Source organism: Anabrus simplex, chromosome 4 (genome assembly GCF_040414725.1).
Source record: "Anabrus simplex isolate iqAnaSimp1 chromosome 4, ASM4041472v1, whole genome shotgun sequence".
In the NCBI taxonomy this organism is placed as follows: domain Eukaryota; kingdom Metazoa; phylum Arthropoda; class Insecta; order Orthoptera; family Tettigoniidae; genus Anabrus; species Anabrus simplex.
In genome coordinates this window covers 294,119,915-294,192,003 of record NC_090268.1, presented here as the reverse complement: position 1 = coordinate 294,192,003, position 72,089 = coordinate 294,119,915, and positions in this window count along the sequence as shown.

Genomic DNA, 72,089 nt, shown 5'->3' with positions numbered 1-72,089 from the left:
AATACCTGTTATGTGATTAACATCTCCACAAAGTTTGATAAACAGCGGAATGGTGCTTCATGGTGTAACACTTTCCACTTCCACTAGGAATGTCAAAGAAGGTTTTTAAACCAAGTGTGGACGTTTCACGTTTACCTTTACCATTGATTCCCGTTGGTGTCCCAATAAAGGGATCAAAAATTGCTGATGTAAAAAGGCTGCTGGAACTTCATTTTGGTAATCGGTGGGAGGAAACCCCTGATTTGCAGTTCTACAGTGCGGTAATTAATCGAGACATAAGTGATGAAGTGTCAGAGGATGAGTTGGAGGGGGTTATGATGGAGGATGCTGATGAGTTGTAACGATTGGAAACTCGGTTTCTAAGTGTTAAACAAATATTATTTACTTTAGCCTGAACTTTATTCTGAGAGTACCACACAAATATAAATATCTGACTTGTGTATGCTTATTCATTAATAAAAGCTGTTTTCAGTACTATATCCTTCAATTTAATTTTCAACTCAATTATTACTTTTATTGCAATCATATTACTTACTAACCATGCTTAATATTGTGCAATTGCATTTCTATCCTCATTTTAGAATCAAAGAGTCTCTTGTCCAGTGTATTTGTTTTCAAATTGTCTCTTGTCCATACTTCAGTTTCAAAATGACCTTTGTCCAAATTCATTTCTCACATTATAGCAGAAATGATGAGTCTGTACAGACAATCTTGAGAAAAAATATAACTGATGATACAAAGAATATCAAGAAAGTATTTCCCAGGGGTCTGGTAGAGATTTTAAGGTCTGAAAACGTTTTTCGTCATTTACCACAAATTTAGGAAAGTGGACAAGAGTCATTTTGAAAATAAGCTACTCGTATAAAGAAAGTTATGTATATTTGTACATTTAATCCATTTAATCTGTACCACAGAATCGTGGCATTCATATAAAAAATCTCACATGCATCAGATGGGATTCGAACAGCTGCCCCCTTAGTGAGAACCCAGTGACAATGCCGCTCAGCTATCACACTTCCTTCTGACGGATCCAGTTGAATCACAGAATACATACAAACGCTGTGGTTAGCCACAACAAACATTATTTATAGTTAAAAAGTACCCGCTTTTAAAACAATACGTGGATCGTTGGAAGAGACCGCTCAGTGCCCTTGTCATGTTCTCTACTGGTAGTCAAACGGACAGCCGTATTTAGAACTCTGGCCACTTCCAAAAGGGACGGGGAGATGTGGTCCAATCAAGTGAACATAATTTGAACGCTCGCCAAAACAGCTCGTTATTTGGCTTCCAGTTGAATATCGTTAGTACTGAATCAAGATTTCGTAATGTTCACGCAGTTTTTTTTTTTACGTACCTAATCAATAGAACACAGTTCAATGACCGTCCCGCAACTTCTCTGAACGACCACTTTCTTTTCCCAACTTCGGAATTACTCGTATTGAGCCACAATTGATAAACACTAGGTACAACCATACACACTTAATGTTTTCAACTAGAGCACAGAAGTCTGTTCATTCCAATTCTGATTAATTTTAGATTCCAGAGTCTAGAGTGATGATTGGAGTCTGACAGTCTTGACTGAATGGTAAGCGCAGCGCCCGTCCGTTTACAGGATCCAGGGTTAGATTCCCGGTCGAGTCGAAGATTTTAGCCCCATTTGGTTAATACCTCAGACTCGAGGCTTGAGTGTTTGTATTTGAAATAATAAATTTTGTTACTGGCTTTACATTCCCACTAACTACGTTTACCGTTTTCGGAGACGCCGAGGTGACGGAATTTAGTCCCGCAGGTGTGCTTTTACGTACCAGTAGAAATACCAACACGGGGGTGACGTATTTGAGCACCTTCAAATACCGGACTGAGCCAGGATCGAAACTGCCAAGTTGGAGTCAGAAAGCCAGCGCCTCAACCGTCTGAGCTACTCAGCCCGGCTTTTGTGTTTGTCTTAATACACACCTATTCATTTACATGCAACACCCCACGCAATACTACCAGCCATCCCAAAACACGTAATACATTCTTGCACGCAGGGTTGGCATCAGGAAGGGCATCCAGCAGTAAAACCGGAGCACCGAGCTCGATAGCTGCAGTCGCTTAGGTGCGGCCAGTATCCAGTATTCGGGAGATAGTAAGTTCGAACCCGTTGTCGGCAGCCCTGAAAATGGTTTTCCGTGGTTTCCTATTTTCACACCAGGCAAATGCTGGGGTTGTACCTTAATTAAGGCCACGGCCGCCTCCTTCCCACTCCTAGCCTTTCCCTGTCCCATCGTCGCCATAAGACCTATCTGTGTCGGTGCGACGTAAAAAACAAAACAACGGAGCAAACCTACAAACCCACCAGGATGTGGGGAAAACTTGAGGAAGAAATATAAAGTTGCCAATAATAATAATAATAATAATAATAATAATAATAATAATAATAATAATAATAACAATAATAATAATAATAATAATAATAATAATAATAAGATAGGTCTTACGGCGACGATGGGATAGGAAAGGCCTAGGAGTTGGAAGGAAGCGGCCATGGCCTTAATTAAGGTACAGCCCCAGCATTTGCCTGGTGTGAAATAATAATAATAATAATAATAATAATAATAATAATAATAATAATAATAATAATAATAACAAATTTCGTTCGCATATTGCTAGCTTGGTGCATACTTCGACGAGGGTCGGTGTCTCCCGCCGTGTACGAGAAACTGCATTTTATTGCGGTGAAATGGAGTGTTGTAGATGACGTGCGAGTCGCAGGAACATTGGTACGACACAAGTACCCATCCCAGAGACAAAGGAAGAACTCTCGACCCCGCCGGGAATCCAACCTCTAGTTCATTCATCTGTACAGAGATTAGACCTTTTGGGTTCGTTTTAAAGCACGCCTTTTTATTTACACACAACGCACCTAAAAACCAACCAAAACGGGAGCACACAATAATGAATGCACCTCTACACATAGGATTGGCGTTAAGAAGCGCAAGAGACTAAAATTGGGCTTAATGCACATGTAATGCCGATCCCAAAGTTTTAAAAATCCTATGAAAGGAAGAAATACAAGGTTTGATAATTCATAATTACCCCACCAAGATGAGTTTGGTGATATAAGTATATGCTTTAATATTTGAATTTGTTGAATGTGGAATGTCCATCAATTCCCTTCCTGGCCATTACCTGGTGGCATTCCCTTCTCCTTCCACATGTAAGTCCTATCACCCAGATACTTAGCCTACACCTGAAGGCATATTCAACTTTCTCCTTCTTTTACCACAATCTGGAAACTTTCGCTAAAAGTGACCCTTGGGAGAGATCTTCCTTCTTGAAACGTGCTCACTCAATTAACTTTTTTGTTTAAACTCTTAAAGCACCATTAGTTAGCGCCTCTGCAACCTACAAGAGTCTACAAAATGTGCTTGGTCTTGTGAGTGAGAACATGACCACTCCCATCAGACATGGTAGAACACGCAGTCTTTCGCTTTAACGCATTGACATGCTCAACTGAATGGGTCTATTTCATAAACTTTTGCCCTCAGATACTGTTGTGGGGTCTCTTTCGACAACAGTGAAACAACTCCATTTGTCATTATACTGCCAGCCGTTCTTTGTGCCTTTCTGCCAGTCCAAAGCCAACACGTATGTCAAGTAGAAACACTGTAGTGTCGTCCACTGGCTCTGTGCAGAGCCGCAAATTTCGGGCTGTGGCGTAAGTGATTCCACAAATCCGTGAGTGTTTTTATTTTGGTTTAGGGATTGGACATTCATGAAATCGACCTGCATGTTATCCAAAGGAAAAGTAGTACATTTTCATACTAATACATTTGTCGTGTACCGACCTCCCACGAACTCGAACCGGCGGACTGCCAGGTGGAAGGCAGCCGGAGTTCGCAGCCGAGTCTTGAGCTCAAGGTGTCAGAGGAGATTAATTAGTGTTAGAATGATAATCAAAGACAGGAGACATCTTGTAGCATTAATGTAATTGAATAATAATTATAGGCAGATTTAGTTACTGTAAGAAAAGGGAAACATTTCAAGAAGTTGCATGTAGTGGAGAGAGCTTGCGAAGTGCGCTTACACAAGAGTTGACTAAGAGCGGAAACTTGTTGATCACAACAAGTTATTTACTGTGTATCGACAAACAGAGCTAGTATGCCGGCGAGCCAGGCGGCCCGCTGGATAACCGACAAAGGAACAAAGCCGAATGCAAGGCCAATCAGGGTCAGTACAGATGCACTTAGGAAACAAGGAAAGATGAGGACAAAGTAAGACAGAAGACAGTAGTGCCTAGGTAGCAGCACTTACTGTGACAACCATTGAGAATAGCCACTTGATGGCGCTAGTGACAAGGTGATCGGTTTGGTAATGCCCGTAAGACCCAACCCCTTGGTAGGAGGTAGGGATAGAACTTTGAGTTCAGGAGCGGAGATATAACCCCTGGCCAAGATGGCGCGGGGCCTTCTTCCAGCTAGTAGTTCGTACTTGTCAGAACGAGATTCTGTTCGGGCATAGCCCAAGTGCCGTAGGGCAAGATTCAGATAGACGCGTAGTAGAACAGTAGGCGCGTGGAACAAGCTCGCTCTCTCTACAGATCATTACATTCAGACTTGTAAATATACTGTACATAGTAGTTGTAGTTGTCCTCAGTAATAAAGAACAGGCAAATAATTTCATCTTTTATTTCGGGAGTTGCGGGACGAGTCATACCTACAATTTACCTCCCTACATTCCGCTCGGCAGGTCAGGTAATACTTCAACATCCAAGTGCCTGGGGACCAACCTACGAGAACGTCTCTCAGGACAGGTAGGTCACGACACATTAGATTGCATGTTTGTGGGATGTACAATACTTTTATAGTATCGGAACCATGCTTGGGCAGGTGAAAATTGTAAAAGATTATTTTTTTAAAAATCGAAATAATTTCTAAATAACACATCCGTTCAATATCTCATTGTAAAGAGGAAGGACCAATAGAAAAACAGTCTAATCTCGTTATGACGCAAAATCCGTCATCTGAAATCACTGAAATCACCCTATAGTGCGGTTAACAATTAGTTTCGTAGTGGACTCGGGGGTTGCAGCACTCCGTATGAGGTGGTGTTTCATTCATCTCAGTGAATTCTGCAGGTAAACGTGGAAACAAATCCAGAACATTTGAGAAAACTGTGGTGGAGTAAAACGTGCTAAAAATGTCGTTATTTTGCGAAATGTCGGGATATATGGACAATAAATGGCTTCAAATTTATTGTTGAAAACTCATTCAAAGGGATAAAGTAACGTCCGAATTCCAAAAAGTCTGAAATCACCAATTCCTAGCGTCAAAAGGTTTATCGGAGTTTTTTGAAAGTGTAAGCGACCAAGCGTCGTGAGGCAATTCCGCGTTACTGGTGCCCCAGCTGAGCGTATCTTGCATCGGTAGTGTAAAATGATTTGAAACTCATTGATCTGGATACTCGAGGTCCACTCAGCCTACGTGATTACAATTGAGGAGCTACCGTATCTGACGTTGATATGGCGGCCCCAGTCTAGAAAGCCAAGAATAACGGCCGAGAAGATCCGTCGTGTTGACCACAAGATACTTCGTAATTTGCTGGCCTTCGGGATGAGCAGCGGTCGCTTGGTAAGCCATGGCCCTTCGGGGTTATTGCACCATGCGAGGGTGGGAGGTTGGATTTAGATACCGATCCTCTTGGTGATGAAGATGCGCTGGTGTGCCCATCAACTCTGTGAGGGTACATGTAGATTTACAGACGTGGACTTGGTCTTCCAGGTGTGAAAATGTATTTAAGAATTAAGAAACACAATTCCAATAAGAAAATGCCAAACCCATACCGACTAGATATTTTATTTCGACATTACCCATCATGCGGTACGTAACCTACGTCACAACTTGCAACTGTGACACATAGTCCCGTTTTCTATACAATAGTAATTTTTCAGACTCAGTTCGTGTTTTTGTAGCGCTGTTTTAAATTATAATTATCTTCGAAACTCTTTCACATGTCCTGGGAGCCTGTCTACATGGTGATTTACTACCCACCTCACGCCATAATGTAGCCAGATCGATGATAGCTAACGCTTTGAGAGGACAAGGTTATAATGCCTATGAAGTAGTACACGGTGTCTCCAACAGAGGAAGCAACCGACGCACTGACATTTTTGCTTTTTTTTTTTTGCTTTACGTCGCACCGACACAGATATTCTTACGGCGACGATGGGATAGGAAAGGCCTAGGAAATGGAAGGAAGCGGCAGTGGCCTTAATTAAGTTACAGCCCCGGCATTTTCCTGGTGTGAAAATGGGAAACCACGGAAAACCATCTTCATGGCTGCCGACAGTGGGACTCGAACCCACTATCTCCCGATTACTGGATACTCATTTTTGCTTTAAAGCGATCCTGTTCTGAAGGTTTCATCATCATTGATCTAACAATTAGATTTGAGACCAAAGAAAACCAGCGAGAAGAACTCAATGCGGAAAAAGAAGAATTTATAAAGAAACGGTCGACTTCTATAAGCAAGCGTACAAGTTCTCATCTTTGTAATCGGCTTGATGTTACGTGCTCGAGGAACCATACCTAAATAGTTTGTCAACTTCTGCAATACCTTTGGGCTGAGTAGAGATTTCATCTCTAACATCTATATTACTACTCTCAAAAAGTCCACCATGATCTTCAAGAACCATGTTTGACGTGCCTCACTCTTTTGCCTACTCTTAACTTCATAATATCTCTTGTATCTATCTGTACTACTGTTGTTAAGGTACCTACTCTTTGTCCTTGGACAACCTGCAGCTGTTGCAGGAAAATTGTATAGTAACAAATAAATCCCTGTTCTATTATTGTAACTCAGTCTGTCGAAAATTAAGTCGATACGGGAAAATATGGCTTCCTTCTTAACAAACAGCAACGTAAAGCAAAGTCATCTCCGTATAGGCCATGGAGGTCTTTCGAGTGGGGGAAGGAAAAGTCTTCCACTATCCTTAACCTCGGTACTTGATGGGGTGCAGTGGTTAGCTCTAAGCCCGGCCGCCTTTGTCCCCAGGAATTAACCTGGTACTCATTTCTGGTGTAGGCTGAGTGCGCAAGTGGAAATCTCGTTTCTTAAATTTTTCGACTTCCTGACGTGAAATCTTAAATTATTAAAGTTGAAAAAATATACAGATTAAAAGATAATTGGTGAACACTTATGATAATAACGTAAAAAAGTATTCTTCGTGGCCATTTCAGAATAGTGTTATTTTCGAACCACGACATCATTTATAATACAAAAGCGCCACCTCATCATCTGAAGGTTGGCCTAAGTCATGAAAATCCTACCTTAAACTGGCGTCTTAGTGCGAGTATTTGTTATAGGCTATTTCAGGTTATGAATGTTGCAATCAACAAGGTGGAATTTACATTTTTGATCTCTGCTTTAAACTGAAATCTTAGTTCCAGCGATGTGCGTTGGTGAGGCTAAGGCACGGGTGTCAAACACTACCCGCCGTAAGCGCAGTGGCCCTGCTAGAAATAGCTGTGCTTGCGAGCGCAAGTATCTTCCCCTTGGTCGCCTTGTACTTCCCCACGTTGGTGACTGTAGGCTGTACACGCCTACCAATGACAGGCTCCAGTTACATGTTTTGGTCTACAAGTAATGGTTGGAACATTCAGCTGCATAGGCTGTGGCGTTAGTACTGACACAGTAATTTGTTAGTAAATGTTTGTACACTGACTGACAGAGCAAATGCAACACCAAGGAGTGGTCAGAACATTATGCCAATTGTAGGGTAGACTGACGTCACTGAGGTATGCTCATGATGTGAAATGCGCCGCTGTGCTGCGCACGTAGCGAACGATAAATGGGACACGGCGTTGGCGAATGGCCCACTTCGTACCGTGATTTCTCAGCCGACAGTCATTGTAGAACGTGTTGTCGTGTGCCACAGGACACGTGTATAGCTAAGAATGCCAGGCCGCCGTCAACGGAGGCATTTCCAGCAGACAGACGACTTTACGAGGGGTATGGTGATCGGGCTGAGAAGGGCAGGTTGGTCGCTTCGTCAAATCGCAGCCGATACCCATAGGGAAGTGTCCACGGTGCTGCGCCTGTGGCGAAGATGGTTGGCGCAGGGACATGTGGCACGTGCGAGGGGTCCAGGCGCAGCCCGAGTGACGTCAGCACGCGAGGATCGGCGCATCCGCCGCCAAGCGGTGGCAGCCCCGCACGCCACGTCAACCGCCATTCTTCAGCATGTGCAAGACACCCTGGCTGTTCCAATATCGACCAGAACAATTTCCCGTTGATTGGTTGAAGGAGGCCTGCACTCCCGGCGCCCGCTCAGAAGACTACCATTGACTCCACAGCATAGACGTGCACGCCTGGCATGGTGCCGGGCTAGAGCGACTTGGATGAGGGAATGGCGAAACGTCGTGTTCTCCGATGAGTCACGCTTCTGTTCTGTCAGTGATAGTCACCGCAGACGAGTGTGGCGTCGGCGTGGAGAAAGGTCAAATCCGGCAGTAACTGTGGAGCGCCCTACCGCTAGACAACGCGGCATCATGGTTTGGGGCGCTATTGCGTATGATTCCACGTCACCTCTAGTGCGTATTCAAGGCACGTTAAATGCCCACCGCTACGTGCAGCATGTGCTGCGGCCGGTGGCACTCCCGTACCTTCAGGGGCTGCCCAATGCTCTGTTTCAGCAGGATAATGCCCGCCCACACACTGCTCGCATCTCCCAACAGGCTCTACGAGGTGTACAGATGCTTCCGTGGCCAGCGTACTCTCCGGATCTCTCACCAATCGAACACGTGTGGGATCTCATTGGACGCCGTTTGCAAACTCTGCCCCAGCCTCGTACGGACGACCAACTGTGGCAAATGGTTGACAGAGAATGGAGAACCATCCCTCAGGACACCATCCGCACTCTTATTGACTCTGTACCTCGACGTGTTTCTGCGTGCATCGCCGCTCGCGGTGGTCCTACATCCTACTGAGTCGATGCCGTGCGCATTGTGTAACCTGCATATCGGTTTGAAATAAACATCAATTATTCCTCCGTGCCGTCTCTGTTTCTTCCCCAACTTTCATCCCTTTCGAACCACTCCTCCTTGGTGTTGCATTGTCACTGTCAGTCAGTGTATTTCGGTACTTTTGTATCAATACGGTTACTTTGGGAGATGCTACTTTTATCGAAGCCTATTTTCCTTTAAGTTTATAGAAATCATTACGATATAGAAGCGGCATTGTATTCCGAAAATACAGTAGGGGTGATTGTGAACGTAATATTAATCGGGAAAATCATAATCGAAAGAAATCAACAGTCACAATACTGCATTACCGATTTAAGTATCCGTCAGGTTAATTAAAATACAGGGGATGTTACATAAGGAAGTTTGAAAGAGGAAATAAGTTGTCGTTCCATAGGCCTACTTTGCAGTGAAATATCTAGTCTGATAGTATATTCACTGTGCACGAAGATCATGATGTACCACATTCCTGACAAAAACGATTGTCGATCAATTTCATGCAATTCAGCAGAAGTACAGCATACCGTTCATAAGTTCTCCATGCTGCAGAGATGTCGGCAATTTTCTTCCAAATCATAACCCGACTTAATACAAACACACATTTACCAGCAGATTTATAACACATTTAGAACATGAAACTCTGGATCCAAGTTGTAAATGTCGTGGTAGGGTTTTAAACATCAAGAAGCATCAGCTGTTTCGTAAGGACAGTCAACTTTCAGACAAGAATTGATCGGCTGAAAATATATCTATCACCGTGTACAAGATGATCAACTGGAAGGAGCACATTATCTGACAAACTTCTTAGCTGGTTAATATATGAAGATTAATCTAAATATTGCCAATAAAAGTGTACAATTTTTTTGTTTCTAGAACGAATTAAATTAGAATTATCAATACACATGTTCATGAACCATGCTTGCCACTTTCCTGATATAACAGAACTACGTACTCTACTTTCATTGTACTTACATTGAAGAGTAAATTTGTATTTTAGAAACCACAGTATGGAATGAAGTAGGTCTAGATAAGGTCTGTCACCGATACAGCAATCAACTGGATTTCTTGAAGAATTTCGCAGCTTTTACTGGAGATGTGTTTACGCACCGCTCGTAAATAAGCGTGCATCACTGACAGCAGTAACTAAACCAATGTGCTTTGTATTTACTTTTAACGTATTCTATGTATGAATGAAAACAGATAGGAATTCAGTAACAGTTGTGTGAGACATGCAAGTGAAATTTTGGAACACGATGGCGAATAGCCTGATGTTGGCAAAATTGATTTAATGTTATTCTAGAGTAATTATTAAGACTTCCGATGTTTGTGATGTTGAAATTCATAGCAAATTTTATGTTTCATAAACATTTAAAATAAAGTCACCGTGATTGAGAGGTAAACGAGATGTACGAAGTACTGTCACCTTTCAAGTGGTTACGAAGTTTTCAAAAACGCTATGACGGCGCACTCAGATATACGGTACTCTCAAACTCGTAACAACCAACATATATAAGTTAACCTCTTGTGTTTCATACAGAACAGAACGAGGTTTAGTACGTTATATCTGTAATCTGCACTGGAGTACAGTGTAAAGGTCGTGACCGCAGGAAACACTGATCTCCATTTGACTTCGCAGCATCATACGAACCGCAAATTAGCTTGAGGTTCAGATTACAATTACAGAGGTGGTTCCATTAGTCGTTACAGGCATTTGGACTGTAGCGAGGCCGCCTGCAACCTCACCGCATCCTGATAAATGTTGAGAACATGACAGAAAAAAGAGCAAGATTTTTCTTTCCACAGAGTTGTTGTTGTATTGCGGAAATGACCGTTGCATTTCTGTCCAAGATACATTATTTCTCTCGCTGTGATAGTTGATTAATTTAAGAAACTGACGATACATGGACTGTTCAAACCCTGTGCACTTGGTACGCGAGGAATCTGTGCTTTATGGTGTATGTAGTACTGTAACTTTCAGCAGGGCTGCGATTGAGAAGAAGAACAAAGAGAAAAAAATCATGGCACGACTCCAATACTTACCAAGAACGGAAATAGGAAGTTGTCGGTTCGTCTATAAATTAATTAATGGTTCATTAATTTATTAATTACCGGGCGAGTTGGCCGTGCGCGTAGAGGCGCGCGGCTGTGAGCTTGCATCCGGGAGATAGTAGGTTCGAATCCCACTATCGGCAGCCCTGAAAATGGTTTTCCGTGATTTCCCATTTTCACATCAGGCAAATGCTGGGGCTGTACCTTAATTAAGGCCACGGCCGCTTTCTTCCAACTCCTAGGCCTTTCCCATCCCATTGTCGCCATAAGACCTATCTGTGTCAGTGCGACGTAAAGCCCCTAACAAAAAAAAAATTAATTACTCCTTGTCACTCTTCATTTTGAAAGCAGACCCTCTGTGAACGGACAAGACAGTATGAAACAGAATGGTAAAAAAACCTTCTAAAAGAGAAAATGAACACGAAAACTGATTCATATCTTTGAATCATTTGCAGCAAACCGAAGTTATCCCAAAATCAGAACAGAGATCCTGGGAGGAGTATGAGTTATAGGTTCCCACTCACCATAACCTCGGCACTGCCAAGTGGGATAACATCATGTCCAGCAGCCTACGACCGGGGTATTAAACTGGTACTTATTTCTGTCGTGGGCTGAATGAATCCCAAGGCAATATACTGTGTAGCTCTTCAGAAGAAATTTCGATCGAACATCCTTTCGGATGACCTGAGCATGTATCAATTATGTACATCCTTATAACATGCGTTTAAAAACTTTATTCTCTTACAAAATTATACTAACGTAAATAAATGGTAAATTCTATCTCTTTAGAAAAGTTAAGCAATCTTTCAGTTTTAGGTGACCGTTGACATCGTGATGACAGCCAAAAAACCTCCAATTTTACGTGGAACTCATGACTACAGGATCGTGATTCATCATTTCAAAAATCACACATTCACAAATCAAGCACTGACGAGGAAACAAACCATGGTCACCGCGGTGAGAGGGCAGTTGCTATATTACTCTGATATTACGTCCCCTACGCAATGAAAAGAATGAATACACGGAGATACTGAAAAACACAAGGGAAACCTATATTAAATTAATGGAAGCAGCTAAATGAGACCTGTTTAAATCCTTAAAACCGAGGCAGCCAATATACCCAAGACAAATACCGATGAGAACCTTGAAGAACCACTTCCAGAATATATTGAATTGAATTGAATTGAATTTATTGATCATGATTTACATGCCACTGAGGCTGAAAAGCCCCTTTATGTAGAGTCTTCTTATAATACAATACAGATTTATGATCACAGTAACTAGATTTTTATAATATTAAAGTATTAAACTAAACATGAAACATAAAAAATGAAAAAAAAAGATACCAAATCCAGTAAGGTTAAGACATACAATATATGATAAGTAAGAAATTAAGTCATTAAGTCCTTCTGTTATTTTGGACTACATGGATTTAAAGAATATAAAGCTAAGGCAGAGAAACAATTTTCTTCGAAATATACATATTTCTGATTGTTCGACACAAGAATGCCTGATCTCAGCCTCTTGCGTACTCCTCCAGAAAGATAGATGTTAAGAACTGCTTTAGTTGTGTACAGTTAGCGTTATTTGCGAAACGGTGAAGATTAAAGACGTTAAAGATACGTGATGCAGTGCAAACAAAGGATTTGTTAAATCTAGTGGTACGATGACGGGGAATTTGAAGGGTGGTTTTTGTAAACCTATTATCTCTGTTATGTACCGACACCATAGGTTTAAATGCATTATAAAGGTGGGATGGTGTCTTCAGTTTGAGAATTTTCTGCGTGGCAACAGCTACTGAGATTTCTCGACGTTCATGGAATTTCAACCATTGTAGCTGTATGTAATAGGGTGTTATGTGTTCATCACGCCTGGCATTTGTAACGTAACGAACACATGCGTTTTATACCCTCTGTAGTTTTATGTTCAAAGTTTCAGATAAGTCGTTGTATACGACTGAACCATAGTCAATTATTGGAAATATAAGACTTTGAACAAGTAGTTTTCGCATGAAAGGTGGTGTACATGACACGTTACGTTTCAAAATATGCATGGATGACACAACTTTTCGGATTACATTTGACGTATGATCAGACCAGGATAAGGTTCTGTCGAAAATTAGACCTAGATTGTTAACGGTGTCACTATAATGAATATCTGTCTCTAGAATTTTTATTGCTGGGAGGGATTTGAGGTCAACAGTTTTCAGGAGTCTTAGCCACATTTAATTGGAGGTTATGATTTGCACTCCATTCAATCAACCGAGAGATGTCATGGTTAAAATGCGTTATACAAGAAGATGCGTTAGTGGGACAAAAGTGGAAGTAAGCTTGTAAGTCATCCACATACATGTGAAAGGTACTGCTTTTAAAGACTTCAGATATGTCATTAATATAAATAGAAAAACATAAAGGACCGAGGACTGATCCTTGTGGTATGCCACAGTTTACTGATTTCCAGCTAGAGAATCGACCGTCAGCGAACGTGACTCTTTGTGATCTATTTGATAGATATGATTCAAACCACGACAGAGCACTCTCGGAGAAGCCAATTGACTTCAGCTTAGCAAGAAACAACTCATGATTAACAGAGTCAAATGCCTTAGAGAAGTCAAAGAGACATAAGATAGTAAGCTGCCTCTTACCGGTGGCCGCACGAATATCATCTGTAACCTTCAGAAGAGCAGTAGTAGTACTATGGCCCTTCTTGAAGCCAGATTGGTAGGGATTTAGAATGTTGTATTTAGACAAATATTCACATATCTGCTCATGAACATTTTTTTCTAGTGCCTTACTAAGTGCACAGAGGATGTTGATAGGCCTAAAATCACTACAGACTGTTGGTGTTTTCTTTTTGGGCACAGGACGTACATTGGCACGCTTCCACTCTGAGGGATAAACTCCATTCTGTAGAGAGAAGTTAAATAAGTGCACAAGGGCAGGAAGAAATATGTCCATGCAGGTAGAAATCATGGATACTGGAATATTATCTGGACCTTTAGCTTTAGTTCGTATTGATCTGACTGCTTTTTCTACCTGTGAAGGGTGTACGTACATGAAATAGAATTTATCTCTGTTACTTGGAGTGAGATGTCTATAATGTTTGGCAGTCTCTAATACTTTCGGAGAGTTGGAGTTAGAGACTGATGTCATGTAATATTCACTTAATTCAGATGGAGTAACAGGCATCTGGCTATCTAGAGAGTGACTGACTCCAATACCAAGAGATTTTGCAGCACGCCAAGAAGCTGAGGTGCTCTTACAATTACGGAAGATGTTGTACGTATACTTCACTTTGGTGTTCCTAATTACTTGTTTTGTCTCGTTACGTAAGATCCTGAATTGCTCGTAATCATCTGGAAGTTTAGTTTTAATAAATTTCTTCCTAGCTCTGTCCCGTTTACTTATCAATTCCTTAATACGCTTATTGAACCATGGTGATGAACGGTGTTTTACGAGAATTCTTTTTTGGGGCGCATGCTTGTCATAGAGTGAAAGTACAAAGCTGTTGAAGAGAGATACTTTTTGATCTACGTCATTAGACTGAAAAAACATATTCCAGGGTAGTAATTCAGCGTCAGCACGAAAATTGTTCACGTCAAACTTACTAAAGTCTCGAACGAGAATATTTTTAGGAATTTGTTTTGGCGTGGATAAAGTGAATACAGCATACAGCAAGTCATGACCAGAAAAACCGGCAGCTGGTTCCTGTCCGTATTCCACTACCAACTCATTGCAGTTCGACGAGATTATGTCGAGAGTGCTATCGGAAGTGGCAGTATGAAAGGTTGGATTGAATGGAAGGCAGTCAAGGTTACAAGCGTTGAGCACATTACGTATATTTTCGCTTTCAAATGTCCCAGTTCCGAACCGAGCATTAACATCGCCCACAACGAATATATATTTATAATTCATAACATGAGAATACATATCATTCAGGAATGTATCCATGAACCCTACTTTTGGTGGACGATATATGCAAGCGAAAAGAATTTTAGTATCTGAAAGGGCTCTATCAAGGATTATGTACTCAGGTTTCTTACTGTACTCTCCAGGAGATTTACTAAGTACACTACATTTTATGCTATTCTTCAAATAAACTGCAACACCACCAGCGGCTCTGTTTAATCTGTCGTTACGGAAAATATTATACCCATCGAGACAGATGGCAGAATCTGGTACTGAAGGTTTAAGAAATGTTCCACTGACTGCGATAATATCGAACGAACTATTGCCGAAAATGTGCCAGAACTCAGATATATGGGAGGAGTCGACAAGAGACTGAGAATTGATATGAATGACTTTAAGATTTCTTGTGTTTCTCACACTAACATCGTATAGTAAATCAGATAAGACACACTCATTACTTGTCATGAGTACAATATGGTACAAAGGGTTCAATAGTTCAATAGCAGATCGTTCAAAGAAGTACGATGATTTTAGTAGCCTATACAAATATAAAATAATTTAAGGATTTAGAAATTATGTGATGAAGTGAGAACAATAAATGAGTAGAAAATTGGTATAAAATGAATCGCGTTAGCAGATATTTCTAAGTATTGAAAAAATTATAACTATTATACTACGCTAAATAGAATGGTTGCGAAAGAGAGACTTTTGTATTGTTAGCCTCGCCAGAATTATCTCTACTTCTCGTCCTAAGTATTTCCAGTAATAGGGTGATACACAGGAATACAAAGTATCTCACCGCATCTTTTCAGTGGAGCTGGGTAGCGTTTCTTCAATTCCTCAAGGTCACGTTCAGTCTTCACTCGATGTTTCACATCACCAGCGCGCACCATTATAACACCATCCATAGTCCACACTGAATTTAGTCCGAAATGGCTCACAGCACGTTTGAGAATATCAGTACGGGTCTTAGTTAGGTCCTCCCGTATAGTTATACCGCTGTTCTTTAACAGCCTCTTTGATTTGAAGACTGCATTTCAGTAGGCGTATGAAACAAATTTCACAATGATGGGCCTGGTTTTGTTGTGACTTCTGGTACCAACTCTGTGTGAACGGTCGATCATCGCTGGATCAAGTGGAACATTGATCCGAGTGGCAATCTCCTGAATGCGCTTGTCCGTGTCTTCCCCTGCAGTTTCAGGTACTCCAAATATACGTAAACTGTTCCGACGTTGATAACTTTCCAACTCATCTGTCCTATCGTCTAACTGCCGTTGAAGTTCAGTTATTGCTTCGTCTCGTCTGCTGAGTTCACATTTTAATTCTCTTATTACATCGGTATTAAAATCAATACTTTCCTTAAGTTTTTGTATGACCTTATCGGCTACTCTGTCTACAAGTTCGTCGAGGAGTGAACTGTTCTTAATGAGGTTATCCAACGTTAGCGACACCGTAGTATCTATAACCTCCTTGCTTACACTGGTTCGCAAAGTATCCGATGGAGTGCACTGATCATCACAGGCCAAGATGTTGGCAGCGCTGTTCTGTGAATTTACAGAACGGTTGGTGTTCTTCACTTGTTCCCGCGTAGTTTCAGCAGTTGCCACATGAGAGCGTGGGCGGTCACTGTTTATTTCCTTGCCGTTAGAAAGTGGGGTGGCACTCCTGCTCGCGGGCTGAGCGATGCGGGCTTTAGCCTTCACTTGTTTACGTGAGTTACCCATTGTAATTCGATAAACTTTTACTTACGAATCACGATACCTTCTTCCAATTAAAGTACTACTGCACATGCACAGGTTAAAACACCACTGAATGCACACTTGAAATACACTTAACACCGTCTTATGACACCTTCGCAATGATAAATACTGGAGAGGCTCTCACTCGCGTCTATACCACCATGTGCTTGGATCCCATAACGGAAACGAGCGGCGACATCACAGATATCATTCCCTTCACTACAAGCGAAAGCAAAGCAACACTCAAACAATCCAAGAAAGGCAAAGGCTCTGGACAATATCTTATTCTCAACGAACACAGAACAGAGCCCTGCTATTAGGGGAAGCATGAACCAATGTCTTGTACATTCAACTATCTCCGAAGGACGCAGGGATTCAACAGTCGGAAGCCCTATACAAGAAGGGGGGGGGGGGGGTAGGGCACCCGAATAAATTCAGGGCATAGCACTGGAATGCACACCTTTTAAGATATTTACAAAAGTCATCATCACCAACAGGTTAACAGAGATACTGTACGAAAAAAAATACCTGAATTCGGGTTTCACAAAGGTCGATCGACTACACACAGAGTGACATGTATCGAGAACGAGATACAGGAAACATTCCGATATGAGCAAGGAAAGCTCATAGGTTTATAGACTGTAGTAAAGCATTCGACCTCGTATATAAACAGAAAGTGATTAGAAAATAACACTTCTGCAGACCATAAAACACAATCATTGTGACTACTACTTCCTTCTGTGAATCAGCTGTAGTGTGGCGGCCTCCGGATCAGATCAATGGCAGAGCAGCAAATTTCTCAAGGAAATAAGTCCATTCGCTACTCCACGTCGTATGATATCGGCATGCAAGATACCTCTGAAATTATTTTTAAAAACCATGGCGCTAGACCGCTAACGAGCATTGATCTGCCAAGCGGCCGCTGTTCAGTCCAAAGGCCTGCAGATTCTTAAGTGACACATGGTCAGCACGACGAATCGTCTCAGTCATTATTCTTGACTTCCCATACGAGCCACTAACCAACCCTCAGATAAGTCCTAAATTGTTCTCACGTACGCTGAGTTGACCTCGAATCAGTACTGAAATCTAGATAAAACCCTGACCTGGCCAGGTATCGAATTCGGGGTCTTAGGATAAGAGGCAAGTTCGCAACCTGTAAACTGCGGGGCCTGCCATTTGGTAGTTACCCCAAAGCCAAACTCAGCCGCAAATAGCCAACATTTCTGCCATCTGATGCATTAAAACTGTACCGGTACGTCAAAAGTGAGATACAGACAGCCTAGATGACGATGATAACGATGATGATGATGATTATGATTGTGATTATACTCTTATTATTTATATTCTCCCCTTTTCAAGTCATATTTTTGGAGATTTCCTTCCCCATGACTCTGAGAAGAAGCGATCAGGAGAGAGAGAGAGAGAGAGAGAGAGAGAGAGAGAAAGAGAGAGCGTAATGTATTACTGATGGGAAAGTCAGTGATGAGAACCGACCAGCTCGTACACCCAAATGTGTGGACTTTCAAACCCCCTGGAAAGAGCTACGGGATCATTATTCTGTAGGAAATTCTTAAAAGAGTATAGTATTTCCATTTTTGTGTTAATCAATTCGCGTGACTGCAGCTCTTGTAGGACAGACCCTCCGACGATGGTGAGTGGTATCTGCTGTGAACAGGAAACTGCGTGGTCCTGTAATGGAGTATAGTAGTGTATGATAGTATATGAGTTACAGTGATGTTCTATGGACATCATGATCATCGTCGTCGTTTGGGCGTTCTGTAGACTCCTGTGCCTGTTCTTCTATAGGTGTCCCTGTCCTTCATGTGTTCTATGTTTAGGACTACTTCGTCTTGGTATTCTATTACTTCCTTCATCGAGGACGTGGTGTTCTTTCATTTCTTAGTATGATCCCAGATCCTCATGATCGGTATGTTGTCGCTCATCTTATGGACATACGGGCAAACTTCACGTACCTTCTTCTCATTTCGTCTTCTCATTTCCTCTTCCACTTCCAGACGTCGCCTGTTTCTCTTGGTCCTAATATTTTTTTCACAATTTTCCTCTATATTTCTCACCTCCCCTACTTTAATATTGCAAGGGAGTCGTATAATGCTTTGGGCTTCATCACGATATTACAGTGTATAGTATATAGATAATAATAATAATCGTATGGCCTCAGCTACCGTGTGCAGACATTTCAATTTGACGCCATCTGGCTGTCTGCTCGTCAATTTCGACGTTCCGTTTTACTCTAGGCCCCCACTAGATGGCAGATCGAGTAAACCGAAACTCTCTTGGGCGTCTATGGCTGAGATTTAATGAATTTTGTCGGGTAAACACCAAATGTGTCACCAGAGATCTTTTACATGCCGACATCGCACGACATGGAGTGTCGAATGGACTTTTTTCCGCCCTTCAAAAATCCGACTACCTCTGCCGGGTTTGAACCCGCTATCTTGTGATCCGGAGGCCGACACTCTACCGCTGATCCACAGAGGCAGCTAGTATATAGATTATTATTATTATTATTATTATTATTATTATTATTATTATTATTATTATTATTATTGGCCTTACGTACCCCCTTCAAATACCACGTGAGGCGAGATCCATCACCGAACCCACCAACATGGGATTCAGAAATCGAGTACTCGAATGTCTTACCCACTCAGTGCGACTCAAATCTGTTGCAATACGGGCTGCAGTTACAATCATACCTAGTCAAGTGTTTATAGGTAATTAACTAATTAACTAATTAATAAGAGTAAAGTACGAGTTGAATAAAGCTGTGAGCTGTAGTGATTTCTTCACTAAATCCCATACAACATTTTTAACATGGTGTCATGATGGTAGACATAAAACACTTACGTTGGAAAAATAAATTATGCTGAAGAGCATATAAAACCAAACGAGCTGCTAAAGAAAAAATGTGCAACGTACTATGAAGAAGACTTCAATATACGAGAAAATGAACAATCTGGAGTTGGAGTGGTGTTTATTTTGAGTATTTAGCGATTAACTACAAAATGAAATAACTAATAAAAGTGAATAAATATAAAGTAAATGAAATACATAGGTATTTGATTTGGTTTCAAACAAATAAAGTACATTAATATTTGCTGAGTATGCTTGCCCAATATACCACAAATCTCCCTTCATAAAAGAATATTTGCTCCAGTATGTCCTCCTGTGATCCTACTTTTCCTTATTACTTATTTCCCTACTTTTAAAACCTTCACACAAGTTTATTCGTCTACTAATGTAATTTCACGCCATCTCTATCCACTGAAAGCTCAGAACATACCACTTAGTCAAGCTGTTTGTCTCCTTACCCCCAAGTCTTCCCAGCCAAAATTTTTACAGTTTCGTAACACTGCTCGTTTGTCGGAAATCACTCAGAACAAATTGTGCTGCTTTCCTTTTGATCTCTTCGAGTTCTCGAATGAAGTAATCCTGATGAGGGTCACACACACTGGAACAACGCCCTGATTGGGGTCTTACCAGTGACTTATACGCCCTCTCCTTTACAGAGTTACAACCCCTAAATACCCGTATAACCATATGAAGAGATGTATAACGTTTGTCTACAATCCCGTATAAGTGGTTGTCCTAATGAAGATCTTTATCACCTAGGTGTTCACAGTGATCCCCATGAGGTACTTCCACCCCATCAACACAGTAATTAAAACTGAGAACACTTTCGCTCTTGGTTAAACTTTCTGCTGTACAATTTAACTCTGCCGAGGTAATTTTACAATCGCTCGTAATCCTGTAACTTATTTACAACTCTATAATATAACTTCACCCACAAAACGCCTGATGTGTGATTTCAGTTCTTTAACATAATGTATATGTAAAGAAACAAAGGTCCAATACCACTCCCTTGCGGAAACCCCGTCTTAGTCATTACTGGGAAAGGTAATAATTCACCTAAACTAATTCTCCGAGTTCTATATTCTAGGCCGGGATGAGTGGCTTAGACTTTTAAGGCGCTGAAACTTGGCAGGTTCGATCGTGGCTCAGTCCGGTGGTATTTGAAGATACGTCAGCCACGTGTCAGTAGATTACAGGCACGTAAAATAAATCCTGCGTGACAAAATGCCGGCAGCTCGCGTCTCCGAAAACGCAAAGGTAAAATCGATAACATTATGAATCTATTTTCCAGAAATTCAGCCACCCATTCAGTCACACTTTTGTCTAGTTCAATAGTCCTCATTTTCATCAGTAGTATCCTATGCTATCAAAATCCTTGAAAAATCAATAGCGATACAGTCCATTTGACCCCACTGAATCTAAAATATCTCCTATATTTTGCTGGAATATTACAAGTTGATCCTCACTAGAATAACCTTTTGTAAACTTTGAACTGCCTTCTATCACAGCAGTTAGTAACTTCACTAATGTGTCTAATATAATTAGAAAGAATGCTTTCGAAGATGTGTCACAGGTATCAAGTTGACTGACCTCTAATTATCCACCCTATTCCTTTGTTCGCTGCGGCTATTATATCATCTCTCCATTCCTTTGATATAGCCCCTTCACGCAAGCAGTAGTCAAATCTTAAAACCATACAGTCCATAAAAGCAAAATCCAGTCTAGTATAACATCAAGATCAACTGTTCGGTGGCCGGTATAAACAGAAGTACCATACAGAGCTACTATCTACTTCACGAACATCGAGCTATAGCTCAAAGCTGGTTTTTAGTCTAATCATTCGAGGAAGTATAAACCTTCCAATTCTTGGGTGAGGTGGATATTTTCTTTTTCTGCTTGTTTAGCGTGGCACTAGCACATCGAAGGCTTACGACAACGGAAGGATGGGAAAGGGCTAGAATTGGGAAGTAACGACCGTCGTCTTAATTAAGGTACAACCTCAGTATTTGCATGGTGTGAAAATGGGAAACCACGGAAAACCATCTTCAGGGCTGCCGGCAGTAGGATTCGAACACACCATCTCCCAAATGCAAGCTCACAGTTACGCGCCCCTAACCACATGACCAATTCGCTCGGAATAATAATAATAATAATAATAATAATAATAATAATAATAATAATAATAATAATAATACTTTCCAACAACTCCATGTTTACTGAAGGTAATGAGGGGTCAGTCTTGTCATTTCCTGTACTGTTTACTTAATTTAAAATAATGTAAGTAATAGGAATATTAAGCCTAAAATTTGCTGTTGTATTCAGTACATGTTGATGCTAAATTAGTGTTAGTTTCAGCACACTTACGTGTCTAAATATAATTATTCGTCTTGTCCTGTCCTTCAATGTAATGTAGAACAGCTTTGAGACTCGCTGTGCAGTCATGAAATGCGGTTATAAATGTAGGTACACACCCTTTAGTTAACTAACATACTCATTAAAGGCACTTTAAGATGAATATAATATATGAGTAACTTACAGACCGCATTCAATCGCCCTTAACTCCGGTCAAGAAGAACCAATACTCACCTAGAAAAAGAAATAACACATGTTAGTGGATCTGTATAATATACATTACACACACACATATATATTTTACGTCAAGTCTGACAAAAACTAGCAAAAATGGACGTAGAAATGCTTCCAAATCAGGATTATGTAAATAATGTTTTCGTAATTGTAATAGCGCTCACGGAAGTCGTCATATTTATCGTATAATAATATCTTTCGTGATTTCCGAGGTCCATATTTCAGCCATCCTTATAGATTGAAAATGATATGAAGGTTTATTTTCATACATATAACACGCGCATTTTAATTATATGTAAATCATGTGGGTTGTTCATGATATTGAGATAATCATTAAAATATTTTATTTGACAATGGAAAACATTTGAATACGTCAATGCTTTTTCATTTTGGCAGCTGAATAAATCTGTGTTGTCAAATTTATAGGTCTGTGAATGATATCTTTTAAAAAAATTACAACTGGCTTATGGCGACAATGGGCTAGGATTGGGAAGGAATCGGCCGTGGCTTTAATTACGGTACAGCCCCTGCATCTGCCTGCTGTGGAAATGAGAAACCACGGCAAACCAACTTCAGGGCTGTCCACAGTGGGGTTCGAACCCACTACCTCCCGAATGCAAGCTCACAGCTGCGGGTCTCTAACCGCACGGCCAACTTGCTCGGTGCTGTGAATGATATGCGAATACTTAAGTAAATAATGAATCATTATGGTGAAGTTGAAATTCCGCAAGGAGAACGAAGTTATTGAAAAAGAGGTCAACAAGACAGCGCGGGTTGAACTGAAGTGCGCAGATTGCGTAGTTCTGGGAAGTTAATGAATAACTTCACTTCCATATAATTAGAAGAAGACTGCCGAAGTTTTGTGAACACAGTCCGTCTCTTGATTTGAAGCGGAAACGGTAGTGACGTATGCTTTTTTTTAAATGTGGGTAAATCTATCAAGTTTAAACAAAATATTTTCAGAAAATATTAATAAATAACGGACTTCCTAGGACAGCTATTACTGCACTGCATTTAATATTGTCTTTATAACTGCAAAGAAATTAAGGTCGCACCTGTCATAGTTCGCTCATAATACACTCATGTTCATAAAAACCAGAACACCTTGAAAGACTAGGGATGGGAAGTTCATATTCACAGGACAAGTGCAATAGTATGTTATGAAGAAATGATTAGCATTTGAACTACGTCGGCCCTCAGGTTCAAGGTCCACATCGATATCCCGGCGCACCACCACCGACTGGTAAAATGTGCCCGTGGCTCTCGTTGTCGCTATAAATCGAAGGTAATGGATCAGGGTGACTTGAGCAGACGTGTAGGATGCCTCGCAGACGTATGCGAGAACCGTACCGTCAAATTAGTGAGTTTGAAAGAGGGCGCATTATTGGCATGAGAATGTGTTGCATCCATCTGGGAAACTGCTGCTCGTGTCGGCAGTGCAACGGGTGTGTACAAGAACGGTTCACAGAGGGCCGTAGAACACGGCGAGATGGGTCTGGTCGCACCACCCAGACCAGCCCCTGAGAAGATCGACACATCATCCGAATGGCATTGCAGGACACATCTGCGTCCTCCTCGGCTCTGGCGCAACAGTGGAACAGTATAACACATCGTACACCATCAGGAGTGACAGTCCGTCGCCGTTTATTACGGTCTGGGTTACCGGTGCGTCGTCCATTTCTCCGCCTAACTTTGACTAATGTGCATAAACATGCTAGACTGCAATGGTGTGTGGAATGACGTCTCTGGGGACAGGAATGGCAGCAGATCTTGTTTTCGGACGAATCCAGGTTGTGAGTCTGAAAACTCCGGTGTCTCGCTATCTCCAGAAACTGCAAAGGAATTTTTTCGTGACCACAGGCAATTAGATATACGTAAGTAAACCTGTAAAACAGCACGCTCCTACTATCTTCTCCTCTTATATTGCTTGACACATCAAATAGCTATTTTTCACATTCTGAAATGGGGTCTGTTCTATTCTCCAGTAAGACATTAAACCGTTATCATTGTGAGCGAGATCAATTCTATTATCCGAATGTCAGCGCGAACGACTTGTCAAGCATGTGCAGAACTCAATTATATGTAATGTTGTAGGTTCTGATGGATCTCCGTATCACGTATTACCGGGGATGTATTGTCATTACTCACCAATATTTTCAATCACTGTTTGACAAATGGGGTATTTCGTGAAATTTGTACAGATACATTGGTAAGACCTCTAAAGAAAATCTATCAACAAGTATACATTTTTCCATCCATTTTAATAATGTTATTGGTATTACGTCCCACTAACTACTTTGCTGTTTCTGGAGACGCCGAAGTGCCGGTATCTTGTCCCAAAGGAGTTATTTTATGTGTCAGTAAATCTACCGGCACGAGGCTGACGTATATGAGCACCCTCAAATGCCACCGGACTGAGTCAGGTTCTAACCTACCAACTTAAGAGAGTCAGAAAGCCAGCCTACTCAACTCGGCATCCATTCCTGTTGAACGCAGACCTACTTGAATATCTGGTTCAAGTTCTGACCAAGAACTCTTCCCACCCTCCCATCCCCAATTGCCTTCTTCCAGCTCGTCTGACTCCATGGTTAAATGGTTAGTGTGCTGGCCTTTGGTCACAGGGGTCCCGGGTTCGATTCCCGGCAGTGTTGGGAATTTTAAACATAATATGTTAATTCCGCTGACATTGGGGCTGGGTGTATGTGACGTCTTCATCATCATTTCATCCTCATCACGACGCGCAGGTCTCCTATGGGAGTCAAATCAAAAGACTGCACCTGGCGAGCCGAACTTGTCCTCGGACACTCCCGGCACTAAAAGCCATGCGCCATTTCATTTTTGTTCTTCCAGTTCGACTTTCGAAGAGGACTCAAAATTGCAACAACCTTAGTACGAGTAACAGATGGTATTAGACAAGCAATAGATGAGGAAAACGTGACTCTAATAGACTTCAGAAGTGCGCTTGACACAGTCAACCACAACTACCCCCTCCCCACCCAGATATTACAGTACAAGCTTCAAAATTTAAATGTAATCCTACATTACTACAGCTTTTCATCTATGTGATTGGCCGCCGTCAACGAGAGACAGTGTTGAAGATACGAGCTCCGAATTGGGTAATAAGTTGTGTGGTGCCCCGTAGGGTTAGGTTTTAGGTCAACTACCATTTTATTCAGTATCTATTGCAGACGAAACATAAGAATAGTAAGTACCTCCTCAATAAAGATAACAGATATATCACCATCCGTGTATATCTATACATATAAAATAAGAGTTTTGTCTGTACATTGCTCAGAATTTGAAAAGAATCGTATTTCTGTATCGGTCATGTCCATAGCAACAAGGAAATGCACTTTTTACTTGTCTGTCTGTCTGTCTGTCTGTCTGTCTGTCTGTACACGCATCACAAGAAAACGGCTGAAGAGAATTTAATGAAAATCGGTACGTGAAGTCGGGGGATGAGCCCCTTTTATCTAGGCTATGAATCATTATACTCACGCTGAGTGAAATGGTAGTTTAGGGGAAGGCCTAAAATTTAATCATCAAATATTTATATTATTAGTGGTCCTATCGATAAATACTACATATCTAATCTAAAGTTATATAGAATTAAATTTCCGATTAATTATGTCATACTTTGTTGCCTTACCGGCTTTGATAACACAGATATTCATGAATTTGTATTTTTGTTGCCAAGTCCATATGAACGCCGAGCCACGAGAAAATGGGTTAACAGAATTTAATGAAAATCGGTGTATAGAGTCGGGGAATAAGAAACTACAGTCTAAGTTATAAACAGTTTTATGCGCCCTGTATGAAATTGTAGTTTAGGGGAAGACGCCTAAAATTTAATTTTTAAATACCTATGTTATTGGTCTTATCGAAAAGTACTACATAACAAAAGTTATAGAGAATACAATTTCCGACAATTTATGTTTTATTCAATTTTATCGTACCGACTATGATAAGAGTGGTATTTCAGAGTCGGAAGAAAGCTAAATGTGAAGGCCTACAATATTGAAAGCGCGTAACATTGATCAACAATAACATTACATTGAGCATTTTTTGTTGTAGTGGGCTTTGTGTCTTCTGTTGCCACACATCTACAATAGTTAGGATGAAAACTGCCTTACGTCGCACCGACACAGATAGGTCTTATGGCGACGATGGGATAGGAAAGGGCTAGGAGTGTGAAGGAAGCGGCCTTAATTAAGATACAGCCCCAGCATTTTCCTGGTGTGAAAATGGGAAGCCACGGAATACCTTCTTCAGGGTTGCCGACAGTGGGGTTCGAATCCACCGGATGCAAGCTCACAGCTGCGCGCCCCTAACCACACGGCCAACTCGCCCGGTCGTACCGAGTGTAACAGTCTGCCTGAATATTAGCGGGAAGTAGCTGGGGAGTTGGATAACTTTCTTCTTTAGCATGCTATTCCTCTGGTTCATAAATTTTCTGATACTACTGGTACATAACACACTGGTTCATCATAGCATTCGAGCTGTTCAATCTGTACTCTGAGGCACTGACTGGAATGAGCAGTTTGCATATTTAGGAGAATTATGGCAGAGGAGTGATGACGGATGTCTGTGGCCTGGTCATTCCAGCTCTGGAACTTTGGACTGTTAGATCGGCACCGTAGTACTGTTCGTTAAAAGTGAGAAAACGTGCGGTTTTTCATTTGGTCGAGTATTTTATACGATAACATTGTCCGCCTCCATGGCTAAATGGATAGCGTGCTGGTCTTTGGTCCAGAGGTCCCGGGTTCGATTCCCGGCAGGGTCGGAGATTTTAACCTTAAATGGTTAATTGCCTTGGCTCGGGGATTGGATGTTCGTGCTGTCCCCAACATCCCTGCAACTCACACACCACACATAACACTATCCTCCACCACAATAATACTCAGTTACCTACACATGGCAGATGCCGCCCACCCTCTTCGGAGGGTCTGCCTTACCCGAAATAATAATAATAATAATAATATATTATTATTATTATTATTATTATTATTATTATTATTATTATTATTATTATTATTATTATTATTATAACATCGTTCCTACTGGCGTTTTTGTAATGGCCTTTGTTTACTTCAGTTAGGAAAACCACAAGGTCAGTCTTTCTGAGAATCCCGTAGCGAAGCGCGGGTACATCAGCTAGTGTGACATATACAAAACCACTGGCCAAATTAACTTCGACCTTCAAGAATTCAGTGATTTTAATTTGAAACTTATAAATCTAATATAAATATGTATTATCGGCAACTATAAGTGTTACAGTGGTTCAGCGTGGTCCGCAGAGGTAAGGAAGCACGTGGGGTGAATGGTTGGACAGGGGACCACTTACAGAGTACAATTTACTTCAACAATAATTGGAAATTTTATTTCCTCTCTTAAAATCGCAATAGAGTAGTTGAATGATTTAATAAGAACCAGAAAATACATAGGAGTTTAAATATTACTGGACAATAGTAACAGAGAGCTCATCAGCTCCAACAATACAGCGGACTTAGAAGTCCTTAATCAGGTGCAAGTTTAATGGGAAGAATCTCCCAGTTATTAACACTTTCAGCCCCAGAGGTATGGAAGGCACATTTCCTCCCAGCCCACGATGTTTTAATTAAGACGTGCTCAGCCCCGTGTGAATCATTCTGATACACACCAAGTTAGGCGCTCAGCCCCATGTGCATCATATTGACACACATGACAGGGCCTTGTTCTTCAAAGTGTGAGGCTTTCAGAATCACACGTACATTGAAATAGCATAGTGTCTTCTTCTCCCTGGGGCTGTGGGACCACAGGACAGTGCTGGGTCGTATATTGGTCAAGGGTTGGCAGCATTGCATAGCCTTTCCTTGTCTGCCAGTCTTGCCTCCAAATAATATTGTTTACATCCCGTGCTGGTGTGTTATTGCAAGAATATGGATTCTGATGAGATAAGAGACGAAATAGAAATGTATTCAGACAGTAGTGGTAGTGAACTTAGTATTTTTAGAAATATGAGTGACCCAGAAGATCCGACAGTGCACTTGTCAGACCTTGATTTCGACAGTAGTGATAGTGATAATATTGTGATGGACGAGCCTAACCTCAACGACGTGGAAGTATTAAAAGAGGAGGAACAGAATCAGACTTGCGTTTTGAAAAGTGTTGATGACGAAATATTGATAACAAAAGAAGGTGAAGTCGTAATTTGGCAGAACGTTGAAGGTAACTTGAATACCTTCGATTTCACTCCTAGAGAGCCACCAGGTGTATCCGAGAGAGCTAATAATAAACTGTCCACAAATTCGCCTTTTGAATTTCATTCTCTGTTTTTTGATAATGACATTTTAGATCTGTTGGTCAATGAAACTAATAGGTATGCTGAGCAAAGTATTGTTGATGCCATATTGAAGGGAAAATAAAGTTCTGTTTTAGAAAAATGGTATGATGTTACAAGGGATGACATGCTAACATTGTAAGGTTTAGTGTTATGGATGGGTCTAGATAAAAAACCTAAACTAAGGAACTATTGATCCAAACATGCAATTTACAACAGTAAATTATCCAAAGCTATGAGTCGTAATAGATTTGAAATGATTCTTAGTTACTTACACATTTCCAACAACGAGATTGCCCAACCAAATGACCGATTGGCAAAAATAAGACCACTGGTCAGTGCAGTAAATGTTAAATTTCAAAATGCAATGAACCCACAGGAGGAGTTATGTATTGATGAGTCAATGATTCCGTTTCGTGGTAGGGTCAAATTTCGCCAATACATCCCAAACAAAAGGCATAGGTATGGGATGAAGTTATACAAGTTATGTCTGAAAGGTGGGTACACATGGCACTTGAAAGTATATGCTGGAAAAGAAAACATCCCACGCGGTCAGTTAGCTTCCGCTAATACAGTTATGGAATTAGTGCATCAACTGTTAGGAGAAGGACGTACTTTATACACTGACAATTTTTATACGAGTGTCCCACTGGCCCACCAGCTAAATGAAAAACAGACACATCTAGTTGGAACACTTCGTAAAAAAAAGAAAAATGAACTCTAAAACAGTCCAGAAAAGTACACTCCACAGAGGACAGATGATTGTCAGGGAAAGCAACACAGGAGTAATAATGGGAAAATGGAAAGACAAAAGGGACGTGATGTTCTTAACAACGAAACGTGTTCCTGAACTGGCTGAAACTACTACCAAACAAGGCGTTACAACGAAACCAACCACAGTGTTGCAATACAATGGAGGAAAGTCATTCATTGATGTTTCAGATCAACTAGCATCTTATGGTACATCTGTACGTCGAGGTGTAAAATGGTACAGAAAAATTATGTTTGAACTCTTGACTAATACAGCTGTTGTTAATGCACACACACTTTACAAGTCTACTGTTTTTGCACCAAAAGACATTGTATCATTCCGAGAAGAACTTGTAACTTACCTGCTTTTGGAACGTCTTCACAACAATGACAAAGACGACCTACCGAAGAACCACAAACTCAAAACCATTGAAGATAGGCCCAGAGGTAGATGCACTTCTTGCTACCAACTTTTATCAGCACGTGAGGGGTGGAAAATAGCTACTAAGAGATGCTGTCAAGTAAGAACAATGTGCTTTGGTTGCCCAGAATTCAAGTACATGTGTATGGACTGTTTTTTCAAGAAACATAGATATGTAGCGAAGTAACAGAAAGTAAAATGTTGCTCTTAGTAAAATGTAAAAGAAATCAATTGAAGGAATCTACTGAGTTTTGTATGTATTTACGCCTAATGCTGATTCCTGTGTCCATTTTTTAAATTTCAAATTTTTGTCACCTAATCTAACCTCGTCTATTCTAACGTAACTTAACCTAACCCTGGTAACATAAAACAATATCCAAATCTGTATGGAAGTGTTTGAAATAAAAATAAATTAATAAATAATATTTTAAAACTATTTTTGTGCGTGTATTAAAATGACGCACACGAAAAGTGCATACATAACTTACTCAGAGCCCATGTGCATCTTATTGACGCACACCTTATTTAGGAGAGTTCAAGATGAGAAAATGTTTTTATTTGTTTTAAAACACCTGTAGGCCACCAGAATAACGAGTTCATGCAATAGTAAGCCTTGGGCTGTGGGTGAATTTATCAACTTTCTGGCTGGGTTTAACGGTGTATCAATTTGATACACATGGGGCTGAGCTCCTAACTTACCATGTATCAAATTGATACACATGGGGCTGAAAGTGTTAACCTACATACTGTAGAACATAATTGCACCTAACAGGGACGACATTATAGAGTATGAGCCTCTATTACGCAGAGGCTAGCCTAAATAAAGCGATATGTCGCTTATTACCTTTCTAATTACACCGGTAACCAATTTGGTGACACGATTCCATAGTGTTCATGAACATTTTCCGCATGCTGAACAATGATTATGAACTGGCAATCAGTGGATCCGACCTGCAATGCCCCACCTTCCCAGAATCTATCTTAAGACAATAGTATAACTGAGCAAGGGACTGCATTCAAAGCACAATCCTAAATCGATTATGCTTGTTGTCTAATGCGGTCCAACATCCAGGTCATCGGCCTCTCATAATGGTACTTATCGCTAGTAAAGTAGAACCATGGTATATCTCCTATTGCGGTTCTAATCAAAAGTAGCGTAGACTCACGGTGTTCCACACATTATGGCTCACAAGTATTCTACATCGCACGGGTGACGCAGACCTATGGTGGTTCTAACACAATGGCGCCAGTTATAGGTAACGGAACCTCATGGTGTTCCTCACATAGGTGTATTAATCAAGGGCGCCGGTATTCCCGTGGTGTTCCTCACATAGTGGGTACTAATCAGTAATCACAGGCAACGCAGACCGACGGTGTCGCTCATATAGTGCAACTAAATACTGACAACACCCAAACCCGTGGAGTTTCTCACAGAATGATACTAATCACAGGCAAAGTAAGCCCGCTGTGTTTCGCATATAGTGGTACTGTATACTGGTACTGTAAACCCACAGTGAACCACTGTCTGCTTGCTACTCAGCACATACCTACTGTGTACCTAACATACTGGTAATACTCGCAAGTAAAGGCGACCCATGGTGTCCCCAGCGTGATCGTACTAAACACAAGTAGTTTCATGGTTCTAATTCAATCATCCCTTGGTCGCTCCTTTTAGTCAGTTCTTACGTCAGGCAGGGGATACCGTGGGTGTATTCTTCGTTTGCGTCTTCCGCCCACAGGGGGGTATCACCGGAGCAAATCAGACAAGACGGTCCTAATGCGCTCGCCTTAAAGGGGAAAGTTCTAGACTATGTTACAATCCAGAGCACTGACAGGCTAAATTTCCATTCACTAACCTGAGTTCTGATTGGTTAGAAATCTTCATTGCCGGTATGTAATAAGCAGGTTACTTTAGAGGAGGAATCAAGCGTAGAGTTGCCAACTTCAGCACATAAAAACAATACTAAGAAAAAAGGATGACCAACTATAACAAATTAAATTTCTCAGTAGATTAAATTAGGTTTAGCCCACCAGAGATCGCTAGAAAATAGATGCCAGAGCCATCTAACCATCGGAGAAACTAGTTTTACAAAGTCCTGCGAGTTCTTAATCATTGTCAGAGATGGCCATAGTAAAGAAGGCCACAGTTTAAAGAGCCGAGGAGGTGTAACCTGGTACAGTAAGTATTAAAATAAACTTGATAGGCCTAAATGTAGCTTTATGACTTCAATTACGCTACACTGTTCTCACACCCTACCTCACGTTACTAAGGTGGTGTAATGAACGAGACGTTGAACTGACTTCTATACGTCAGAAGTACTGCAATTAAAATTCACAAATCCATCTATCCATTCAAACGCTACAGAAATATTGAACGCTTCCTTACTTTACCTATCCTTGAACGCTGTGATACTCTATCAATGGCTATAACTCAATAAAATCATAAAGCCGTACGGTTAGGTCGCGCGGCTGTGAGCTTGCATCCGGGAGATAGTAGGTTCGAACCCCACTGTCGGCAGCCCTGAAGGTGGTTTTCCGTGGTTTCCCATTTTCACACCAGACAAATGCTGGACCTTAAGGCCTCGGCAACTACCTTCCCACTCCTAGGCTTTTCCTGTCCCATCGTCACCGGAAGACCTATCTGTGGCAGTGCGACGAAAAGCAAATAGCAAAATTCATAATACTAACTAGATCTGACTTCGAATAGCTGCATTACATGACAGTCACTTCCTTTCCACTCCTAGCATTTTCCAATCCCATCGTCATCGTAAGACCTGTCTGTGTCGGTGCGACGTAAATAAATAAATAAATAAATAAATAAATAAATAAATAAATAAATAAATAAATAAATAAATAATGTAATAATTAATTTAAATAAATAATGTAATAATTAAATAAATAAATAAAAGTGGGGGTCGCGGATTCAATTTAACGACTAAAATGGAAGCCGTCATGACGGTACCAATCGTTTACCTGGCGTCAAAATAAATGTTGAAAATGGTAACATCCGATCAGTCTTTATGAACGTTGTCCTCGGGAAAATGAACCAATTAACCCTTCAATTTATTACGAGTTTTCATATCTTAGCAACAAGGCGATATATCAAACCATTTTCAAGCAGGCGTCTGAGGACAATTCTAAGACTGCTTAAAAAAAATCAGGTAACCCGCTTTAGTTGCACGGCATTCTGAACAGGTGACTACCGGTCTCGGTGACCACATATTCGTCTTCATCCTGGGATAACTCCCTCTACGAATGTGAGCCGCGATGAGTGAAGTGCCCAATTTTTTGGGATTGTTGTTTTAACCGGAAATTCGAACGGCACTACTGGCACTCATGGTAAGAAAACAGGAAGCCGTTCGATCAGTCAAAGGAGAGGCAAGAAAGCAATGTCATCTCCGAAAACATCAAGAAGTTCCTGGAAGGGGTGAAGGGTAAAGGCGTCCACTATCCGTAATCTCGGCACTTGGTGGCGTAGAGTGATTTACCTCTACGCCCCCAGGAATTAACCTAGTACTTATTTTGCTGTCGGACGAATGAACCTCAGACCATATTCACCACCTCCTGAAGAGGGAATCTCTTCACTAACATTTTTCAAATTTCCTGCCGGGTGAACCGAGCACGTCATTACCACCTCGGTGAGGCAGCCCCTCTTCAAGGGATAGGAATATCTGCTGAAGAAGTGGAAAGGACTTGCAAGGCATGAAAATGGAAGACTTGTTAGCCTTCGCAAGACTAATGCCATCAAGGAACGAAGATATTGCCATCAAAGAACGAAGAGAATAAGAGATGGGGTGTCTCATAGGAAGTGGGAGGCAGAAGAGTCTCTCAAAAGTGGAAAGAACGTCACATTCACTTGAAGTCTCGTGGAGATCTGGGCTTTCTTTCGATACATGATCGGTATGCATGCTCACTTCCAGACCAAAGAGTGGAATCTAGTACGGAAGAATTAGTTCAAATGTATATACCTCTTGCCATGTTATATAGTCTTTAGTAACATTATGTTCCTTCTGTTCTTCTACAATTGTTACAAATACGCTTTACAAATAAACGAACGTAGTTCTATTTTGCAAGCAAAGTAGCAAGCAGCGTTTAGGGCGATTTCTACTTAATACACTGAAACGTATTTAAAAAACACAGAAGTGCACCCTCCTATTGGTAAAGTGCAAAAAGAACTCCTTGAACATTTCCGGTCTATCACTGTTATATATTACAATTTTTAGCTGTTAATATTGTACTCCTAGGAATACATATATATTTCGCTTTGCTATTGGCTTTAACTTCGTAGCGACCCTATCAGATCTTCTGGAGAAGATCCGGTAGGATAGCGCTAGGACTGTAAACGAAGTGACCGTGGCCTTAATTAAGGTACAGTCCCAGCCTGCAGTGAAAATGTGAATCCACGCAAAACCATCATTAGAGCATCGAAGAGCGAAAGTGGGGTTCGAACTCACCATCTCACGAAGGAAAGCTCATAACTCTCTCAGTAATACATAAATCCATCCAGGATTCAACCCTTATTGTTTCTTGTGCTCGTGCAGTACGGTAGCACAGGGATGAATGGGAATCCCTGTATTTTCCAGTAAGCGTAACACACGAAATCCTCTGAAGGCCCTTCCCCAAACTGAACGGAATTCTAACACTTGTACTTCCATTTTGTGCTCCCTGTAGAATCAGACATGCTCCATACCCTCTTCTGACTTCCTGATACGAGGGTAATCCCTGCATCTTATCCATTAGCTCTGTCCTGTGATATTACGTCCGGCAGCCTTCATCCACAATGCAAATCCTCGACTCTTGTTTCCGCAGGAAATGAAACAGTTCCCACCCCCTCTCATTCCCTCCTCCCTCCTGAGCCTATTGATGTATCTTAACTTCGTGCAGCAGTGAAGAGTAGTGCAAACAGGACAACTTTCCCCATTTCACACATTGCGCTCATCGCTGTGGCGGACGGTATTAACATTCTCATTAGAAATCTGGACCTTTGAACTGGCCACAATTTCAACAGCCACACCCCAGTCAAAGGGACACTTGTCCCATTGAGATCTCGACGAAAGCAGTATAGTTTACCCATTAGCATACTTTGTGCTATACATACACAGCAAGGCCAGTCCACAAAACGTTTCTAAAAAGATAACTAACTTATGACGAGAGACAATGACTCTTGATATCTTGAAATTAAAAGATGTACAATTTTCATATTATTATTTAACATCTGCAAATTAGTCATTTGGAATTTAGCAGTGTTTTAAAGCAAAGACGTAATTAATTTTGACGGGAAGATGGACGAATTTTCTTCGTAAACATATAACTGAGAGATATATATTTACGAGAGATAACGAAAATTGAACAGAGCACAACAAATTAAAAATGTTTCAAACAGATTTTTCCTAGTAGTTTATTAATAATAAAATTATTGGTTTTACGCCCAAGAAACTACTTTTACGTCTTTTGAAGACGCTGAAGTGCCGTGAAGACCTTAAAACACCACTGGACTGAGGCGAAGATCGAATCCACCAACCTGGGCTCCGAACGTCAGGGCCTACCATCGGAGTCACTCAGCCCGGTGCTGGTAGTTTAAGTTTTACACTAACACACTTAGGTTTTAACCCACACTGGGTTGTCAAAAGGCTAAGTTCGGTATGGGAGCACCTGTAGTCCTGGTGTAGAAATAGACAACCATGAAAAATATATTCAGAGCCGCCTATCATAGGGCTCGAACCCACAACCACTAGAATATATTTTTTTGCTAGTTGCTTTACGTCGCACCGACACAGATAGGTCTTGTGTCGACGATGGGATAGGAAAGGCTGGGAGTGAGAAGGAAGCGGTCGTGGCATTAATTAAGGTACAGCCCCAGCATTTGCGTGGTGTGAAAATGGGAATCCACGGAAAACCATCTTCAGGGCTGCCGACAGTGCGATTCGAACCTACTATCTCCCGGATGCAAAGGATAGGGTTTTGGAGCATGTATAGCACATAATTGAATCATATGTATCTACGGGCTTATACTGAATACATTATTTTTAACAGTATTTAAAAATATACAAATTCCATTTTACGGCGTCACTTTAATCATAACCTTTATTACAGTAAATTTTTAGAAGACAGGATACAGTACATACAGTAGTGAAACGAGACACATACCTCGGTTAAAATCTTTGAATAAACCCGTTAGTCTCTTCTGCTTGTTACTGTTAACCTTTCCCCCCCCCCCCTTCACGTTGAAACTTCTCGTCAATACCACGCAGCCGGGATTCGTAAATGGAGCTTGTCATCCGTGACTTCGGGGGTTGCTTTGGTACGTGACCGCTAATTAATTCACACCCGAGAAACAGCGAGGCTTCGTCGATTTTCCAATCATTAGAAGATTTAGTTTTTCGATTCCCGTCATATTAGCTCCCAGCATCACTGTAAACCTTTCTTTACTTGTTCCTCACAAACCACAAATGCCGTATTGCACAGTTAATGCTGAACAAATTTCGAGTTAGAGTAAATGTTTGCTTCGAGAAATCGAGAAATTCGTGTAACCAAATTTCTAGTAATAGAGAAGTAAATAGAGCCTCCGTGGCTCAGACGACAGCGCGTCGGCCTCTCACCGCTGGATACCGTGGTTCAAATCCCGGTCACTCCATGTGAGATTTGTGCTGGACAAAGAGGAGGCGGGACAGGTTTTTCTCCGGGTACTCCGGTTTTCCCTGTCATCTTTCATTCCAGCAACACTCTCCATTCTCATTTCATAGCATCTATCAGTCATTAATAAATCACTTTGGGAGTGGCGACCCCATCGTACTAATAGCCTATATCTGCTTCATTCATTCCATCCCTGACCCGGTCAATGACTGGAAAACAGGTTGTACGTTTTCATTTTCAGAGAAATAAATACACGCAAGGAATACGACAAACGGCCGGGAAATTTAAGTTTCTTCGAGATACTGAAAATCGAGTACTGGAGGTTCGAGATATCGAGCTTCAACTGTAATAATAATAATAATAATAATAATAATAATAATAATAATAATAATAATAATAATAATAATAATAATAATAATTTGATTTATCGTCCCAATAACTGATTTTGCTCTTTTCAGAGACACCAAATGTTGGAATTTTGTCCCACAGGAGTTCTTTTACGGGCCACTAAATCTACCGAAACGAGCCTGACATATTTGAGCACTTCCAAATACCGCAAGACTGAGCTATATCGAACCCACTAACTTGAGATACTCAGACTGGCTAAAATGAAATTGTTGGTTTCATTTAATACCGACTTTTGGTCAAGTCGATATGGTACCCTCGTCTCTACTTGGTGCCAGCTTGTCTAACCACAGTGAGAACTATTCAGATCCCCACTACCTAGCTCCACTGAAAGTGTATGTTCGCACACCGTCGACACACCATCTAACGATGTCAACGCCTAAGCGTAAAAGGAATAGCTCATTTGATGTCGTAAGTTTTAATCATTTAGTATAAAAGGAATTCGTCATATTATGTCTTACGTTTTAATTATTTAGCGTAAGACAATATAGCTTTTCTATCTTACGTTTTATCGTGTAAAAGAAATACCTTATCTCATGAGGGACGAAACTCGAGCACCTCGGCGTCTCCGAAAACCATAAACTTCCTGGGACATACCGCCAATAACATCAACAGCATCTGACAAACTCAGGGTCATGTGCTTCTCTAGAAGTGGAAATCTATTTTCATTATTTTAGATTTCCTAACGGGGATTCAAATTCATATCCTTCCAGTTGAATTAAGCTCGCTTTTTCCCCACGTAGTCTAGACAGTCTATGTATATAATCAAGAACACTACATTTATCAGGAATTCCTTCAGATCTCTCAAAAACACTCGTCATGGCAAGCCGTTCGAAGTCAGGCATGATTCCTGCCATTGCTATAATGCGGAAATCTCACACGACACTGTGTTCGACAGGTAGCCTATACTGCTCCTGGTCGACGCTGTAAAGTGCAGTGAATATTAAAATTGCGAAAAAGACTGATAAGGCTGTACAGTAGATGGAAGTGAGAAAAGAGCACGTAACATTGCTAGTTAGTGTGAGAAAGCAGACTGGGTCAAATCCTAACTCAGGTAAACGTTGACTACGTCCACTTTCGTGGACAGTTAAGAAGTACGGGAAGTTATTCCTACTGGCGCCGTGATGCATTAATAAATATCCTAGTCAAGAAATATATGTGCCAATGCGTCCTTCATTTCGGTCATACTTGTACTCTGGGATCTAGCCATTTTCCGCCAATCATTTCTTGTGTCAAAATGTGAACAGTCTTGCCATTGTTTCTATATTTGTGTTGGCTAACAGTCTGTTAACTGACGCTGTAACATCACATATCGCGAATCCACGTAGCTTTCATTTCGGCTCACTAACTTCGGCCTTATAACAAAACGATGCAATGATAATTTTATCTGTGCACTTGATTCCTTCTTGAAAAATACAGTCATTGGAAACAGCGAGCTGCGCGGAAATTGATCTATATTACTCTGAAGAAGGTAAGAAATTGTCTACTTGCTCCGATTTCGTGAAATATATCGTCGTTGCGCCTCGAAATACCGTTGTGTGACAACGTTCAGGGGAGAAATACTGATCCGCAGCACATATGTCATTTACAAGGTAACCCAACTGGAAGTCTCCGATCTGATTAAGATTTGGTACAACGACTTCATTAGGAATGTTTCATTCAGCCATATCAAAATTAGATTTCGAGTTAAATGTTTAACACCTGTTTTGGGGTGTCAAAGTTTGCTCATTTAAGCACCGCGTAGACAGGAGTTATCGGCGGAAGCTGGTTGAGTAGGGGGAATAATGTGTGTGCGAGAGGGAAAGAATGAGAGCATGACACATGAAATGGTCGGCCGCCCCGCCTCTACCTGCTTCCCGCCGCTCACTCGCGACTACGCGGTGCTTAATTGAGCAAACATTGACATCCTAAAACAGGTGCTAAATGTACGACTGGACGTCTAATGTTGATTGGGATTAATAAAGCATTCCTAATGAAGTGGTCGTACCAAGTTTCAATCAGATCGGAGACTTGCTGATGGAAGGGTTTCCTTGTCAGGACGAAAATTCGTTGATGTACAGGGTGAAGCGAAATTCGCGCACTCGGGCGTCGCAGCGCGAATCCTCACATGCCAGCAATAAAAAAAATGGCTCTCACAAAATTTCGTCCTGCGAGTATATCCGGCAGAAAATATATGTTGAGGAGTGGCAATCTGGCAACACTGTAACCACATGTAGTGTAACTATCTCTGTCAGCACAGTGGATAGAGTTTTGGGTTAGCATGCAGGAGGTCGAGGGGTCGATCCTGGGTTGAGGCGCATGTTTTTTATTTCGTAAATATAGTCCAGGTGGTATGGTATCTGTCATCTTAATCGTCAACAGCGATTGCAGCGCGTCTTCTAGAACCGATTTGAACTTACATGCTACGATCCTAGAAATGGACGAACAATCGTTTTCATTGGTCAGCTTTGAAAGACGCCCTGTCCACGTCGTGGGCGTGAATCTATTCGCTATTGACGATTAAGATGCCAGATACCATACCACCTGGACTACATTTACGGAATAAAAAACATACGCCTCAATCCAGGATCGACCCCTCGACCTCCTGCATGCTAACCCAAAACTCTATCCACTGCACCACCAGTACCGCAAGACTAATATGTGCTGACAGAAGTAGTTACTCTACATGTGGTTACAGTGTTGCCAGATTGCCACACTTCAACGTCCTTTTTCTGCCGGATATACTCGCAGGACGAACTTTTGTGAGACACATTTTTTATTGCTGGCATGTGAGGAGTCTCGCTGCGACGCCCGAGTGCTCGAATTTCGCTTCACCCTGTATATTATTTAGTTGTTCTTCCGGGTTGATCCGTGTTGTTTTCTGTACATTCCGTACAGTTTGCCGACATTTCGAATACATTGCAGTATTCTTTGTCAAGGCGAATGAAATACTCCTACTCGATCCGGGGTAACGCTCTCCCAGGCAGCTAATCAAAACTGATTACGGAAATGGATCAGGGAGATCAACCTCAAAGTTGATGGTTCTACTGAGTAAGATCTTCAACTTTATATTGTCGTTGCTGGTAGAAAAACCGAAACAGATTTATGGATCATCCCCAAAATTTGTAATTCCCTTACACCCTGAAAGTGACGAGAAATCGCATTATTATAATGGCAAAGACAGTAGAGCGCCGGCCTTCTGAGCTCAAGTTGGGGGGTTGGATCCCGGATCACTTGCGGGGTATTTGAAAGTAGTATACTCGAACATGCCAACCTCGTGTCAGTAGATATACAGGCATGTAAAATAACTCGTGCATGACAACATTGGGCTTTCTGAGTTTTCTCTATGCACCCGAAGAAACACGAATGACTAGAAAAGAACTACAGTGCATGCCATTCCGAAAAGAAAATTCCGCAAAGAAGGAAATGGAGCGATCGTGACTACAGTCTAATGCAGGGCCTCTCAGGGTGCATGCACCTGGTGCATGCACTGTGCACGGTGCAAAAGACGACTTGGCTGGGTTGCCCAGAGTGCAGACCCCCACTCCTCGATTTGGAGCAATAGCGCTGTCTCTCTCTTTCCCCACGCCTGTCTCGCTCGCTCCACCTGTGTCCCTCTTCCTCACTTGCTCCGTAGCGCTCCAAATCCGAGCCGAGTTGAGCCGAGCTTAGACGAGTAGCCCAGAGACGAAGCGTTAGTCCGAGCCTAGCCGAGTGGAACCGATGCACTGTGCACAGGAACTCTGCGCCGTTGTTTGCACGCGTGAGATTTTGGGCGTTTGAGAGGCCCTGGTCTAATGAATTACCAATTTGTTGAGTCGTGAGTACACAGCATTTAGCCAATTTATTCCTCCATTTCACTTCACTAACCCGACAGATTTGAAAACGAACTGATTTCAGATCGTGCACAACATATCTTGTAAACATACCCTAACAAACACGATCTTGTAAATGGAGTGCGGTAGCCTTATTTAGACCACGTTTCATATATGCCATGTTTCCACCTGGCACTATAACGTAATCATGTCATGTGCTGCCTCTAGACAGCCCCACTATGCTTTTGTGGTTTACTCCATGGCAGTGAACATATGGAATGCAAAATAACACACGGGTTTGAATTATTCATGTGTTATATTACCAAGTAATTAGATGGTGCATTTCCTAGTTATCAGGCATACAAGCTTCGAATACACGGTACTTTCCAAAGAACTGACTTCACTGGCACCAAACACATAAACAGTGAATTCCATGTTACAAAGCCTAATCCTCTAGATCCCAGCCAGTACAAATTCTGGACGTTAATAAGGAATTCCTCTAGTATTCCAGGAACAGAGGCCTGCGATTTTTATTTTTAATGTAAGCTCTCCTTTTTGTATTTTTGGACGCCATAAATGACATTTAAATTAATGACATCACATAGAACTATTTCACCGAATTATAATTTACTACCCGTAGCATTAATATATGCCGGGCCCGTGGTGTAGGGGTAGCTTGCCTGCCTCTCGTCCGGAGGCCCCGGGTTCGATTCCCGGCCACGTCAGGGAATTTTCTCTCTACCTGAGGGCTGGTTCGAGGTCCACTCAGCCTACGTGATTAGAATTGAGGAGCTATCTGACGGTGAGATGCGCCGTGCTGACCCGAAGACCCCTCGTAATCTGCAGGTCTTCGGGCTGAACAGCGGTCGCTGGGCAGGCCAAGGCTCTTTCGAGGGCGTTAAGTGCCTAAGGGTTTGGTTTTGTTTTTAGCATTAATATATTGGTAATTTTACAACATCTATAACCAGGTGTTCTGATTAAACATTTTGTACTAACCTGTTAGTGAGCATCGGAAATATAATCCAGGAGGCAGTGACTATGAACATAATGGTATACAGTAGGCTTCACCGACAAGCGAAAAAGACAGTACACAGCATATGACTAAATGCGAGCTGTATTTTTTATTGTTTAGCGAGTTTACCGTCGCACTAACACATCAAAGGTTTCTGGCGACGGAATGATGGGAAAGGGCTAGGATTCGGAAGGTAACGACCATGGCGTTATTTGAAGTACAGCCCCAGCATTTGCCTGGTGTGAAAATTGTAAACCAAGCAAAAACATCTTCAATGCTGTCGGCGGTAGGAATCGAACTCTTATCTCCCGAATGCAAGCTCACAGCTGCGCGACCCTAACCGAACATTCAACTAGCTCGGTGAAGTCCAAATAATGAAAATATAGCACAGAACATCTTTCATTTTATCACCATCCCATATTACATTCAACAGTATATTTACATTGCTGAAAGTATCAACGCATCTTACGGAGATATTACTGTGTGTGCGAAGGAGAAAATCTGAGCCTAATTTTGGATTCAGAAGTCCAAGAACTGAATGTTTACCACGAACGATTTTATGGCCCTTCACTTTGCAGGCATGTGGATATTGCCAAGTCTCAAGTCTCTACAAGAAGAGGAATTGCTTAGATTCCGGATATAACTTGTTACCGGTACTGATCTCCTGATATATGCATCTTTTGTATATTTGCCCATTTACACAGCTTAGAGCAAAATGTGTTTTTCCAACAATATGTGAAGTATTCATGACTGTGTTCATATGGGAATTGCTGGGATAATAATAATAATAATAATAATAATAATAATAATAATAATAAGAAGAAGAAGAAGAAGAAGAATATTAAACTGTCTGTGCCGGTGCGACGTAAAGCCAATAGCAAAAAAAAAATACTAATAATAATAACAACAGTAAGAATAATAAAGAATATTCAGAGCCTATTTCCAGTTTCAACCAGGTCAGGAATGGAATGAATGAAGCCTCCATCTAACGGCGAGGATAGGAACTGTGCCCTCGGGCAAAGCATATCGCACATCTCTGGGGTAATTATTAATGACTGGTAGATGAAATGAAATGATATTGGAAAGTGTTGCTGGAGTGAAAGATGGCGGGAAAGCCGGAGAAAAACCCGTCCCGATTCCGCTTTGTTTAGCACAAATCTCAGGGTGACCGGGATTTGAATCACGGAACCCAGCGATGAGAAGTCGGCACGCTGCCGCCTGAGCCACAAAGGCTATACGATGATAATAATAATAATAATAATTAATAAGTAAACTTGTGTTAACGCTACTCGTACAGACGTTGACAGGTCACGAATTTCAAGCTAATTCGAATTACTTGCGCCTCACCGTGCAGGGCACAGCGTTGCGCCAACTTGAAGAAAAAATTAGTTCCTACTTTAAATTGGAAGTCCGTCTGAAGGAAAGGAACGAAGGAAGGTAATCCAATGTAGGGTGTGAGAGCGAGTGGTGAATTAGATTCTTGAGCAGGGAGCGACTGTTTGGTATGCATGCGCCACAGATGTCCCCTCTCCTTGTGCATTATGCATACACTCTCCCCCAGCTTGTAGCTACACCGACATCTCTCTATATGTATTTACACACACACCTACTGCACTGTTGTAAATATTGCATACGTAACAAGGACGTTCAGCTGAGAACTTTTCTCAAAAAGTTGCAATATCCAAAGTGTATTGCATGCATTTTGATAGCAATACCGTCTCGTATTTCGTGCCACTGATTCCACACAACGTCGTGTGTGCGGGGCTGGTCAACCTCTGCCTAGGGGCCCATTATATAAGCAAACCCATGTAAACACATTTAGTCAATATAACTTCTTTAATTAGTTATTTTCACAAGTAAACATCAATAGTTTCTTCGCCCATCATTTCTTCCTGGACAGCTCGGAATAATAATAATAATAATAATAATAATAATAATAATAATAATAATAATATATAGTCATATTATTATTATTATTATTATTATTATTATTATTATTATTATTATTATTATGTTATTGGCTTTATGTCCCACTAACTATTTTTACTGTTTTCGGAGACGCCAAGGTACCGGAATTTTGTCCCGCAGGAGTTCTTTCACATGCCAGTAAATGCACCGATACGAGGCTGACGTATTTGAGCACCTTCAAATACCACCAGACTGAGCCAGGATCGAACCTACCACTCAGCCCGGCTCACAACACGGAATGTTTTAGCACAGGAGCGAAAGAGTGTAACAAAAAGATTTATATCCCATTCCATGTCTTTTGAAACTGTTGTGTGCGCTATTAGTGTTTCTCGAAAATACCTAGGATTTCCTCCTTCCCAGTCCCTAGTGCGACTTTCAAGTGTGGCCCTCAAAATTCTCTGAATGAATCTGGTGATGCATAATTACGTGTACACGAAAAAACGATATTTTTCGCGCATGACCTCTTGTGTTGCGCTTGCCTTATAGCATGATGCTTTATCGTACAAGAAAGAACTCCTGAAGTCAGAGGCTATTACAAGGATCTCTTGAAATCAGAAACACTTCGTTTATTAAAATATTCACCATTCCGAGATTAAACTTCATCTTTAATAATGTACAAACAAAACCCTCTTCGCTGTGAAGCAAATAAGAACGCCGATACGAAAAGGTTGATAAAGTTTCCCGTCTTGGAATACATCTTCAGGAGAGTGGCCAAATTTCATTATTATGATCATTTGATACGCGAAAGCAGAACTAGTCTCTTGGTGCAAGATACTAAAGGTCAGTTTTTCGTGCCATTCAAGTCAACACTACTGTATATGGAGGGATGTATTGACAAGAGGAAAAGGAACTAGTGATTGAAATAATTTGTCAAGGGAAATGTTCGATAAGTTTCCAAAATCTTTGAAAACATTGAAGAAAAAGCAAGGTAGACAATTAATAGAGAATCTGCCACCTGGATGACAGCCCTAAATTCAGATCAATAGCGATTGATAAAAAGTCATATGCTCTAAGTAAGATGTGAAGAAACACGTCTATATGGTTGCAATTTCTTTTTTACTTGGTTTACATCGCTCTGACACAGGTATGTCTCACGGTGACGATGGGACAGGAAAGGGCTAGGAGCGGGAAAGAAGCGGCCGTGGCTTTAATTAAGGTACAGCATCTGCCTGGTGTGAAAATGGGAAACCACGGAAAACCATCTTCGGAGCTGCTGACAGTGGGGTTCGAACCTACTATCTGCCGAATACTGGACACTAGTCGCACTTAAGCGACTGCAGCTTTCGAGCTCGGTTCTATATGGTTGTGCAATAATAACTTCATTGGCTTTAAGTCCCACTAATTAACAATTTTCGAAGATGCCGAGGTGCTAGAATTTTGCTCCACAGGAGTTATTTTATGGAAACTGACCTCCATATAGCGCAGCTTCCTTGCTATATCGTGGACAGTGAAACTTCTTAGGATGGAGTACCGGTATAACATTCCAGCGTGTCTTTTATAAAAACGATTTTCTTTTTTTAAACTTTCAATATATTTTTCTGCGAAGATAGTGCCTAACACGTCTAACTTGCCAACATCAGCGCAACTGTAATAACCTCAATTTTCATAATAGCCTCTGCAAAGCGTATAAATTAATGACGAAAGTAGTAATATATTTGGTTAATGAGCCATTTCCAGCGCAAGAGCATTAAAGAATAGATTTAAATATAGTGAAAACTGGAGGTTTTTTATGGTTCGTAGGATAACAAAGGAAAATTTACCATAACAGGCTAGTTAATACCCATATATCGCAGTTATGTCTCCATAACCTAAATTTGCACTTTGAGCTTTGTCGTCCAACTGTATGCCGCAGCAAAATCTGGTAGCATAACCTGATCACCGTAGATTGTACAAATACTGCTATAAATATAATGAACGCATAAATGTTTATTAGTTGTGCTGTGCTCTATGAACCGAGTTAGAATACGCAATGAAAAATTTAGTAAACAATATTAGGTTTTTTCAAAGTTTTTAAAGTTTAAATCTTGACGTTGTGAAGATATATTTGACAATACGAGGTTTCTTAGCGAATACGATATTAGCTTCTGATCTGAAAGAACAAAATTTCAATATCCTTTGAAGGATAGATTTAAGAATTATACACCCGCTGAATGGTGTGGACGGAGCTCTGGGTAATAAGGAGTACAAGATGATAATAAATAAGTCCAAAACAAAAGTAATGGAGTGCAGGTGAACGAAGTCATGTGATGCAATAATATTCGATTAGGAAATGAAGTCTTAAAGGAAGTAGATGAATATGGTTACTTGGGTAGGAAAGTAACTAACGATTACAGAAGCAAGGAGGACATACATTGCAGATTAGAACAAGCAGGAAGGTCTTTCTTAAGAAAATAAATTTGTTCCCTTCCAACATTGACATGAGATTAGATGTTTTTGAAGACCTTCGTCTGGAGCGTGAAATTGTATGGAAGTGAAACATGGACGATAACTAGTTCAGAAGAAAAGAGAATAGAAGCTTTTGAAATGTGGTGTTACAGAAGAATGCTGAAGGTGAGATGGATAGATCGATTTGGCTAAATTTGACGAGAAGAAGAGATAGAATGATAGGGCACATCCTAAGGCACCCAGGACTTGTTCAGTTAGTTTTTGAACGAAGGTGTAGGGGGTAAGAACGGTAGGGCTAGATCAAGGTATGAATATGACAAGCAGATTAGAGCAGATCTTGGATGAAAAGGTTAGGTCAAGGTAGGGTGGCATGGAGTTCTGCATCAAAACAATCTATGGACTGATGACTCAAACAACAACAACAACAATGTCCAATAAACGCTAGGGCAGATAACTGCGTTTTCTGCACCTTTAAACTAATCACCACTATCACCAATATATTCTACTGCAGTACAGGTCGTGAAGCGGTTAAGTTACATTTGACAGATCGAGAAATCGAATCCCACCGTTTCCAACTCTGAAGGAGACTTTCTGCGGATTTTCGTCTTCACGTGAGGCAAACGCTGGGGCTGTACCTCAACAAAATAAAAAAATAAATAAAAAAACAAGGTCGGTACTTCCCAATCCTAGCGTTTCCAAATCCATCGTCTATGAAAACATGTATGGGTTAGTGCGACATTAAACAAATAGCAGATAAACTACATACACATGCATACATACATACATTATCATTATAGACTGTTACGCCTTTCAGCGTTCAGTCTGCAAACCTCTGTGAATTTACTAAACGTCGCCACAATCCTCGATTTGCAGCTAGTGCTGTGGCCTCATTTAGTTCACAACAGATAAAATACTACTCGAAGAATTTGGTTCGCCAGTGAAGTTTATACCATGTTTTCCTTGCCAACATATTTTTCTTGTTACCATGTTTTCTCTTTGCTTGTGGTTTAACGTCGCACCACATCAGATTGATTTTTGGTGACGAAAGGGAAGGAAGCAACCATGGCCTTAATTAAGGCACGATCCCAGTATACACACGGTGTGAAAACGGATATCACGGAAAATAATCTTCAGATCTGTCAATGGTGGGGTTTAAACAGGGGTCGTGGTTAGATCAGTGACTTAGCTGCTGGCTTCCTACCCAGACGGCTGAACTATTATTATTTTTATTATTATATGAATCCATACACAGGGATGACCAGAATTTAAGTGAAACTATGTTATGCAGACGAGCGAATATGCCAAAATTATTATGCCTTTTGTCCCGCTTGAATAACACTTCCTAGTAACGAGTTTGGGGAGGGCTAGATTGGTTTTAGAGATGGAAGTTCTCCATTAAAATTCCTGTTACCGGTGCCACTTTTGATCTAACCGTCAAGGAGGTATGGGGTGGATTGAGTGGCTCAGCTGATGCAGTGTTGGCAAGTTGGCGGGTTCGAATCTGGCTCAGTCCGGTGGTATAAGGTGCTCAAATATGCCATCCTCACGTCGGTAGATTTACTGGCATGTAAAAGAACACTCGCGGGACAGAATTCCAGCTCCTACGCGTCTCCGAAAATCGTAATATTAGTCACTGCAACGAAAATCTAAGCGTCGGTGTGCGGGGGTATTAGTGTAAGTCCCCACCGTTTCTTAATAACGACAGTGTCTCTAAACATTGCTTTAATGTCTTTAACTCTTGGCAGAAGCCCAGCAAATTAACAGCGTGGTATGGGCCGTGTAGCTTTAAGCTTACACTCGGGACTTGGCGGGTTTAACTAAGGTACAGCATTTTCACTGGTGTACAAATGGGAAACCACGGTAAACCATCTTCAGGGCTGCCGACAGTGGGGTTCGAACTCAGTAACTCCCGAATGCAAGCTGATACATCGTTGTTAAGAAGGAATATTATAGTACGTTTTGAGAAACAACCAACATGGTAACGTCGCTGCGTGCACTGTTTTCCCTCGCCTTGCTTTCGGTTTTGGTTCATTCTGTCATAAGCGAGAGTTGGAGTCTGTTATTAGTGGTAGAAGATTCGAGATGCCGAAAAGCTAGTGTGTGCTTAGTGAGCGTTACAAGAATGGTAAGCGTATTAGTATTTTGAATGTACAGTGAACTTAAAAAAAAAAAACTTAGATAATGTATATCGTGGGTACACGTTCACAAACAAAACACGGAACGATTTTGAAGATCGCTGCACCATATTTTTGTAACACAGAATTTTGTGAATAACATTGAGGTTAGTGGGACGGTGAACAGAACCTGAAATCAACCAAACATAAGAACGCGCCGACACAAAATACAAGTTCACGACTTTCTTCCAAATGACTGAATTGAAAGTAGTAAGCAACTCCTATGAACAGAAGTTTTCATGAGGATGCACGAAGTGTGAATTCATCCAATAATTTGAATACTATCAGAATATACTATTCCTCCCCTCTTTGTGAAAAATGATTCTTCAGTAAGATCAACATAAAACATCGATGTTGTTGTTGGAGTCATCAGTCCATAGACTGGTTTGATGCAGCTCTCCATGCCACCCTATCCTGTGCTAACCTTTTCATTTCTACGTAACTATTGCATCCTACATCTGCTCTAATCTGTTTGTCATATTCATACCTTGGTCTACCCCTACCGTTCTTGCCACCTACACTTCCTTCAAAAACCAACTGAACAAGTCCTCGGTGTCTTAAGATGTGTCCTATCATTCTATCTCTTCATCTCGTCAAATTTAGCCAAATCGATCTCCTCTCACCAATTCGATTCAGTATCTCTTCATTCGTGATTCGATCTATCCATCTCACCTTCAGCATTCTTCTGTAACACCACATTTCAAAAGCTTCTATTCTCTTTCTTTCTGAGCTAATTATTGTCCATGTTTCACTTCCATACAATGCCACGCTCCACACAAAAGTCTTCAAAAACATCTTTCTAATTCCGATATCAATGTTTGAAGTGAGCAAATTTCTTTTCTTAAGAAAGCTCTTCCTTGCTTGTGCTAGTCTGCATTTTATGCCCTCCTTACTTCTGCCATCGTTGGTTATTTTACTACCCAAGTAACAATATTCATCTACTTCCTTTAAGACTTCGTTTCCTAATCTAATATTTCCTACATCACCTGCCTTCGTTCGACTGCACTCCATTACTTTTGTTTTGGACTTATTTATTTTCATCTTGTACTCCTTACCTAAGACTTCATCCATACCATTCAGCAACTTCTCGAGATCTTCTGCAGTCTCAGATAAAATAACAATATCATCCGCAAATCTCAAGGTTTTGATTTCCTCTCCTTGGACTGTGATTCCATTTCCAAATTTCTCTTTGATTTTCTTTACTGCCTGTTCTATGTAAACATTGAAAAGGAGAGGGGACAAACTGCAGCCTTGCCTCACTCCTTTCTGGATTGCTGCTTCTTTTTCAAAGCCCTCGATTCTTATCACTGCAGACTGATCGATAGGACACAAGAAATAAATAAGAAATAAATGTTTCTTTGATGATTAAAACGGAAATGTTATTTTCTTCTTTTATTATGTAGCATTTACAGTAACGATACGAGCAGTATTCATGGAGATATTTGAGAAAATGTTTAGAACTTCCTCTAAATTACTGTCTTACATCGCGTGAATAAAATTATTTACAGCTTGAACTGAAGATCTCCTCGAAATAAGGAAGTAATCAACAAAACAAAAACAAATTTTTCAGAAGAGCGGAAAATTATTTTTCATACGAAAGTAGCAAAAACGACTTCTTGTAGAAACAGGTGGGAGCAATGAGAGAAGAAAAGTCGCAGTGAGGAGACAAGAGCTGGGTGAGAAATGAACTCAATGGATGAAGCTGTTACGTACAAACCGACTTCGGTGGTGGGGTTAAGTGAAGCGAATGGAGGAGGGAATGTTATGTAGGAGAATAACGAACTCTGTAAGAGAAGCAGGCGATAATGGGTAGTAAGCTCCGAATTATTTAGAGATAAGAGATGTGGTAATACACGAGGCCGAGTGTTAGTTCCAAGTAGAGGTTTGTGGAGGGGTTTAGTTGTTTCACGCAGACTTGCACATTGAACACTGAAAGGTTTTCTTTTTTTACAAGTTACTTTACGTCCCACCGACACAGATAGGTATCACGTCGACGCTGAGATAGTAAAGGACTAGTAGCGGGAAGAAAGCGGCCGTGGCCTCAATTAAGCTACAGACTGGTGTGAAAACGTGAAAGCACGGAAAACCATCTTCAGGGCTGCTGACAGTAGGGTTCGATCCCACTTTCTCTCGAATGCAAGCTCAGAGCTACGCGACCCTAAACGGTCGACCAACTCACTCAGTAATAATTAAGATTTGTAAAAATTTTATCACCATCATCATCATCATTCTCTGAAGGAAAAAACTGGAGTGTAAATCAAAGGTAAAAGGGAAACTCAGAATTAATGGAACGCTGTTGTAATACGTGTACCACTAAGTTTTACAGGTTTTAAAATTAAATGTTAGCAATAATGCACATTCGTAAAGAACAAGCAATATATTGAAGTTGCTCTGAAATAAGACAAGCACGAAATAAATTTAAGATCGACGGACATCAAAACCAGTGAAATGGGTCTGCAGGTGGTAAGGCAGTGACAGAAAAAAAAATGTTTCACCTCTATTTTCCAATTCACTCAAGTGTAAGTCTATGCGACTTGAAGAGCCCAAAATGAATTTCGAACAATCGCGTCCTGATTGGCAGCTTGAGTTCGTCATGCGAAAATGATTCTTTAAGGGTACAGCGACAATGCTGCATTCCTGCTACAGAGTTACATTAGGTAGACGTTTCTGACAACTTAAACCTTTCTTGACGTTGACAGCTAGAGGGTTTAGGACGACCCACGGGCCGAAACAGCCAAAAAAATCAACCCTACCTGCAATGACGAACTTGGCGGAAAGAATTCTGTTCTCTGCTTTGTACAACATGTCAACATCTATACTGGTCATTAATATTAAAACATTGTGAAAGATAAGGCCAATGAATCCGTATTTATTTTATCGAGACTTTATCTAAAAGGGTGAAACTATTAGACATATCGAATTGCTCGAAATGATTACCATACAAAGTTTCGTATTTGATTGGGCCTCAATAGCTGGCAGTATCTACCAACAGACGGAGTGAGGAACAGACGTAGATGTGTGCTAAGGTATATCAGCCCATACGGTTTCGTTTACTGTAGCTGAGGGTAGTCTGTGGTGCCAGTCATTGTGCTGAAAAGTTCAATGGCTGGCATATTCGAGGAGTCCGCGATACAAGACTGCACATTCACTTTAAGATTTTGCGTAACACATACCATCGAATATACAGTATACACTAAAGTTAAGTAGAGCCGGGGAGATTTCGAAGATAAGGGACAGCCGCTTCCAACACCTTAATGATGACACAGTGGCTAGGCAACATACCAGTCAAGCCTGCGTTGCATGAACGGGACTATAGTACAAGGTCATCCACTTATCTGATTACCGGATGGCCACGGAAACTGCGTCGACCGATGAGCGTTCGCTCTCGGCCATTCGCGCAACTCAATAATGCGCTTGAAGTTACGCACACACTCATATCACATAGAAATATACTGGAACTGTTTGTCTACATTTCCTGAACATTTCTGATATCTGCTAATGAAATGATCCACTAAATTTTCCTTGAGATCCCTCAGTTTGCAATCCGTATAAACATAATCGTAAATGAACCCTCATGGTCGAATCAGGCTTAGTATTTGCAATGGTATATTGTTACAAGAAAACTACTAGAGTTCGAGGTCGTAAGAGCAATGCCTAGTTAGGACTATTCGAAAGCGTCAGTACTTAACAATAGTGTCAGCAACATACTACCTCCAAATGATCACCATGTGCAAAGGAGAACGACTGTAAATGAGAATATACGGGAAGAGTAGAGATATACATTATATGGAATGTAGTTTTTATAATTCAGAAAATGGACACCATAGGCATTCACCGAATTCAGCTAGGTATCCACGCTTACAGAATGCACAGATCTTTGTATTGGTATAACGTGGTGACGAGAACTGCTGGAAAATGATGGCATGCATTCCAATGCGAATCAGTCGCTCCTGCTGTTTATTGTGAATGACTATACTTTATGACACAGTAACAGATAGTGCGATATAATGTTTTGTAGGCATGCACAAAAAATGTACCGAGGCTGAATTTGTCTGAGAGAGTGATTTCCTAGCTGATCGTCCTGAACGCTTCAAAAATGCTAAATAATTTGCCTTGACCTTGCTAGCGCGAACTTCCAGAATCATTGCGGCGCGTCCTTTTTAATCCACTGCTTCTGGTGTAAGTTTATCAAAATTCAGTAGGCCTACTCAAACTTCTATGGATAATAGAAGAGAGAAAGGGATACCTTTTATTAAATTACGATAGGTCGCAGATCGATAGTTGAAGTACATTTTAAGGTGGTTGGAAATATAACTATTACATAATTTAATCGTATTTTTTATTTAAAAACTGTTCAAATGCACGTCCTCCTGCTTATAATCACGCTGTGCAATGCCTTGCCATTGTCTGTCGTACACGTTCAAAGACCCCAGGCATGTGCGGTAGTGCAGGGGTCTCCAATTATTTTTCCGAGGGTCCGTGTATTGCAATGAAGTGGGCCCTAGTGTCCAAAATTTTTGGTTGAGTAAGACATGTCTGGTCTTGTTTACGGTGATTGGTTATTCCATATGATAATTACAGAAAAAAGTAAATACGGTATGTATTAGTATAAGTGATTTTTTTAAATTTCAACCCTTGGAATGTTTACATACAGAGTGTTATGGGTATACGTGCAGATATTAAGCTAGTCGGCAAAGGAAAATACATCTCACAATATATGCTATGTACTTTTTACCTTGTCCTATTACTTTGCCCATAACTGAGCCAAATATTTCAGGACCTAATGTGTTTTGAACGGCCGTAGCAGGATATGCCGGTTACGTCATTGTGTCCACGCGTAGTGGAAGTACAGTATCAGAGTATAGGGCTTGTTGAACCTGTTTCTTATCGCAGGCCAACACATGTTGTTGTACACTTCCCCTAAAGGGTTGGCAAGTAGGAGAGGACGACTCACGTGCCAGGCCAGTTGCTGTACTCGAAAACCGGTCTAGGGTACTCTGTGAAATGTACACAGAATACTTACAGTGACCTCGAAGATACGTACCAGCACATACGTGCGAATCAAGTATTGTGTAGTTGTGTGTGATTTATAAGACGTCAACGGCATTACTCAGTGATCCAAGCTGACAAAATGAAAGGAAATAGTTAATAAGTAAATGAAAAATTAGCGCAACATTTCTGTGCTGTTATTGCGACAGTCTACGATGCATTTCTGACAATAGACAATAGACAGATTTCAAAAACCGTAGTTGCAACCATGCGTGAACATTGCTCAAAGGAAAAATAGCTACTGTGGATTTTTTTCCTAGTTGCTTTACGTCGCACCGACACAGACAGGTCTTATGGCGACGATGGGACAGGAAATGTCTAGGAGTGGGAAGGAAGCGGCCGTGGCCTTAATTAAGGTACAGCCCCAGCATTTGCCTGGTGTGAAAATGAGAAACCACGGAAAACCGTCTTCAGGGCCGCCGACAGTGGGGTTCGAACCTGCTATCACCCGAATACTGGATACTGGCCGCAGTTAAGCGACTGCAGCTATCGAGCTCGGTCTACTGTGAAATTGCCGCCGGGCATTTCTAATACAAGGCTTATTCTTCTTTTTCCTAATCTGTTTACCCTCCAGGGTTGGTTTTCCCTCGGACTCAGCGAGGGATCCCAACTCTACCGCCTCAAGGGCAGTGTCCTGGAGCGTGAGACATTGGGTCGGTGGATACAACTGGGGAGAATGACCAGTACCTCGCCCAGGCGGCCTCACCTATGCTGAACTGGGGCCTTGCGGGGAATTGGGAGATTGGAAGGGATAGACAAGGAAGTGGGAAGGAAACGGCCGTGGCCTTAAGTTAGGTACCATCCCGGCATTTGCCTGGAGAAGTGGGAAACTACGGGAAACCACTTTCAGGGTGGCTTAGGTGGGAATAGAACCACCTCTACTCATTTGACCTCCCGAGGTTTAGTGGATCCCGTTCCAGCCCTCGTACCACTTTTCAAATTTCGTGGCGGAGCTGAGAAAGGGGGGAGTCAGCTAATCACACTAACCACTATACCATAGAGGTGGACAGAAGGCTAATTACTGGACAGTAAGTGCCGATAGGTAATGTAACGGACCCGTTTAATTAAAACTTCCGTAATAATAATGTTACTACTACTACTATCTTACGTTCCACTAACACATTTTCACGGTTTTCGGAGAGGCTGAAGTGCCAGAATTTTGTACCGCAGTACTTTTTTAAATGCAAGTAAATGTACAGACACGAGACTGGCGTATTTCAGCACCTTCAAATACCACCGAACTGAGCCGCCATCGAACCTGCCAAGGTGGGATCAGAAGACCAGCGCTCTATCGTCCGAGCTACTAAGACCGGCATTGGAGCTTAGAGTAAGTTGATCGTGCGGTTTGGGGCGCGCAGCTGTGGGCTTGTATTCTGGTGACAGTGGGTTCGAACCCCACCGTCGGCAGCCGGGAAGATGGTTTTCCGTAGTTTACCATTTTCACATCAGGGAAATGCTGGGACTGTACCTTTATTAGACTTCGAACGCTTCCTTCCCACTTGTATCCCTTTTCTCTACCATCGTCGCCGTAAGACCGAATTGTGTCGGTGCGACGAAAAACAATTTGTAAGTACATGTTTCGGTAATTTCGGAGACATGTCTGCAATTATAATAATAATAATTCGGACCTGTTAAAAGTTCACTATTTTCTTTAGTGTTTTCTGACAGATTACGAGCTACGAAGTTTGAGTGGGGCGATTAACTTTTATTTTCATAATAGTAAGTAATAATAGACGAACACAGTTTTTATAATAATATTGTTAGTGGCTTTTCGACGGATGGAAGCTGACAGCTGCGCGCTCCTAATCGTACGGCCAACTCGCCCAGTAATAATAATAGACTAATAATAATAATAATAGTAATAATAATAATAATAAATCTTTACGTGCCAATGGAGACGCGCTGTGTCGGAATTTTGCCCACAGGTATTCTTTAAAGTGCCTGTAAATTATCGATCAGAAACGGTCGTATTTGAGCACCTTCAAATACCAGCGGACTGAGCCAGGATCGAGCCTGCTAAGTTCATGAAACCAGTGCATGAACCATCTGAGCCACTCAGCCTGGCAACGTTTATTTTGATACGTTTAATAGGCACTGCAAAATCAGCAGTAAGCTAGAAGGCTTTCATTTACATTTAAACATGTTCTCTTCGGTTGGAAGCACGAAAGGAAGGTACGTTTAATTAATTTATTTTCATAACATGTCCCTTACTGGTGTGAAGTAAAACGTTCGATGTGTTTTGACATTTCAATTCCCATACTACTCACTTGGAAATCCTATCCCATGCATTCTTTCGTTGACGTAATAAACTTTATTTACGTACACGTCAACACGGGATGTTTCTGCATACGGCGAGTTGGACTCCCAAAAGACCATGATATTGAAATCGCAATGTGGGAGAATATTCCACGTAAGCAGTTCGACAAAAACACTAGACCTATCACGTGCCGGTTCGGTTGTCTGCTGTTCCTAGCGACGGGGATGTGGCTGGACGGATTCCCCGCCCCTACATGAAACCGGTCTGTCTGACCTTGACCTGAATAAGAGCTGTCAGAGATGCGAATTATCGTCCGTACTAGTACGCGAGTTACTTCGTAGTAGTAGTAGCATCAGTAGTAATACTGGATACTAGCCGCACGTAAGCGACTGCAGTATCCATTATTCGGGAGATAGTGGGTTTGAACCACTCTCTCGGCAGCCCAGAAGATGGTTTTCCGTGGTTTCCCATTTTCACACCAGGCAAATGCTGGGGCTGTACCTTAATTAAGGCCACGGCAGCTTCCTTCCCTGTCCTAGCCCTTTCCAGTCCCATCGTCGCCATAAGGCCTATCTGTGTAGGTGCGACGTAAAGCCAATAGCTGCTGCGATTTGTTATTAGCACTATCATAGTAAAATGTACACTGACTGACAGTGACAATGCAACACCAAGGAGGAGTGGTTCGAAAGGGATGAAAGTTGGGGAAAAACAGAGACGGCACGGATGAATAATTGATGTTTATTTCAAACCGATATGCAGGTTACACAATGCGCACGGCATCGACTCAGTAGGATGTAGGACCACCGCAAGCGGCGATGCACGCAGAAACACGTCGAGGTACAGAGTCAATAAGAGTGCGGATGGTGTCCTGAGGGATGGTTATCCATTCTCTGTCAACCACTTGCCACAGTTGGTCGTCCGTACGAGGCTGGGGCAGAGTTTGCAAACGGCGTCCAATGAGATCCCACACGTGTTCGATTGGTGAGAGATCCAGAGAGTACGCTGGCATCTGTACACCTCGTAGAGCCTGTTGGGAGATGCGAGCAGTGTGTGGGCGGGCATTATTCTGCTGAAACAGAGCACTGGGCAGCCCCTGAAGGTACGGCAGTGCCACCGGCCGCAGCACATGCTGCACGTAGCGGTGGGCATTTAACGTGCCTTGAATACCCACTAGAGGTGACGTGGAATCATACGCAATAGCGCCCCAAACCATGATGCCGCGTTGTCTAGCGGTAGGGCGCTCCACAGTTACTGCCGGATTTGACCTTTTTCCACGCCGACGCCACACTCGTCTGCGGTGACTATCACTGACAGAACAGAAGCGTGACTCATCGGAGAACACGACGTTCCGCCATTCCCTCATCCAAGTCGCTCTAGCCCGGCACCATGCCAGGCGTGCACGTCTATGCTGTGGAGTCAATGGTAGTCTTCTGAGCGGGCGCCGGGAGTGCAGGCCTCCTTCAACCAATCGACGGGAAATTGTTCTGGTCGATATTGGAACAGCCAGGGTGTCTTGCACATGCTGAAGAATGGCGGTTGACGTGGCGTGCGGCGTGCGGGGCTGCCACCGCTTGGCGGCGGATGCGCTGATCCTCGCGTGCTGACGTCACTCGGGCTGCGCCTGGACCCCTCGCACGTGCCACATGTCCCTGCGCCAACCATCTTCGCCACAGGCGCTGCACCGTGGACACATCCCTATGGGTATCGGCTGCGATTTGACGAAGCGACCAACCTGCCCTTCTCAGCCCGATCACCATACCCCTCGTAAAGTCGTCTGTCTGCTGGAAATGCCTCCGTTGACGGCGGCCTGGCATTCTTAGCTATACACGTGTCCTGTGGCACACGACAACACGTTCTACAATGACTGTCGGTTGAGAAATCACGGTACGAAGTGGGCCATTCGCCAACGCCGTGTCCCATTTATCGTTCGCTACGTACGCAGCACAGCGGCGCATTTCACATCATGAGCATACCTCAGTGACGTCAGTCTACCCTGCAATTGGCATAAATTTCTGACCACTCCTTCTTGGTGTTGCATTTGCTCTGTCAGTCAGTGTAATATAGTTGTGGCTGAATCTTCTTAGATACGTTCGACATCTGTGGATTGTGTATAATTTGATAACTGATCTGTATTCATGAAAGCGACTATCGGCCTGGCGTTCAGGTTAATAGCTACATGTCTCTAACGTGTAACCTTGTTTATGTTTCTTAGATTAGTTGATGTGTATGTTTGATGTTTATACACAATACGAGATTACAGCTGACTCATCCCCACGAGCTTGACCTGGTTCTCGTCTTACGCATAGTAATCTGTAGTTAACTACTGCGACCGATGCTAACTCACGTGACATACATTTCATCTTTTTTCCTCTTAAACCACGCATATTTTACTATTTTCTTCCACGTATTTCAGCTTTTAATGACCTGATAATAATAATAATAATAATAATAATAATAATAATAACGTTAAGTGCTCTACGTCCCACTAACTACTTCTACGGTTTTCTGTGACGCTGAGGTGCCCGAATTTAGTCCCGCACGAGTTCTTTTTATGTACCAGCAAATCTGCCGACACGAGGCTGACGTACAGTATTTGAGCACCTTGAAATACCACCGGACTGGGCCAAGTTCGAACCTGTGAAGTTGGAGTCAAAAGTGCTGCGCCTCAACCGTCTGAGCCACTCAGCCCGGAAGGAGGCACGAAATGTAGGTACGTTTAATTTATTTAATTGTATAGCATGTCCATTATTCCTTTGATACTAAACGTTCGATGTGTTTCGATAATTCAATTCCGATGCTACTCATTTGGGCATCCCATGACTGCTTTCGTTGGCGTAAGGAACTGCCATCTTTCTTCTACCTTTACGCAATGCACAACGGGGATCGTACCGTATTTCACGTCCCGGCGCGCCTCTCCCAACCAATAATTATATCACACGCTCGTACATTTCCCGCACCGATACAGGTTTTCAGGTCATTTCCATACTCAGTAGACCACGGGGCTGATAACCACAGATATCCCAATCCCCTAAAGGACATAACAGCAAATGAACCAGTATTAACACTGAGAGTTCGGTACATCTCCAGGGTCCGAAACCGATGACCAGGGTTGTCTGAAGCCCCTAAGACGGAAACTAAATACTGACAACAACAAAACCAGTCTGGCGAGAATGTAACGTAACATGGCATACACTACTGTAGTAGCCACCTTCAACTGTTATCGTAGCTCAGTTGCTCTTAAACATAAAACCAGTTTGACAAGTATGTTACGTAACATCTCGTGCATTGTATAGATAGCGTTCAGCTGTTACAGTAGTACATTTGCACGTAAACATAAACAGAAACCAGTTTGGCACGCATGGCGCGTGACTCGCCTGTTCTCAAAGGGAAGTTATTCATTCACATGAACAAGGCATACTACCTATTCTAAAAACATCGTGTCTCTTTGCTCTCAAAAATAACTTCCGAGGATTACTAAAAATTTAATATTTAGTGGTTCGTCACATCGTTCTCTATTGCTAGAAGAAATATCTGCAGGTATACACCTAACACCCTGCATAATACATTAACATACAAACACAATTTTAGATCAGTTGGGTTTTAAATTCATTGAACATACGCACGTTTGAAATCCATAATTCACCCACCTAACCTCATTAGTCAGAAGTGGCATTTCATGACATTTCTTCAAATTTTGGAATGCGCAAAGTTCTAGCAATGGTCAGGCAATCCCTCGAGTGTCCATTAGTAATTCTGGATCTGAAATTATTTTTCACAAAATTCATATTGGTAAACATACTTCCAATCACTTAATGTTGACCCAAACATTGTCAGCATTACGAAAACTTGCGCAAGTTAGGGTTAGGGTATGAATCCCTATGAAGATAAAGCCAAAACGACACATCAGTTTTCTCTACCCTTTCTTATGTCATCTGCAGTTAAAGCATTTCGATTCATGGACTAATTCTGTTTTGGTACATCATTCTTCTCAAGAATCGCTGGAAAGTATTTTTTCACAGCCTGAAAAATGTCTTTCAATTTGTTTAACCGCATTATTCACCAAACCACACTGTGCAGTAAGTTGTTTCATGAGTTGTATGATGTTAAGAGTACGGTCACTCATACATTTTTTCCGCGAGAAATCATAGACACACAAACTTTTCAGGGCCTACCTTGAGGAACAATTGAGCGCAGTCAGTTCTATCTGAAGATTCGTCCAGAAGCAGAGTGTACATAGAAACACCACTTATTTCCTGCTTGAGTTTAGTAGGAACATCCACTGGTACGAATTTCTACCCTACACACATTTGTAGCAGCAGGCAGGGGTATACTTTTCACGGCTTGATTCACTTTTGCATCACTTGGAAATAACATGCTGACTGTTTCAACAAGACACTGCTTAACAGTTTTAGAGGTGACAAAAGATTATTTTTTTCTACCTGAAATCCAGGATACTTTTAAAGACGCCTGTGTTGCCTTCTCTTATTTTGTGGTAACTCATCTCATATATTGTCGACCAGCCAGCGATGTTCAATTGTTTAACCTTCCGGTGTCTTGCATCCCTCCCAAGTGGAAATTATTGGTCGTAACTGGAATGTTTACTGTTGAAATGCCACTTTAAATTCCCACTCTTAATCAAAGCAAGGTTAGACAGCATTTTAAACATGTCCGTTTTTCTTCTTAACGTCCACGCAAAACTAAGAAGAACTGTGACTCGCATACAGGTTTGAAGGTACGATTTTCAGATCCACTTTACGTCTCTTGTAGACTGTTGGCTACTCATGACGAAACATTTCACTGAAATAATTAACCACTTACACTGATGTAAGAACCACGCGTTATTTTTTTAGTTCGTGTGCGGAGCAAGCAACAACTTACTAGTAACTGAGGCAGGGAAGAGAAATATTGTTCTAAGCTAGAGGACGTATAACTCGTACATTATTCCCTAAAATAGGTTTACTGTTTTAATTGTAATTTCCCCCCTTTCTTTCTTACTGTTGACATCGTATAAACCGTGTAGGTCCGTGAAAAAAAGGACTTCGAAGTCCTGCCGATGAGAGTACGTAGCCGCAAGCAACCGGCGGGCTCTTCCTGGAATGAAAATGGAGTCTCATACTCTTGTTCTGTTCTAAACGAACGAAAACGTACTGCATGTTATCACAGCAAGGATATTGCATTCTGGCGTCATGGCATGTTTACCAGAATTTTTTTGAAATGAAATGAAATGGCGTATGGCTTTTGGTGCCGGGAGTGTCCGAGGACAAGTTCGGCTCGCCAGATGCAGGTCTTTTGATTTGACTCCCTTAGGAGACCTGCGCGTCGTGATGAGGATGAAATGATGATGAAGACACATACAGCCAGCCCCCGTGCCAGCGAAATTAACAAATGATGGTTAAAATTCCTGTCTCTGCCGGGAATCGAACCCGGGACCCCTGTGACCAAAGGCCAACACGCTAACCATTTAGCCATGGAGCCGGACGGTTGTTTTGAAGAATGAGATCCATAATTAACTCACATCCTTACCGTACATTTTCTGGTTTTCTCAGTCAATAATTTGTTTCAGATCCACGGTTATTTACCGAAAAACGTTTGTTTCGTTCTATCAGCCCTAGAAGTTAGAGTACTGAATTATGATAGTCTCTGTGTAATATCTTGGCATGTAGTACATGTGCCATATAACAGCGTTCACGCGATATTTCAATAAAGATGCTAAAAGTTACTGAAAGTTTTTGTATCTATTATACTGCGCGCATTTGGTTGTCTTTTGCTTAATAAATGGTCCCGGTCGATACACGGTAAACCGAGCAAGTTGGCCGTGCGGTTAGGGTCGCACAGTTGTCAGCTTGCATTCGGGAGATAGTAAGTTCGATAACCCTGAAGATACCGGGCGAGTTGGCCGTGCGGTTAGGGACGCGCAGCTGTGAGCTCGCATCCGGGAGATAGTAGGTTCGAATCCCATTGTCGGCAAATGCCGGGGCTGTACCTTAACTAAGGCCACGGCCGCTTCCTTCCCTCTCCTATACCATCGTCGCCGTAAGATCTATCTGTGTCAGTGCGGAGTAAAGCAGATTGTTAAGAAAGGAAATACACGGTAAACGCTCAGTCCCTTGAACGTTTTACGCGAGTTTTACTGTAATTTGATAATCACCTGGATCTTTTCATTCCCAGTCTCGAAAGCCAAGAATAACGGCCGAGAGGATCCGTTGTGCTGACCACACGACACCTCGTAATCTGCAGGCCTTCGGGTTGAGCAGCGGTCGCTTGGTAGGCCAAGGCCCTTCAAGGAATGTAGTGCCAAGGGGTTTAGATCTTTTCATTATTTCAGCACTTGAACGCTGGGAACATTCTATCAGTCGTGTGAAATCTGAGACTTGCAAAGTACTAAAACAAATGAAAATTTAAGCATACACAAGTTACTGTGTGTCAGCAACATTTTGTACTCTGCCAGAAGTGTAAGTTCCTCCATAAGTTCATATTACTTTTAATTTTATAATTCTCTAGCAACAAGTGTCCCTGAACATCTCATCACATCTGGTACGATGTAGACATTGCTAGTTGCTTTACGTCGCACCGACACAGATAGGTCTTACGGCGACGATGGGACAGGAAAGGCTTAGAAGTTGGAAGGAAGCGGCCGTGGCCTTAATTAAGGTACAGCCCCAGCATTTACCTGGTGTGAAAATGGGAAACCACGGAAAACCATCTTCAGGGCTGTCGATCGTGGGGCTCGAACCCACGATCTCCCGGATGCAAGCTCACCGCCGCGCGCCTCTACGCGCACGGCCAACTCGCCCGGTACGATGTAGACAGACGCTACAATGGTTGAAAGAGATTTCCATTACTTTAGCGAAATTGTTTCAAGATTTACTATTCTTCAGGAGTTTTAAACCCGTAAAGAAAAGATTCTTACCGACAAAGGAACTTTTCACCTCTCTTTGTATCAAGTTGCGAGACTGAGTCACAATACTGGCTGTGGTTAGAAACACAAGCGATCGTGTCTTGCGTGTTAAATCGAACAAGAGAAAGTTGGGAGGGATTGGGTTCTAACTTTAGTTAAAACACTGTGCGTGCGGTGTAGCCCGGGGCTCGGCAGCTGGTCCTCGCAGATACACTTTATTGCATCCTGTTGTTCACCCTACACGATCCTGCCAAACCCCTACCAATGAACAATTTCCTCGACGACATAAAACTTTCAAAAAAGTCTTCTGTACATACCTTTTCTGAAACAGATATCCCTACGCTAATTGGATTGCTGGATTCAATAAGCAAGATATACACATGGGTATTGGCAGAAAGACTCTTGATTTTTACTGAGGCTTACTCGATCTTGTCGAGATTCTAATTAGGATTCAGAAAGGAAATGTAACAATATTATTGGCTTTACGTCCAATAAACTACTTTTACGGTTTTCGAAGACGTCATGGTGCTAGAGGTTTGTCCCGCAGGGTTTCTTTTACATGCAGTAAATCTACAGATATGAGGCTGGCGTATTTGAGTATATTCAAATGCCAACAGACTCGAACCGAGATCTAACTCACCAAGTTAGGCTCGGAAGACCAGCGCTTTGCCGTTTGACCTACTCAGCCCGGCACTTCCCGCCATAGCTTTCCTCACGTATTCTAGTGTCGTATTATTTTGAACTGCAATTCTTCTAGTTTTGATTTAGTGTCTTTCATTTTCATCTTGTAATTCTTAGTAACTTTGTGCTCAGTTGTAAATTATACTTTGCTGCACATACGACAGTGCTGTGGATAGACATGCTATAAATACAGAAATAACAATTAAGGAAGATGATAAGAACAATTGAAAATACACATTCGGAATTTAAATGTTACATTAAAATCACAGACGGAATAGTAAGGGGAGAGACATTTCAAAAACTCAAACTCAGAGTTGTATACTGTCATCAGTAATATTTTTATTGATGTTATGTTCCAATCGAAAGGCTTGTGTTGAGAACCAAGACATTCCAGATTTGCCTGAATTTAATGGACGTTGTCTTTCTACTCACATTCGCATCTGTCAAGATGCACAATATTGTTAAGTGAGAAATTAAAAAAAAATATCTAAACAATAATAATATTCTTTGCTTTACGTCCCACTAACTACTTTTACAGTTTTCGGAGACGCCGAGGTGCCGGAATTTAGTCCCTCAGAATTTATTTTACGTGCCAGTAAATCTACCGACATGAGGCTAACTGTCTGAGCACCTTCAAATACCATCGGATCGGGAGATAGTAGGTTCGAACCCCACTGTCGGCAGCCCTGAAGATGGTTTTCCGTGGTTTCCCATTTTCACACCAGGCAAATGCTGGGGCTGTACTTTAAGGCCACGGCCGCTTCCTTCCCACTCCTAGCCCCCCCCTGTCCCATCGTCGCTATAAGACCTATCTGTGTCGGTGCGACGTAAAGCAACTAGCAAAACAAAAACAAAAAAAAACAAAAAAATACTTGCCAAGTGGGGGTCAGAAGGCCAGCGCCTCAACCGTCTGAGCCCCTAAGCCCGGCTTAATTCAAAGAGTTAACTTATGGTATGTTCTTGTAGAAAGGGGGTGATACATGTTCAGGAAGTGAATGGTCGTGAACGGGTAAGAAAACTCTAGAAATAACTTATACATCTACGTGTGACGATAAGTAGCAATGGCATATGGCCAGAAGAAATTTAGAGAGCAAAAATGAATGTGAAGGAGAGTTCCTGTTTTACTAGTTTTAAGGTCGCACACGAGGAATTTTCGGCGAAGGAAGGATGGGAAAGGGCTAGGATTGGGAAGGACGATATCGTGGTCTTACGGTAGTCCCAGCGAAGGGAGAGTATATCATGCAGAAAACTTGACAAAAAAAAAAAAAAGAAATCCTCAGCATGCGAGCATTTGTTGTCAGAAATGTATAACATTAAGAAAGCATGAGCTTAAAATAAACTTTTTGAACCTTCAGGCAGAGCATAAAAGTTGTTGGCAGACAACTTGTGTATGTTTACATTAGCATTTTTTTCAAGTTTGAAAATTTTCGGACATTTTTGTTAGGTACAAATGCTGAAATAACGCAAAGCTTGACATAGTTACGAGATTATTTCTATGACTATGAATGGCCACTTAAGCGAAGAATGAAGTTTCCTTACTATTTACAAATTATTTACTATATTCTGTACACAAAACTAAACCAACCCATGGCGCAACAGACCATTAGTATTGTATTGTCAAGATGACTGTTACCCAGCCAGGTGACCTGCAGCGACTGGAGTAACACCTGGTCACCGCTACCTTCCCTAACACAGTTGATGTCTCGAGGCTGAGTAGTACAGAATGAATTCCCCCCTGGACTGATCTGGATTCTAATTCGACGACTCCGGGTAAGAAGCACGAACGCTACTTTTCCACCACGGGATTAACTAGTTGCTTTACGTCGCACCGACACAGATAGGTCTTAAGGCGACGATGGGACAAGAAAGGCCTGGGAATGGGAAAGAAGCGGCCGTGGCCTTAATTAAGGTACAGCCCCAGCGTTTGCCTGGTGTGAAAATGGGAAATCACGGAAAACCATCTTCAGGGCTGCCGACAGTGGGGTTCGAACCCACTATCTCCCGCATGCGAGCTCACAGCTGCGCGCTGCTAACCGCATGGCCAACTAGCCCGGTACGGGACTAGCTCTATTGTGCACACAGGATAGGATGCAAGTTGCTTTCCCCAAAATACTATCTATATCTTTACAAAGAAAATTCCAATTGAAGACAAGACCTGTTCGTGATTTACAATTCGCATCTTTTGGTACAGATTTACAGCTGGCGGAATACAGCTGACTACCAATTTTCTCTAACGACACTTGCATCAGCTGTTTTAAGTGAATTCTTGAGGAAAGCAACGTTTATCCTACCCTGCTTATCCTTGCATGTATGTATGTCTAACCCTTATCTCGTGGTCTACTATGAAGCGAGATGAATCTTCGTAGCGAGTTTTTACGACCGGATGCCCTTCCTGGTGTCAGCCTCATCAGAGGAGTTAATGAAATGAAATGAACCGAGAAGGAAGAGGGTGGAAATCGGAGCCGGCACATAGCCTACTCCTGTCTAATAACACTAAGGGGTCTGCTCAAAGCTTAACGTCACCATCCGACGGACGAATCGCCGTTAATAGCGTCATATGCCCTCGCTCCATATGAACACTGTGGAAAGGTTTGAAATTGAATTCCGGCTTTTGACACGCAATCTATAGTCCAAATACTCAGTAACCGACCTGCGCGAGAATCGGCTGCGCATGTGGCCTCCCACTGCCCAGTCACGTCTACACATTGCTAAGCTGTCGTTCGAGTGTGTTGCAGTAGATGACTGGCATGCTCCTTGCTCGCTCATAGGTCAATCAATTTCTTTATTATATTATTATTATTATTATTATTATTATTATAATTTGCTTTACGTCGCACCGACACAGATAGGTCTTATGGGGACGATGGGATAGGAAAGGTTTGGGAGTGAGAATGAAGCGGCCGTGGCCTTAATTATGATACAGCCCCAGCATTTGCCTGGTGTGAACATTGGAAAACACGGAATACCATCTTCAGGGCTGCCAACAGTGGGTCACTTTCTTTGTTCCTCGTACATTTTCAATACGCGGTTTTAGTTCTATAGTTCGATTTGTTAATGCTGTAAGGTTATGTTTTGTTGTGATATAGACTGTTACATTGTACACTGTTCAGCTTTAGACCTGCTGTTCGACTCTATTGTGAAACGTGGCAGGCATGACTTTAAAGTCCTCTTGAAAACCTGGGAGGCCTCTGCGACGGCAGGGCAATATACAAACATTTTCTTGTATACAGGCAAAACGTATTGTGTCCGTTTAGCTGAAGTATTCTTCATGTGTCTAGTTTAACAGCCTGCCTGAATATTGGCGGGAAGTAGCTGGGGAGTTAGCTAACTTTTTGCTTTAGCATGCCATTCCTCTGGTTCATAAATGTTCTGATACTATTGGTACGTAACACACTGGTTCATCATGGCATTCGAGCTATTCAATCTCTACTCTGACGCACTGATTGGAATGATCAGTGTGCATATTTAACGGAATAATGGCAGACGAATGTTCACGGCTGTCTGCGGCCTGCTCATTCCAGCTCTGAAACTTTGGACTGTTAAATCGGCATCGTAGTACTGTTCGTTAAAAGTGAGAAAATGTGCGGTTTTTCATTTGATCGAGTATTTTATATGATAACATTGCTTTTAATCGCTACATTCCTACTGACGGTTTTGTAATGACCTATATTGACTTCAGTTAGGAAAACCACTAAGGCAATCTTTCTGAGAATCCCGTAGCGATGCTACATCAGCTACTTATTATATACGGGAATATAGGTATTAGAGAGGATATTTATTGACTAATGTAAGATGAAACAATCTACAAGTAGCAGAAATGTTCAACCTCTTTCAAGTTCTGGACTTTTATCAGCACAACAAAGAAACAAATAATGTCCAATAAACCTTAGCCTACAAGGAATACAAGGCCTGCCCAATAGCCACTCATAGCTGTCCGCCCTGTGGATTCTATATTTGGCGCTAGAGGCGCTGCAATTCAGCCTCACATGAACACCTCGGTTGGCGGTATTTCTACACGTTGTATGCTTGCAGGTGACGTCGTATTGTTAAAATACGTCAATTATATTACAATGGTGTACTGTTGCGTACCGTTTTGTAAACAAGGCTCTAGAAATAAAGTTCCTAGAACTAGTTTCTATGAATTCCCTTGCCAAGAGCCAACCAGGGAATTATGGATTAAAGCAATAAGGAGACAAGGTATGGTACAGTAAATACATAGACCATGTGACGGAAAAAAATAGGTTACTTATTATTATTATTGCTCCTGTTCTGATGATAATATTATTTTCGATATTAATCTCCTGGCCCGAGAGACGGTGTCACCGTTTAGGAAGCCCGCCTCTCTCTTCAGGGAAGGAATGAAAATATTTAGTAATTACATGATCCGTCAATATTAGTATATTATTTGGGAAGGTATAAGCAATGCCAGTCTCCTTGGGTGTCATGGCCATCGTATTTGGCACAAATCAAATCAAATCAAATCAAATCAAATCAAATCAAATCAAAATCTCTTTATTTGCAAATGAGGTGTCTACCTCGGTGGCAAATGGTACACTAAAATACATTATTGTCAAGCACTAAATATTAAATTAACAAGAAGAAAATTTTCCTATAATACAATATTATATAATTTACGCTAACAATGTTTTCTATTAAACACACAGCTCATCCTTAATAAATTTACATTGTTACAAAATTCTACTTATAGTATCTCCTGTACTACTTACAAATATAGTCAACTGATATACAGTATGTGGAATTACTTCAAATGATACTGTACAACTGGTATAAGATTGAAATTTACATTGCATTTATTTCCTTTTCCTTTTCTTTACCCATTCTGGAAGCTAAGTAGCATAACGACCTGCTGCGTCTTAACCAGAACCCCTTTTACCACCACTTTGCAGAGTTCCTGAAGGGCCGTCACAGCTACCGTAGCGGTCCCAGGGCCCTCGAAGTCCCCACTGTACTTCACCCCTACACGCAGTCCAAACTCCTTAGATCAGGGGATGGAATTAATTTATTCACACACATTTTTATTTACATTAACCTGCACTGGTCGAATGCCCTCTAACATTTCATTTATTTTCTCTGTTGCTGTTTATTCTCTTAATGGACTTGAAGGCTCTCTCATACTTTCATTTTTTCCCTGGTATACTCTACATGAAACTCACATTGAGAATTGCTAGTGTCGAAACTGTGGTTTGAACCATGGAATATTCGAAGAGTGCAGCTGCCCATTCTTATCACGGAGCGTAAGTTAATGTGGTCGTCTATGCAGGAGGAAGAGAGGAATAGTTGTGGAACGTAAAGTGACAAAATATATATATAGTTCCTTTTTACTTTTCAGTTTTTCGTGAAAAAACAACCAGAAAAGTAATTAATGGTGTCCTATGAGGTTCTAAATGGTTTTCTTATTATTTTTCGGAACAAAATAAATAAAATATATCTTTTCCAACTTTTGCAACCGTTAGTTAGTGAACAAATCGCACATGCGGATGAACCGGCAGCAACGAATCCTGAGTTAGCAAGAAATTTTCGAACACAACTATGAAAGCATCGAAAAGGAAGCCGATGGAGCGCCATGCGATTCTATGTCGAGTGCTGCGATGGCATGTGTTGGAGGGAATTTGATAAGAGTTATCGAAGACCACATGCCATGTCAAGAGTGTTTTGATGAAATTAGTATTATCAATAGACCATCCCTACTAACGTCATTAATAAAAATCAAAAGCAGAGGTGGTCTCAGGTATCCAAAGCCAAGTTTTGTTTCACTGCTGATGAAACCGGGGCAAGTAACGGACGAAATGATATTGGTAACGCTGAGCAGTCCAAAAATAGCACAAACATTAACCGAAATACTGTTGCCACATGTTGCTAAAAATCCTATTCTACAGTGTGGGAAAAGTGGTCGTCCTGAGGAACTAAGCAGAATAATACTGCAGAAGTTTCTGCGCCCCTCTGTCACTAACTACGCTAATGGCATGACAGATGAGTATCGCCGAGAATACTTCGTAAGAAAAAATTTGAGAAGAAAATATCAAGGAAAATAGTTAAAGTCACCCTTTTCACTGAAAATCTACGGTGCGGTAGTAAAAATATCTAGTGCAGACCGATCCTTCCAAATGTCATACATAAATTTCGACAGTTATGTGTGTTATCTGAAGTGAAAATCCACAGCTGAATTGAACTCCTAGGGGTAAAAGGTGAACATTTATTATTTCCTACTTCATTCTGCTCAGTAACGTATATAATATACAGGAAGTATAGTGCAGAGGTAAATTTGTGCTGGTTTTAACTCCCGTTAGCAATGCTAGCGAGTGCTGATGTGAGGTGGTATACTAGCGCTGCTGTGGTCAAGACGCGCACTGCCAGGCGGACACATCCTGAAAAGAGCACTGCGAGTGAGCAGGCTTTGTATTCCTTGTGGGCTAAGAATGCACTCGTTTGAAGCTTTGTTTTCTTTCTCCTTGCTGAGTATCTCAACGTGTCCCCACCTGTCAGCAGGAAATGCAAGGGCGGGATCAATCAGAAGTCAAAGCCCGTGTAAGATACGAGATGAACTCAAACTTCCGGCGGAAGTGTACTTGCTATCGATAAGTTAAACATACTCCTGAAGGAAGGTTCGACAACCTAGACTGACTGTCTCCCAGAGTCAGCGGCCGAGAGTTTTATCACTACAGTGCTACGATACAGTTGACTGGGGTTTTTACAGAAGAGACATCTCCATTTCATTTCAAAATATTACACATTATACGCGATGATTCAAAAGAAACTGAAGTAGCCCATAGAGAGATCAAAAGGAAACAATGTTCGAATATGAAATAATAATAATAATAATGTCCGGCTCCATGGCTAAATGGTTAGCGTGCTGGCCTTTGGTCACAGGGGTCCCGGGTTCGATTCCCGGCAGGGTCGGGAATTTTAACCTTAATTGGTTAATTTCGCTGGCACGGGGGCTGGGTGTACGTGTCGTCTTCATCATCATTTCATCCTCATCACGACGCGCAGGTCACCTACGGGTGTCAAATCAAAAGACCTGCATCTGGCGAGCCGAACATGTCCTTGGACACTCCCGGCACTAAAAGCCATACGCCATTTAATAATAATAATAATAATAATAATAATAATAATAATAATAATAACGTGCATCTTCCGAAGAGGCCTATTACAGGTCTTTCGAGTAGACTCCTTATAGGCAACCTGAGTGTTTGTGAGAATGGGGACCTACCTGCGATGAATTCCGAGGCAGAAGGTTGTGCGCACACACACACACACACACACACACACACACACACACAGTCTGCAAGCCATTGGAAGTAACAAATGAATTTCAAAATCCCCGGCCCGTCCGGGAATCGAACCCGAGATCCCTTCGACCAAAGGCATATTATTCTAGGAATAAACCCTGCGTCGACAAAAGCGTGCTAAACAATTTAGAACTAAAAATCAGTCTGTGATAGTCATTTGAGCACACGGTGAAGTCAGACGCTGGACACTGAATACTGTTCACAGAAGCTGTTCTATCACCACATTGGCGTGGTCCAAAATGAACCGTAGTGGCTCCAGTGACCACAAAAATAACCGAGTTTAGCTGCAGAAATATACTCTTCTTCTCCCTGGCTTTTTCTTATTTTTGGGGGGTTGGCACAGTTTGTATATTTGGTCCAGTTTTACGGCCGGATGCCTTTTTTGACGCCAACCCTACGGTATCCTCTATGGAGTATTTTTCAAAAATGCTTTGTCCGGGGCGTCGACCCATGTGGATCTTTTGCCCCTACTGACACCATATTGTATGAACCCGCGTGGAAATGGAATGGCGGTAGTGTGGAATGTTGTGTATGAGGAGAGGAAGATTAAGAACGTCACAAACACCCAGTCCCCAGGCCAGGGATATTAATCAATACAATTAACAACCCCTGACCCGGCCGGGAATCGAACCCGGGGCCGCCGGGTGACAGGCGGACGCGTTGCCCCCTACACGGCGGGGCCGGACCTATTGGGTGTTACTATGGTGTTTCGTAGTGTGGTGTGTTGTATACAGATAAAGAGAATTAATACGAAAGCAAACACCCATTTTTCAAGCCATGGAAATTAACTACATCCAGTTAAAATCCTCGATCTGGCCGGAAAACGAACCCAGGGCTCTCTGAACCTAAGGCCAGGACGCTGACCATTCAGCTAAGGGGCCAATGGGTTGCCCCAAGACGCGCCACTTCCATGTGAATCTATCTTCGAGTTTCTCTCTTAACCCCTTCAATCATCAGGCATGTACATTTGAGAAGGTAGTATGTGCGTTTCTTGGCCCTCACGCTGAAAATAGGAATATGTTGGGGTTATCGGCTTTAGATTGCATGAAATTTAGTCAGAGTTGATATTAGCCCATTGATTTTATCACGAAAGTAATAATAATAATAATAATAATAATAATAATAATAATAATAATAATAATAATAATACCCTTGACATTACACCCCGTTAACTATATTTATGGCTTTTGGAGACGCGAGGTGCTGGAATTAGTCCGCAGAAGATATCTTATGCGCCGGAAAATCTACCGACACGCAGCTCGCGTATTTGAGCACCTTGAAATACCACCTGACTGAGCTGGAATCGAGTCCAACAACATGGACTCGAAAGACCAACGCTTCTATCGCCTGAGTCACTAAGCCCAACAGCATTAAAACAGAATGTCATGCTTTAATGAAAGTGAATCGCGAATAAAACGCGTAAAAGGTAAATGAGGTACTGATTCACTTACGTGTATCTGATAATATAGTTACCGTAAAACATTCAACACAAGAGATTCAATTAAGCAGGTAAAAAGCTAATTAAAGGGTAATATAATTTAAACGCTAATCTGGTTCAAAGCCTAATCTGATTTTTAAAATTATTCACGAAAATATCGATAAAACAACCCTTTAATTCCTTATAAAACGGACTGCTCTTCATCACACATGACGTGACGTGAGACAGATGGCGGTTTGTTCGGAGACATGTCAGGTAATGGTGTGTTTTGTTTGATCTTGTGCGCTGCAACGGTTGTCAGACACATACAGGGTGTATTCAAATTCTTATTGCACACTTTGACCTCTTGTATAGGGAGGGGGACCGAGAAGGTAACATTTTGAACAGTGCTGTACCGTTTCCCTGCTAAAAGGAGAACACTATCACGTGTTGAAATG